We start from the raw sequence: 62360 nt of genomic DNA on the forward strand, positions 1-62360 counted from the left end.
CCACAAAGCTACGAGCAAAATACAGAAGTGGAGAGATGGGTCCTTCCTTCTTTTCTCTTTTCTTCTTAATCTTCTATTTTTTCTTTCTATCCTTCAGTTGGCTCAAAGTATTACGGTAAGTTTGATTAAAATTGTGATTCTAACCACACCTTTAACGGAAAAAATACTCCAAAAACTACCCCAAACTCGATTTCTAATAGAGATGGTGGCAATGAAGAAAGAGAGGGATTTGAAGCAAACCCATCTGATCGCATAGTCTCAAGGCCGTATTGAAAAAGAAGTAGAACAATGAGAAGACAACCAAGCCAAAGAATCAATGAGAATTCAACGAGAACCAAAACCATAATAGAAACAAGGCATTGGAGATGCAATGTACTATCGAAGAATCAATGAGACTTTACTAAAAGTTGTAAGCCTGAAACGAATTGTAATAGACCATTACCACGAATGTGAAAAGAGAAGAGAAAAGAAGGAAAGACCTAGCCCCATTTTCGTGTAGCTTTGTGGTGATTTTGAGGCTTCAAGAACTTGCTGGAATTGATCTTTCATCTCTTTCTTTCTCTCCTCTCTCTCGTTAGGTCAGATTTCTCTCTAGTCTCCCTCTCTCACTTTTTCATTTTTTCTGATAGATCTCTAATTCATTTATTTATAAGAAATGGTACAATTTTGATAATCAAAGTATAAGAGCGGAACATAGGCCAACTCTGGTTTGATTGCTCAATTTTCCTCCAATTCTCTCTCTTCTTCTTCTTCTTCTCTCTACTTTCTCTCTCTATGTCTTGGAGGATGACTCCCTCGAAACAATCGTAGCAGTAGTGGTCCATCACAATTCGTTTTGGGGTTATGATTTTCGATAAGGTCTCGTTGAATCTTTGATAGTGCATTGCATCTCCAATGCCTTGTTTCTATCGTGTTTTTGGCTTTCTCTTTTTATTCTCATAGATTCTTTTGCTTGGTTGTCTTCTCCTTATTTTTCTTTTTTAATATGGCCCCGAGACTTTGTGATCAGACGAAGCGTCCATCTCTTTCCTCATTGCCACCATGTCCTTTAGAAATCGAGTTTGGAGTTAGTTTTCAGGGTATTGTTTCCATTAAGAGTGTGGTTAAAATCGCAATTCTAATCAACCTTGTCGTAATACTTGACTCACTCAAAAATGAATAGCACAAATGCTATCCTAAGTATAGGAGGATGTCGTATAATAATTAGGAATAAAATTCCTAAATTGTCTCAAATTGTCTCCTAGGGGAAAGTTGTTTAAATCCAAACTCATATAAAATGGTGAAAAGCTTCACAAACGAAAGTGGTAATATGTATAGTGAATAGAAGAGTGCAAAGGAAATTTTTAATAAAAAAAAAAAAAAGAAAGGCACTAGTCATAGACTAGATTCCTATTTTTGGATTTTTAAGTGTCGAAATGGAATGTAAAAGACTAACAAATTAAAATTAACCATTAAGGACTCAACTACACTAAATAATTTTAATTAATCTAAAAATTAAATAATAAAACTGAATTTATTTAAGTCCTAATTAACCTTTAATCAATCTATAATACAATTGTAACGCATATTTAATGGAAGCTTAAAGAAATAAGAAAAAATAATTAACATAAAATAAAATAAACAACAAATAAAATGCCCAAACTTTTAAGCAAAAAATATCAAAAATATACCATAAATTCCAAATTGAAATTAAATCAAAAGTATGGAATGAAAATAACAAGCCAAATGGATGGAGATGAAGATTGAAACCATTGGAGGAGACTGGATTGTAGCAACAATTGGACCCCTCAATGAGTTCTTCAATGGCGCTGGTACAGTGCGAGTGAGTGCCCTAGAAGAATTTATGTGTGCAACCTAAAATAAATGCCCCCAGAGAAATAAAAGTGTTGCAGCGTGAATGAACCTTCCAAGAGAGAAATTGTGTTCACGGCGCTCAAATGCCCAGATGAATATATATCTTCAATCCCCCAGGTCAAAGTCACATGTCAAAAGTCACATATGTCCAATTAAAAAGTGTGTGGCGTGCTAGGTCCTATAAGCTTGAATAAACTCAGCTGAACCAAAAAAGTAAAAGTATTATTTCCTTTTGTCCCAGGTGAATGAATTGGACTCAAAAGAAAATATGTGCGGCGTCCCTTGTTCCAAGTCCCCATATGTGTTGCCATGCCATTGACTTTTCAAATGAAAATAATGAACTTTAAGACCTCCTATAGCCCCTCAAGCATGTGTATTCTGAGAGACAAATACTCTTGCGTGCATTATCAACCCAAAAAGAAAAGAAATCCTTCAGGTCCTGTGCATCCAAAGCCAAAAAGAAATGTGACGCCCCCAAATCCCCACGCACGGACACGGGGAAATCGAGACGTCCGGATGATGACAACCCGGGTCACCACCCTATCGACGAGTGCCAAGTGTGTGCAAAAGCAATAAATGTGCACGAAGAAACATGCAGCGGATAATGAAAGTCATATAACTAAGTACCAGAATTTTTCTTAATATAATACAAGCTGTTTAAAACATACATAAATAAAATATTACAAAAACACAAATACAGCTTTAAACCAAACTATAAAGCATAACTTCGACTCAAAACTCCGGCGGAGCCGCATCCTCGGGCTCAGCCTCCTCCTCCTCCTCGAATCCTGCACCAAAATCTACGGAACCAAAAATGGTACCGCGGGTAAGTAAAATCCAAACACCACCAGATAAAAGCATATAGAACTCAAACAATATGCATGAAGTGATGCCAATGCGCAAACCCATAAAAACATATTTTTCCATGCACGCCAAAAATCTCATTTGGCCCAAAAACAAACCCTTTCCAAATATCACGCCAAAAGTCACATTTGGCCCATATCCATCTCAAACCATTATCCAATTAATCCGTATGCACCATGACCTCCCCTAGGGGTCATCCGCACACCCTGGCTCCAGTGCCACACCGCGGGTTACAACCACGCATGTGACACCTAACGAGCAATGCCCAATTTCGCGCCCCGCGCGTTCATAGCCAAGCATCCTCTAGCCCTCGCCAGCGAAGGGCCACGGAGTCGGTGCGTAGAGCGATGCCCGGTTCCGTGCCCGGCGCGTTCGTAGCCAAGCATCCTCTAGCCCCCGCTCCCGTCGTCGCCCAGTGAAAACTCAGGGGACATCACTCAGTTTATTCCGCTCCCGAGTGACCAGAGGAGCTCCACCGAGATAATACCCCATCCCGGCTTGGGGTCGTGATACACACGCACCCGAAAGTCCACTTACGCCAATAAAACAGGCTTTTCTCAATTAAATAAAAACACACATGCATGCACCATGTAAATGCAATATCAATGCACAAAAATGATCAACCAACATATATCAATAAAACAAGCAACTCCGTCCTCCATCCATCCAACCCCCGAACTCCTCGGACTCAGTCCGGAATCAACCAACCAGCAGATAAATTATTGAATGAGCAAAATATATTTAAATCTGAAAATAGGGTTTGGAAAATACTTACAGCGCTATACGGTATTTTTAGAAAGCTTGCGGCGTTGCAAACGGCGGAGAAAAAGCAACGTAATAGTGAAAATTCACTGTGGCCGTGGGTTGTAAAATACCCACTTTTGAACGGGAACAAACCAAGGCTTGGGATTGATAGGGAATGGTCTAAGGATGATTATGAAGCTATTGGAAGTGTTGGTTGGCCGTGGGTGGCGGCGAAAACGGTGGAGGGAGGCCGGATTTCTCAAAATGGAAAGCTAGCTCGTGGGAGCTGTTCCAGTGGCTATTAGGGGCTGGAAATGGGTGGGTTAGGACAACAAGGAACCGGTGATGAAGTAGTGAAGAAGTGGTGGCCAGAGGTGGAGCGACGGCGGCGGATCGGGGCAAAATCTGTGGGGCTTCAAGGGCGTTTTTCGGCCAAACGGCCGACCGGATGGGGCTGAGGTTCGGTGGGGTGGTGCGCCGGAGGGAGGGGCTTTGACCGGTGGGGGTGGTGTCGCCCACAGTGGCCGGACGGCAATGGGTCGGGGCTAGGGTGGCTTACGGCGTGGGAGAGGAGAGAGAGAGAGAGGGTCGACGGAACGCACGGGGAAGGAGAAAAAGAAAAGAAAGAAAAAGAAAGAAAAAGAAAAAGAAAGAAGAAAAAGAAAAGAGAAAAAAGGAAAAAAAGGAAAAAGGCAATCCTCACTCCAGACAACAAAACAAAACCGCCGAAAAAGAGATTAAAAACCGTAAAACAAGTAAATAAATAAATAAATAAAACACAACATCCAACAAATAAAACTAAATTTAAAACGCAATAATTTAAAATAAATAAACTAATATATTAATTAAAATAAAAACAACCCTTCAGTGAAAATACACGCAAAAGCGGGTAATCACAAGAAAGAATCGGGCCCTTCAGTGTGTGACTTTTAAAAGCTCAAAATTTCATTTCTTTTGGCCCATGACTGTATATAAAGATAAATAAAATAAAATAAGATAATAGAATATATATATATATATAATATATATTGTGCATATAAAGAAAAATTGCTCAATTAAATCACAAGTTCTAAAATTAAGCATAATCCATGCTATTCACCAATTTAAATCACAACTCAGATTTATGTATCTTAATCATTTTTTTCATCTAAAATTAATAATAATATAATGAAATAATTAAAATATATTGATTTTAGATGTATAAAATATGTAATATTTTAGCTCAATCAATACTTTGATCCAACTGAAGGATAGAAAGAAAATATAGAAGATTAAGAAAGAAAAGAGAAAAGAAGGAAAGACCCATCTCTCTGCTTCTGTATTTCACTCGTAGCTTTGTGGTGATTTTGAGGTTTCAAGCATTCACTGGTTGATCTTTCATCCCTCTCTCCTCATAGGTCAGATTTCTCTCTAGTCTCCCTCTCTCACACTTTTTCATTTCTTGTGATAGATCTCTAATTCATTTATTTATAAGAAACAATACCGTTTTGATAATAAGAAGAGTGGAACAAAGGCCAACTGTAATGCCCATCCTTGTGATGGGTCCTTTTCGAAATAATTTTAATAAAAATTGATAGAAATTATGGTTCCTTTTGAATTTCTTTTCTTTTCATGCCAAGATACAAAAGACTCTATGTTATAAATAAAATTCATTTTCTTAATTAAAAGATTACAACGGAAAATATTAAATTTTATATTTAAAATTTCTTGCACAAAATATCTTGTCTAGACCTTCGTACTCTTCCCTTTAGGTTGTGCCTATCCTGACCTGTCATGCTCATCCTGTCCCTGGAAGGGCACACATAAAAACTAAAATGAGTCAATAAGTCGTAAGCATTATTTCATACAGTTAAAATATAATAACATAGGTTTTCAGTCATCCATTCATCACTCTATACATATATATCGTACTTATCATGCATGGCCATTCAGTTCGTTTTAAAAATGTTGCGAGTGGGGTTTTTTCTTTGAAAGCATGCTTTCTTTTCTTAAAAACAGTTCCCCACGCATCGCTGCCTTCATTTCTTAAAGAGTCTTTTCATGCATACATCTTTTTACATACATTTATGTATACTTACATTCATGCATTCTTTCTTTTCTTACATACATTCATGCATACGTCTTTTCATACATACATACATTCTTTCTTTCTTTCTTTCTTATCACTTTCACTGGCCATTGTAACATATTGTTATGCCCCGTGTGTTGGGATTAGCAGTCTTTTAAGCCTGATTCCACTTGTGGCCACGGGTTGGGAATGTGATGACCCGCTTTCGCTTGTATTTTCGCTGAAATGGTTGTTTTTATTTTAATTAATATATTATTTTATTTATTTTAATTTATTGCATTTTAAAATTGGTTTTTAATTTAATTGATTATGTGTTTTATTTCTTTTAGTTGTTTACGGTTTTTAATCTCGTTGCGGCGGTTTAGTGTTGTTTTCCCGGAATGAGGATTAGACCTCATCTTCTTTCCCTACACCTCTTTTCTTTTTTCCTTTTTCTTTTTCCTTTTTCTCTTTTTTCTTCTTTCTTTTTCCTTTCTTTTTCTCTTTTTTCTTCCCCTTCCCGCGTCGACCCCCGTCCCTCTCTCTCTCCTCCTCTCTCACGCCGGAGTGCTTCTGCCCTCGACCACCGTGAGGCTCACCGCGGCCACCGTTCGACTCCCCTCCCTCCGGCGCACCTTCCCACCAAATCCCACCCCCATCCGGCCAGCCGTTTGGCCAGAAATCACCCTTGAAGCACCCACGGATTTTGCTCCGATCCGCCGCCGTCGCTCCACCTCCGGCCACCATTTCTTCACCACTTCATCACCGGTCCCTTGCCGTCCTAACCCACCTATTTTTGGCCTCCAACGACCACCGGAACAGCTCCCACGAGCTAGCTTTCCTTTTTGGGAAATCCGGCCTCTCTCCGGCGTTTTTGCCGCCACCCACGGCCAACCACCACTTCCAATAGCTTCACAATCATCCCTAGACCATTCCCTATCAATCCCAAGCCCTGGTTTGTCCCCGTTCAAAAGTGGGTATTTCACAACCCACGGCCACAGTGAATTTTCACTGTAACGTTGCTTTTTCTCCACCGTTTGCAATGCCGGGTGTTTTCTAAAATTACCGTATAGCGCTGTAAGTATTTTCCAAACCCTATTTTCAGATTTAAATATATATTGCTCATTCAATTATTTTATCTGCAGGTTGGTTGATTCCGGACTGAGTCCGAGGAGTTCGGGGGTCGGATGGATGGAGGACGGAGTTGCCTGTTTTATTGATTTATGTTGGTTGTTTATTTTTGTGCATTGATATGGCATTTACATGGTGCATGCACGTGTGTTTTTGTGTAATTGTGAAAAGCCTGTTTATTGGCGTAAGTGGACTTACGGGTGCGTGTGTATCACGACCCCAAGCCGGGATGGGGTATTATCTCGGTGGAGCTCCTCTGGTCACTCGGGAGCGGAATAAACTGAGTGATGTCCCCTGGGTTGTCGCAGGGCGACGACGGGAGCGGGGGCTAGGGGTTGCTTGGCTACGAACGCGCCGGGCGCGGAACCGGGCATCGCCCTACGCACCGACTCCGTAGCCCTTCGCTGGCGAGGGCTAGAGGATGCTTGGCTATGAACACGCGGGGCGTGGAACTAGGCATCGCTCGTTAGGTGTCACATGCGTAGTGGTACTCTGCGGTGTGGCACTGGAGCCAGGGTGTGCGGATGACCCCTAGGGGAGGTCATGATGCATACGGATAAAATGGTTTTTGGTTTGAGACGGTTATCAAGGCCAAATGTGACTTTTGGCGTGGTTTTTGGAAAATATGTGTTTTTGGGCTAAATGGAATTTTTGGCGTGTGTGGAAAAATCATGTTTTATGGGATTTGTGCATCGGGCATGCTTCATGCATTTTGTTTGAGTTCTATGTCTTTTTATCTGGTAGTGTTTGGGTTTTACTTACCTGCGGTACCATTTTTGGTTCCGTAGCTTTTGGTGCAGGTTTTGAGGATGAGGAGGAGGAGGCTGAGCCCGAGGATGCGGCTCCGCCGGGTTGCTGATGTTATTCTTTGATTTTGGTTTAAAGCTACGTTAGTGTTTTGTAATATTTTATGTATGTTTTGAACAGCTTGTAATACGTTAAGAAAAATTCTGGTACTCAGTTATATGACTTTCGATATCCGCTGCGTGTTTCTTCGTGCACATATGTTGACTTTGCACACACTTGGCACCCGTCGTTAGGGTGGTGACCCGGGTTGTCACCATCCGGACGTCTCAATTTTCCCGTGTCCGTGCGTGGGGATTTGGGGGCGTCACAGGTGGTATCAGAGCAGTTTAGCTCTGGGTAAAACCACATGTCCCGTAGGCAGTACCAGAATGCTTTTAAAGTTGTGTTTTGAAAATTATGTTAAGTAAAGTTATTTGATTTGTTTTAATTGTTTTATTTGTTTTATTTGTTTGAGCTTGTTTGTTTGTTTTTATTTATTTGGTTATGTTTTTGCAAGTTGGATTCTTTTGTTTTCTGTGATGTGGTGTTGATCTGTGGTTCTGTTTTTGTTTGTTGTTGGTTTTATTTGTTTTGTTTTCTGAAATGGGGTCAAAGGTTGTGGTGACAGGAAAAAAAATAGGGAGACCAAGGAAATCTACTCAGGAGCCACGAGACAATACCTCAAGGGATGACTCCATAGCCGAAGCAATACGGCAGATGACGGAGTTTATGCAGCAGAATATTAGGCCACAACAGGCAGGGCCTTGGCCACAAGGAGGACCTTGGCCACCACAAGGGGGTCCCTGGCCACAACAAGGAGGGCCTTGTCCACAGCAAGGAGGGTTTTGGCCACAACCAGGAGGTCCTTGGCCACATCAGAGAGGGCCTTGGATGTACCCAGGAGGGTCCAGTAGCATGGTGCAAGCCGGATGCACCTATGAGCGCTTCCTGGCGCATAGGACTCCACACTTCACTGGAGAAGAAGATCCACTTCAAGCTGGAAAATGGATCAAAGATCTGGAAAGAACATTTGAGGTGTGTGGTTGCACCGAGGCGCAACAGGTACTCTACGCCAGCTATCTCTTGTAAGGCACGGCGTCTGATTGGTGGGATACCAAGAGGGTGATGCTAGAATCAGAATTGGGGTCTTTCGCTGCTGTGACCTGGCAGCGCTTCAAGAAGGAGTTTAATGATCGCTTCTTCCCCGCAGCGGTAAGGAAGCAAAAGGCAAGAGAGTTCTCAAATCTGGTCCAAGGGGGCGCGACAGTGGAACAGTACGCCCGGAGATTCATAGAACTTGGGCGATTTGCTCCCCAACTTATCGCCACAGAGGAGATGCAAGCTGATCGTTTTCAGGAGGGTCTACGTCATGACATACGCCGTATGGTGGTCAGCCATCATATATCCACTTTTCAGGAATTAGTGGATGTGGCCACCCTTGTGGAGCGGGAAAATAATCTGAGTGTGGGCTCCCCTCCAGGGCATAAAAGGCGGAGTTTTTCTGGTGAAGGAAGTAGCTCGGGTTCGCCCCAGAAATTTGTTCAGCGGACCGGAACTCGACCTCAAACGTCCTCAGGTGTTCGTATGGAAGGACGGGTACCAATTTGTGGAGCATGTAATAGAGCTCATGAGGGCGAGTGTCGGATGAGTAGTGGACCCCAGTGTTACCGGTGCGGCCAAGTGGGACATATTGCTTGGGATTGCCCCGTCAGAGTTCAAGGAAGCCGTGGAGGTAGACACAGTGGAAGAACCAACCCGAGACAAGCAGTGCAAGCCCGGGTTTATGCTGTCACACCCGGAGAGGTGGATGATGAGGCTCCAGCGACCCATGATGCAGGAGTAATTACAGGGATGGATTAATTTAATTTTAAGTTGGATTTAATTTTTGGTGTATTTGGTTTCTTCTTTGTTTTTTTTTTTGGATTTCATGGGTTGATGTGTTGGTTCAGGAAGAGTTCGTTTGTATGAGTTTTATGCTTGCACTTTATTTGATTCTGGTGCGTCGCAGTCATTTGTATCTTCCACGTTTGCGCGGGTGTGTAATTTGGTTACGGAACCATTGCCGAAGTCTATGGTAGTGGCTCTACCCGATGGTGAAATGGTGTGGTGTTCCAAGGTTGCTTTGGGATGCCCGTTAAATTTTGAGGGAAGGTTCTTGGATGCTGATTTGGTGGTATTCAAGCTGTTGGGTTTTGATATCATCCTCGGAATGGATTGGCTATACCGTTATTCTACGAGTATTAATTGCAGAAGTCGGATAATTAGCTTTCGACTTCCAGATGGTGATTGTCTGGAATTTGCGGGAAGTAAATTAAAAGAAAAGCCGATAATTATATCGGCAATTCAAGCAAGAAGGGAGATGGCATGGGGAGCGGATGCATTCTTGGTTCAGATGGTGTCCACGATGTCTGAGGAGAAGTCTTTGACAGACATTCCAGTTGTAGAAGAATTCCCTGATGTGTTTGTGGACGACTTGCCCGGACTACCCCCTGTTCGGGAAATGGAGTTTGTTATAGACTTGGAATCTGGAGCGGCTCCTGTGCATAAAGCTCCTTATCGCATGGCACCGGCTGAATTAAAAGAGTTGAAGACTCAGTTGTAAGAGCTGGTAGAGAAGGGATTTATTCAGCCTAGTACGTCACCGTGGGGTGCACCAGTTTTATTTGTTAAAAAGAAAGATGGAACCCTCTGCATGTGCATTGATTATCGGGAATTGAATAAGGTGACCATCAAAAATAAATATCCTCTCCCGCGAATAGATGATTTATTTGATCAGCTTCAAGGAGCAGCCGTGTTCTCTAAAATTGATTTGAGGTCGGGATACTACCAGCTGAGGATCAGAGACAAGGATGTGCCTAAAACTGCTTTCAGGTCGAGGTATGGGCATTATGAATTTAAGGTGATGCCGTTTGGGTTAGCTAATGCCCCTGCTGCTTTCATGGATTTAATGAATCGAGTGTTTCGACCTTATCTGGATTCCTTTATGGTAGTATTCATCGATGATATTCTGATTTATTCCCGAGATGTTGAAGAGCATGTGTATCATTTTCGTCTGGTACTTGGGAAATTGAGAGAACACCAACTGTACGCCAAGCTCAGCAAGTGTGAATTCTGGTTGGAAGAAGTTAAATTTCTTGGGCATGTAATTTCCCGAGACGGAGTGGCTGTTGATCCTAGTAAGGTAGAAGTCATTTTGTCATGGCAGCGCCCGACTACAGTGCGCGAGATCCGGAGTTTCTTGGGGCTGGCCGGGTACTACCGAAGATTTGTAGAGGGATTTGCTCACTTATCCGGACCTCTCACAACTTTGACTCGGAAGAATACAAAATTTATTTGGTCAGATAAGTATGAGAGAAGCTTCCAAGAATTAAAGAACAGGTTGACGACGGCACCAGTGTTAGCGCTCCCAAAACCGCATAAGCCTTTCGTAGTCTTCAGTGATGCGTCTAAGTTTGGTTTGGGTTGTGTCCTTATGCAGGAAGGATGGGTTGTTGCCTATGCATCTCGTCAGCTAAAGGACCATGAGAAGAATTATCCGACGCACGATCTAGAATTGGCTGCGATTGTTTTTGCTCTCAAGATCTGGCGGCACTTCTTGTATGGGGAAGCTTGCGAGGTATTTACTGATCACAAGAGCTTGAAGCATTTGTTTTCCCAGAAAAATCTGAATATGAGGCAGAGGTGATGGCTAGAGCTAATCAGTGACTATCAGTGTGAGATCAAGTACCATCCGGGGAAGGCTAATATAGTTGCTGATGCTTTGAGCCGGAAGTCTCACTTAGAAGATGAAGCCGAGCCGTCAGATTTGGATTCGTTGCTTTGTGGGATGAGAAGGCTCCTTATTGAGAGTTCACAGCAAGAAGAGATTTTATCTTCAGTTCTGGATATTCGGGTGACCGATTTTGAAGAATTGAAGACTCTTCAAAGGAAGGATCCGAAGCTGCTGAATATCAAAAAAAGAGTCAGAAAATCTCGAGGGCCGTTGCATTATAGCATGGATAAAGATGGGATACTTCGGTTCCGAGATCGCAGAGTGGTCCCAAAGGACTCAGAATTCAAGGAGCGGATCATGGCGGAAGCTCATGTGGCCCCTTATTCAGTTCATCCTGGCAGTACAAAGATATATCGGGACTTGAAGAAAAATTACTGGTGGGATGGAATGAAAAAGGATATCACCTTATACGTTGAGAAATGCCACACATGCCGCCAAGTGAAGGCCGAGCATCAGAGACCTGCAGGTATGCTCCAATCCCTCCCTATTCCCGAGCGGAAATGGGATGACATCATGATGGATTTTGTAGTGGGTTTGCTGAGAACGCCTAGTGGGAAAAATTCTGTTTGGGTGATTGTTGACCGGTTAACGAAAAGTGTTCATTTCCTGCCTGTTAATAACACTGACTCTTTGGGTAAGTTGACCCGCTTGTATGTCAAGGAGATAGTGCGGCTGCACGGCATACCAAAGAGTATAGTGTCAGATCGAGACCCAAGGTTTACGTCGCAGTTCTGGAAGAGTTTGCAGGCAGCTTTGGGTACTAAGTTGAAGTTCAGTACTGCATATCACCCGCAGACAGACGGCCAGTTAGAGCGCACAATTCAGACCCTTGAAGACATGTTGCGAGCATGTGTCATGGAATTTCAAAGGAGTTGGGAAAACCATTTGCCGCTCATCGAGTTTGCATATAATAACAGCTTCCATGCGACCATTCAGATGGCTCCCTATGAAGCTCTTTATGGGAGAAAATGCAGGTCGCCCTTGTGTTGGGATGAAGTCGGGGAGAGTAGGATAATTGGACCCGAAATAATTCAAGAAATGCAAAGCCAAGTCCGGATCATCAAAGATAAAATGGCGGCAGCTCAGAGTCGCCAGAAAAGCTACGCTGATACCAGGAGGAGAGAGTTGTCTTTTGAAGTTGGTGATTGGGTTTATCTCAAAGTCTCTCCCATGAGAGGTGTTAAGCGTTTTGGTAAGAAGAGGAAGTTGGATCCGAGGTATGTCGGCCCTTTTCAGATTCTAGAGAAGGTAGGGTCCGTCGCCTATAGAGTTGCTTTGCCAGGATATTTTGGGGATATTCATGATGTCTTCCATGTATCATCCCTGAAGAAGAGCTTTGGACAGTAAGAGCCACGCTTCGTCGACCCAGCGGGTATTCAGTTGCAACCGGATCTCACTTATGAAGTTGTTCCATCGCAGATCATGGATTGGAAGGAGCAACAGTTGAGGTCCAAGACGATACCTTTGGTTAAGGTGGCTTGGGGAGATCCGTTAGCTCAAGACTTCTCTTGGGAACGAGTAGCGGACATGAGGGAGCAGTACCCGTACTTGTTTGAAGGATGAAGGTATGTATCTTAATCTTGGTCACAGTTGGTTTATGTGCTTTTATGTGGCTTGCTTTAAGTTGGTGGTTGATATTGCAAATTTGGAGGACGAAATTTTGTTTTTAAGGGGGGGAGGATGTGATGACCCGCTTTCGCTTGTATTTTCGCTGAAATGGTTGTTTTTATTTTAATTAATATATTATTTTATTTATTTTAATTTATTGCATTTTAAAATTGGTTTTTAATTTAATTGATGATGTGTTTTATTTCTTTTAGTTGTTTACGGTTTTTAATCTCGTTGCGGCGGTTTAGTGTTGTTTTCCCGGAATGAGGATTAGACCTCATCTTCTTTCCCTACACCTCTTTTCTTTTTTCCTTTTTCTTTTTCCTTTTTCTCTTTTTTCTTCTTTCTTTTTCCTTTCTTTTTCTCTTTTTTCTTTCTTTTCTTTTTTTTCTTCCCCTTCCCGAGTCGACCCCCCCGTCCCTCTCTCTCTCCTCCTCTCTCACGCCGGAGTGCTTCTGCCCTCGACCCGCTGCCGTCCGGCCACCGTGCGGCTCACCGCCGCCACCGTTCGACTCCCTTCCCTCTGGCGCACCTTCCCACCAAATCCCATCCCCATCCGGCCAACCGTTTGGCCGGAAATCACCCTTGAAGCACCCACGGATTTTGCTCCGATCCGCCGCCGTCACTCCACCTCCGGCCACCATTTCTTCACCACTTCATCACCGGTCCCTTGCCGTCCTAACCCACCTATTTTCGGCCTCCAACGACCACCGGAACAGCTCCCAAGAGCTAGCTCGCCGCCACCCACGGCCAACCACCACTTCCAATAGTTTCACAATCATCCCTAGACCATTCCCTATCAATCCCAAGCCCTGGTTTGTCCCCATTCAAAAGTGGGTATTTCACAACCCACGGCCACAGTGAATTTTCACTATAACGTTGCTTTTTCTCCGCCGTTTGCAACGCCGGGTGTTTTCTAAAATTACCGTATAGCGCTGTAAGTATTTTCCAAACCCTATTTTTAGATTTAAATATATATTGCTCATTCAATTATTTTATCTGCTGGTTGGTTGATTCCGGACTGAGTCCGAGGAGTTCGGGGGTCGGATGGATGGAGGACGGAGTTGCCTGTTTTATTGATTTATGTTGGTTGTTTATTTTTGTGCATTGATATGGCATTTACATGGTGCATGCACGTGTGTTTTTGTGTAATTGTGAAAAGCCTGTTTATTGGCGTAAGTGGACTTACGGGTGCGTGTGTATCACAACCCCAAGCGGGGATGGGGTATTATCTCGGTGGAGCTCCTCTGGTCACTCGGGAGCGGAATAAACTGAGTGATGTCCCCTGGGTTGTCGCAGGGCGACGACGGGAGCGGGGGCTAGGGGTTACTTGGCTACAAACGCGCCGGGCGCGGAACCGGGCATCGCCCTACGCACCGACTCCGTGGCCCTTCGCTGGTGAGGGCTAGAGGATGCTTGGCTATGAACACGCGGGGCGTGGAACTGGGCATCGCTCGTTAGGTGTCACATGCGTAGTGGTACTCTGCGGTGTGGCACTGGAGCCAGGGTGTGCGGATGACCCCTAGGGGAGGACATGGTGCATACGGATAAAATGGTTTTTGGTTTGAGACGGTTATCGAGGCCAAATGTGACTTTTGGCGTGGTTTTTGGAAAATATGTGTTTTTGGGCCAAATGGGATTTTTGGCGTGTGGAAAAATCATGTTTTATGGGATTTGTGCATCGGGCATGCTTCATGCATTTTGTTTGAGTTCTATGTCTTTTTATCTAGTAGTGTTTGGGTTTTACTTACCTGCGGTACCATTTTTGGTTCCGTAGCTTTTGGTGCAGGTTTTGAGGATGAGGAGGAGGAGGCTGAGCCCGAGGATGCGGCTCCGCCAGGTTGCTAATGTTATTCTTTGATTTTGGTTTAAAGCTACGTTAGTGTTTTGTAATATTTCATGTGGCCGGTACGTATTTTTATACATCATCCATTCAGTCATTTCATTCCTTTACAGTCCTTTCCTTTCCTTTACAGTCCTTTACAGTTCTTTACAGTCCTTTCTTACAGTGCTTTCTTATAGTTCTTACGATTCTTCAATTTGTTTCATTCAAAAAGTCATTTTTAAAAGAAAATGATATTCTTTCTTTTGATAAAAGTCGTTTTAAAAGAAGTTTCTCTTTTCGTAAAAGTCATTTTAGAGAAAAGCAGTTTTCTTTCTTTTCATTTTAAAAACGTCTGTTCTTGCATCTTTTAAAGCTTCTTTTCATTTCCTTTCGTGAACATACATACAATACGTACCACTTATAGCATCCATTCACATGAATACACATACGTACTTTGGGTGCGTGAAAAGGGGCTACCAAGGAGGGCCGCTACATACTTATACTTGAAAATTTATGCTTCATTTTCTTTTTCCTAAAACGTGTTTTTGTGGAGAAAAGTTTCATTTTCCTTTTAGAGAAAAGATTTCATTTTCTTCTTCGTTTATATAAGAAAACTCTAGAAAAGTATGAATGCAATACTTACCTAGACTTCATTCCATACTCATTCCATGCAGTCAACTCGTGTGCATGTCAGATGGCAACCTACATGCATACACATAACCTTATATCATCATCTATCAAATGTATAAGTAACTATACTAAAATAGAACTATGCCTCACTTGGAATACTCTCCATCCATCCCTGGGCTCTTACATGCCATTGATTAAGCTAAAACGTTCGGGGTCTTATTATTTAAAGTGAACCTTCGTGATTCACATTAGGGTTAAGAGTCTTAAGACACTAAAACCTCTGTCCCATCCTTCTATTTCCACATTCCGATGCATGACTCAGACTGACTGAGTCACACATCCTAATCCTAGACAACTTACCCATTACTATCTTCACGTATCTTAGTCCATACTAAATCCTCATTCCCATCTAGACAGGTTACATGAATTCAAGCCAACTCTGGGGCTAAAACACCATGTAACCATGCTAAGGACAGATTATCCATTGTATATGGTGAACCTGTCCGGCACACGTGTCTCACCAGAGGCACATGTACCCTATCCTTTTTATCACCTAAGAGCAACTTATAATTCCAATGGACGCCTGTTTAAACAAGCTCCATACTCCAATACCAACTTGCTCAGACCCAATCTATAGGACTCTTCCTACTTCCTGGCCCTTTACAAGTTCATCCCGACATTTAACAAGATGACTACATCCAAAATGCACCTCTGTCACTTCACGTAGCTCGAGACTAATCCCAAGTCACGTCACATCGCTCATCATGCTTTCACTGCACTCTCTGATACTTTTCTACCATTTCTATATATTACTCTCAGCCATAAGTCAACCACAAGGTGACACCTGCCACCCCGGACTACAAGCCATGTCACAGCTATTTTAGGATACTATTACACAATTCCTGATACTTAACAAGAGGATTGCATCCACAAATACACATTTGTCACATCATGTAGCTCGAGACAAATTCTCGAGTTATAGCACAACGCTTGTCATGCTTCTATTGTACTCTCTGATACTTTTCCACTACTTCACACGTACTTTTAGCCACAAGTCAACCACAATGTGACACCTGTCATCTTGGACTACAAGCAGCATCACCACTACTTCGAGACACTGTTACACAGTTCCCGACACTACACCATACACTTCACGATCCTCAACTATGCCATCCAAACCTTCATGGCACACCATCTGGTGTATCACGACATAGCACAAAATACACTCACATGAACTCTCTTTCATCCACACTACGACATACATCGTTATGATGCATGCCTCACGGTGCATTGCTACACAACATGGAGTACGCACCATGCATACTCCTTTCACTACATCACTTAATATCACAATGCACATCACACAGAGCGTCGCTACACGACACAAAGCACACGCTACGTGTACTCTCTTCATTCTACACCACACATCACTACAGCGCACGTCACAAGGTGCGTCGTTGCACTACACAAAGTACGCTCCACGCATACTCCATTCACACTTCATGCCATAACACAACTACGGCATCCATCTCATGCCCATACTTACAGCACAGTTCACAACAGTACACAGTCGAGCTCAATTTTCCTCCAATTCTCTCTCTACTTCTTCTTCTTCTCTTTACTTTCTCTCTCTAAGTCTTGGGTTTTTAGAGGGTGACTCCCTCAAAATAGTCATCACAGTAGTGGTCCATTACAATTCGTTTTCAAGGTTATGATTTTCGGTAAGGTCTTGTTGATTCTTTGATAGTACACTACATTTCCAATGACATGTTTCTATTGTGTTTTTGGTTTTCTCTTTTTATTCTCGTTGATTCTTTGGCTTGGTTGTCTTCTCCTTGTTCTTCTTTTTCAATATGACCTCGAGACTTTGCGATCAGACGAAGCGGCCATCTCTTTCCTCATTGCCACCATGTTGCTTAGAAATTGAGTTTGGGGTTAGTTTTTGGGGTATTGTTTCCGCTAAGGGTGTGGGTTTGAATTAAAGATGGATTTGGATTAGAGCCATGTTTTATGTTTGGATTAAGGTTAGAATCACAGTTCTGATCAACCTTGACTTAATACTTCGACCCAACAATCAAGGTATTATAGTTTCAGTGACAATTATCAAAACTTTATTACCCAACAAAAAACATGCTCCATTCAACAAAACAAAATTTCTGCTTTATGCGCGTGCCTCATTAATGTGAAATATCCTAACAAAGTACAAGCATGACCGAAACATGAACTACTACGATTCATTTATATAACTTGTAAATTTATGAGCCCACTGTATTAGAAGACCTAGCCATATAATTCATACATTCTTTCAAAATTTAATTGTCATATAAATTTTGAACTTTGTTCTACAATTAAAGCTTTAAATACCTGTATAAATACATTTACAAAGGACATGATTATATTGCTTTCACTTTAATTAACGACGAAAATAATTAACAAATTGATGAAATCAAACAATTTGAATCAAGTAAATGGATTACTCCACCCGAAGCTATGTGGAGAATATATTGTTTTACACTTAATGAAATGTTTCCTCCGCTATAAGTGAGTGCTATTAATAAACTTGGGATGAGACTACTATGTGTGTGGCTTCTGGCTCTTCATTAAAAAAAAAAAAACACTTAATGAAATGTATCCTTCAGTTTATAGTTTACATCTTCATCTTGAAAATCAACATTTAGTAGCTTTTCGTGCACACGAAAAACTTAAACAATATTTTAAATTCAGATTTCTCAAGAAAATCGATGTTAACTGAATTTTTTAACAAATCAAATTGATAAAAATGCACGCAATTTATTGTATAGAGAATTTCTTGAAAAATTCATTTGGAATCAACAACATAAAATTTGGACACCAAGAAAAAAAAAGTTTTATAGGCCGAATTATCACTGTAAATCCAATTAAAGGTGGAAGATATTATTTATGAATATTACTGAATCACATTAAAGGACCAAAATCATTTGAAGATCTAAAAACAATTAATGGCGTTGTCGTACCAACATTTCATAAAGCAGCTAATTTACATGGTCTATTGAACAAAGATCGTAGTTTAGAATAATGTTTAGAAAAAGCTTGTTTATACCAAATGTCAAACAACTTAAGGCATCTTTTTACAACAATTTTGGTGTATTGTAATCCTACAAATCCAAAAGAACTTTGGAAAAGATTTGAAAAATAAATATCTACAGATTTTCATTTAACAAATACAAAAGCTACAAATATTAAAAAAATGGTATTACAAAACATATCTTTTACGCTCGAATCAATGGAAAAAATATATAAATATGTATCATTTTGCTCCCATTGATATATTCTCTGATGATAAATAATTTGCACATCAAGAAATTGATGATGAATTAACTGTTACAATTTCAGAAAAAGATCTCCTTGCATCAAACCATCTAAATTTTGAACAAAAACATGCATATAATTTGATTCTTGAAACTTTGCTTCTCAACAAATCTGCTGCATTCTTCATTGATGATCCTACTGGCACTGGAAAAACATTTCTATATAAAGTAGTTCTTACTGAAATTAGATCGAAACATATAGTAGCACATGCAATATTAGCAAACAATGAAATCTTGCTAACATATTAGATCTTGCAAAATTAATTATATGGCATGAAGCGCCTATGTCGACAAAATAATCTATAGAGGCAGTAGATAAAATATTGTGAGATATAAATTATACAAATCTCTCTTTCAATGGAAAAGTTATTGTTTTTTGTGATGACCCGCTTTTACGTGTATTTTCACTGAAGGGTTGTTTTTAATTTAATTAATATATTGATTCATTTATTTTAAATTATTACATTTTAAATTGGTTTTTATTTATTTGATGCGGTGTTTAATTTATTTAGTCATTTTACAGTTTTTAATCTCATTTTCGACGAATCTGTTTTGTTTTCCGGAGTGAGGATTGGACCTCATTTCTTCCCTCCATCTTTTCTTTTTCTCTTTTCTTTTTTTCATTCCTTCTCTTTTTTCTTCTTTTTCCTTTTTCTTTCTTTTTTTTTCTTTCTCTTTTTCCCTCCCCAGTTCTCTCTCCTGCGCGCTCTCTCTCTCCTCTCCCTCACGCCGATTCGGCCAGCCACCCAGGGCCGCTGCTCGCCGGCGCCGTGAGCCACACCACCCCCACCATTTTCTTCCCCTCCCTCCGGTGAACCACCCCACCAAGTTTCATCCCCAACTGTGCCACCGTTTAGCCGAAAAAAGCCCATCAAGCCACACGGTTTTTGCTTTGATCTGCTGCCGTCGTTCCACCTCCGGCCACCACCTCTTCACCACTTCATCACTGACTCCTTGCCGTCCTAACCCACCCATTTTCGGCCTCTAACAGTCACCGGAATAGCTCCCACGAGCTAGTTTCCATTTTGGACATTTTAGCCTTTTCTCCGCCATTTTCGCCGCCAAACTCCACTTTCACTAGCTTCATAAACATCCTTAAGCTATTCCCTATCAATCCCAAGCCTTGGTTTGTCCCCGTTCGAAAGTGGGTATTTTACAACCTACGGCCATAGTGAAATTTCACTGTTACGTTGCTTTCCTTCCGCCGTTTGCAACGCCGCGAGCTTTCTAAAAATACCATATAGCGCTGTAAGTATTTTCCAAACTCTACTTTTAGATTTAAATATATTTTGTTCATACATTAAATTATTTGCTGTTGGTTGGTTGATTCCAGACTGAGTCCGAGGAGTTCGGGGGTCGGATGGATGGAGGACGGAGTTGCTTGTTTTATTGATTTATGGTTGGTTGATCGTTTTGTGCATTGAAATCGCATTTACATAGTTCATGCGCGTGCGTTTTATTTAATCTGAGAAAATTCTATTTTATTGGCGTAAGTGGATTTTCGGGTGCGTGTGTATCACGACCCCAAGCTGGGATGGGGTATTATCCCGGTGGAGCTCCTCTGGTCACTCGAGAGCGTAATAAACTGAGTGACGTCCCCTGAGTTGTCGCTGGGCGACGACGGGAGCGGGGGCTAGAGGATGCTTGGCTACGAACGCGCTGGGCGCGGAACCGGGCATCGCTCTACGCACCGACTCCGTGGCCCTTTGCTGGCGAGGGCTAGAGGATGCTTGGCTACGAACGCGCGGGGCACGGAACTGGGCATCGCTCGTTTAGGTGTCACACGCGTGGTCGTTACCTGCGGTGTGGCACAGGAGCCAGGGTGTGCGGATGACCCCTAGGGGAGGTCATGGTGCATACAGATTAATTGGTTAATGGTTTGAGTTTAATATGGGCCAAATGTGACTTTTGGCGTGATATTTAGAAAGGTTATGTTTTTGGGCCAAATGGGATTTTTGGCGTGCGTGGAAAAATATGATCTTATGGGTTTTGTGCATTGGCATCCTTTCATGCATATTATTTGAGTTCTATATGTTTTTATCTGGTGGTGTTTGGATTTTACTTACCTACGACACCATTTTTGGTACCGTAGATTTTGGTGCAGAAATCGAGGATGAGGAGGAGGAGGCTGAGCCCGAAGATGCGGCTCCGCCTGGGTGCTGAAGTTTATGTTTTGTATTTGGTTTAAAACAATATTTGTGTCTTGTAATATTTATTTATGTATGTTTTGAACAGCTTTGTATTAAATAAGAAAAATCTGATACTTAGTCATGACTTTCGTTATCCGCTGCGTATTTCTTTTTGCACATTTGTTGCTTATACACATACTTGGCACACATCGATAGGGTGGTGACCCGTGATGTCATCATCCGGACGTCTCGATTTTCCCGTGTCCGTGCATAGGGATTTGGGGGCGTCACATTTTTTGTAGAGATTTTTGTCAAGTATTACCTGTAATTCGTAAAAGCACAAGAAAAGAACAAATTGATGCAAGCTTAGCCTGTTCTTATTTATAGTCTTCTTTAATCAAAATTAAATTAACAGAAAATATAAGGGCGAAATTAGATCCTGATTTTTGCCGTTATTTGATTGAAGTTGATAATGGTAGTCCACCAATTACTATTAATAAAATAATCAAAATTCTAACAAAAATGCTTATTCCTTACAATAATGATGTTGAATCTTTAAATTTTTTATTAGAAGCTATTTTTGGAGATATTTCTAATTATTTAAACAATTTAGTTGAAATGACAAATCGAGCTATATTAACACTAAAAAAATCAATCAGTTGATGAAATAAATGCCATACTCATTGAAAAATTCCCTGGTGACATGGTGTAATATTACAGTTTTGATGAAATAATTGATGCATCTGAACAAGGTGTTATGAAAAAATTTTTAAATACTTTAACACCAAATGGATTGCCACCGCATGAATTATTGCTTAAAAAAATTGTCTCACCTCGTTACTTAGAAATATAAATCCTTCAGTAGGTTTATGCAATAGGACATGGTTGATTTGTTGCAATTTTAATCGTAATGTCATTGATGCAAAATTTTCAATTGGTCATCACAAAGAAAAAATGGGTTTTTATACCTACAATTCCATTATTGCCAGATTCATATGAGCATACTGGTTTTCCATTTAAACGAACGCAATTCCCCTTCAAGTTTTACAATAACAATAAATAAATTACAAGGAAAAGCATTAAATTATGTTGGAATATATTTACCTGAACCAGTATTTTCTCATGGACAATTATATGTGGCATTATCAAGAGACAAAATTGCTAATTCAGTAAAAATTCTTATAAGACCAACTACAATTATTAATTATGAAAGAAATTACACAAAAAATATTGTGTATAAAGATTTTTTTAACTTAACAAACTCATTATGATGATATATAAATAGTCAAATTTAATATTTTTTCTTTATTCTACTTAATTAACTTTCTTCAAATATTGTTATTATTTATGTGTTCTATTGCTTTTTTAATTATATTATAGAGTTTGTTATACATATAGTAATATTTCTCTATCTTCCAATTTGTAAATACAGCAAACATGCGGACTATTTATATATCAATCAAAGACATCACTTCAATTATCAAAAACTAGAAAATAAAAATGCTTGTTGCAGAAAAATCACCAAAACGAATAGCACAGAACTTGCCAACGAAATATCAAAACGTCACACTGATAGATCCTCAAGTATCAATCATTTTGTAGTTGTTATATTTTATACATTTCGTGCTATAAATATTTTATTCTATTGTATTTATTATATTGTATTTACTATTGATACATAAATATTTAATTATTTAAATTTAAATGATTAGCTCTTTCATTTATTTTCTTGTAGGGAAATCAATTGCGAGTAGTAATATTTGATAGAGATATCGATCTACGTGATGATACAATGCATATTTTTTAATCTTATTATATAGGCAACGCATATGTGAAAGCAATAGATCCAAGACATAAGATAGAAGCACATCAATATCAATGGATAATTAATTCAAGGACAATTATTGAAAATCTTGAAGATGACAAACCAACGCTAAAACCTCCATAATACAATATCATCTCTTTCAATGAGCTTAACGCTAATAAGGATACTGATTATGAAATAGGTAACTATTATATATATTTATATGCTTGTGTTTCCTTACGAACTAACAACAACTATTTTGATGAAATATATATTTTAGCTGTTGCAATCCAAATGATGCCACCAAGAGAAGTCAACACAATCCATGGAAAGACAGCAATTCAAAATATACATGTTATTGATGAAAGGTTTAAACACATTCCCAATTACATTTATAGCATTTTTTATTTAATATGTTATAATACTTTTACTATTACAAATTTAATTTTATTTCCAATTTGTATAGCCTAAAGCCTTTGCATTTAACAATGTGGGCTTGATTTGTTCATGATAAGTGTGAACAAATTTTAAAGATTATTGCAGCAAAACCAATAATTCTTGAAACATGAATTAAAGTTGGTTCTTATAATGGTACTTCTCATTGAAAATCATTAAAGTTAGTATCACTTTTTTTACTACTTGCGTCGCTTTAATTATTAATCCAACTTTTTAGGGCAATACAAAATAATGCATTGCTAGAAGAAATCATTGCCAAGAATTTAGATACATTAAGAGGATCAACTTCGACCAGTACTATGCAAACGATAACAAAAATTTTTGAAATTGCTAAGATTATTGATTCCACAAAACCAATGACGGTATAACTTTCTTTTTTAAAACTAAATTATTCTTTCTATTTAAATTTACTTTAGTGCTACATTCATATTTTACATTTATTTCTCCATTTTTAATGCAGAAACCAACATTCTAATAAATGAAAGGAAAATTTTTATTACTCGTCTTAGATCAGTCGTTCTACTACACACTACAACACATCAGTGTTTTTGCTGCGGTTTTTTTTCCTGGGATAAGGAATCCGTCGCATGAGTTCCATCCCGTGATTCAAACAGGGCTTGTATCGCGGGGACAATGTAAAACGCAGGTGAAGTTAGATGTTTGCGGCAGTTCCTTGTGGCCAAGAAATAAATCGCAGAAAATTGCTAGACACTGCCCCACCGTTTCTGTAGACGCCGAAGTGGTCTAACTTAGCTGCGAGGGAAATTGGTAGCAAATTTCCATTCGGTTGTTCAATGCCCGCAGTGCGTAAAATCGTGGCAGATGGTTCTTAGTGCCGGCGATGGTTAGCTGCAGCAAATAGTGATATCCTGAAATTCAGTTCCAGCATCGTCGATTTCAGTACTCCCCGAGGTATTTAATTATTCTTGCGGCATGTTGAAGTTGCCGGTAAAACCCCTGTGTTGGTTTTGATGGTCAATAGATACCTTACTAAATATATTTATTGCCGTTATATATATATATATATATATTGGGGATCTATGTAATTTGCAATATTCAAAACGACCGTGTAGAAGTCCCACTCAATTTCAACAACTCTGAAGCCCCATTCCCAAATCGTAAATGTTAATCTCATATCTTCTCTGCGAAATCGGCGCCGCCGCTCCTGGAGGCAAACGATCTTGCCGCGCCGTAGCCTCATCGGCACTGTCAGCCTGATCTCCTTCATGTGAATTCGCTGCTTCTCTCTCTCTCTCTCTCTCTCTCTCTCTCTCTCTCTCTCTCTCTCTATGTCTTACTCCGGCCAAGTCCCTGTCTTTTGTTTGAACTCATCCCCCGTCGTCTGCCAGCCGTACCCAGCCCATTGCAGAAAATATAACCCCATCCAGGTATGCTCTCTCCTTCGACAGATTTCACTATATTTGTTATATATAAGTGTATGTTATTAACTTATTGTGCTTTTGGGAGAATTCTAGATGTATATATATTGCCGTATATCATTTAAATTCTATTATATAATCATATATATATTTGTTTGTTAAATGATATAGAGGTTAATTTTCTGTCCATTTCTTTTTCCCACATATTTCATACCTCCCAATTGAGTGCTTGGAACTGATATTGCACCAATCTGAACTACCCACACGATTTGAAATGCAATCATGCTTTTGGTTCACACTGTAACAGGGACAATGTCCAAAGTAGACCAAATAAGAATTGACTTATTGATAGTTTTTGCCAATAAGATGGACTGAAAATACACCAATATGGGATTAAACCAACTCTAAATATGTTGAAGACCCTTTTGATTCGCTGTTGAACAATTCTCTGTTTTGCCTGATGCTCTATGGACAGTTGCCTATACTAATATAATTACTAGTTTAGTTGAAAGTGTCCATTTTATTTCACGACATACAATGGTCCATTCAACCTCCATATATATACAATGATGGACCTTACTAAATCTACTCGATGATTTTTGTAACATGCCATGTTCAATTTTGGTACTTTTTGTTGGGTAGATGTACAATTAAATTCCCTTGTGCCTTGGAAGTTGTTGTATTAATTTTTTTTTTTTTTATCAACATGCTTAAGGTCTAAGATATTGATGTGCTTGGTTGAAAAAGTCAAATATCGATTGTGGACAAAATGGACAAGAGTTGGATGCAAGTGCCAAACAGGTTCACATCACGTGAATATGGTGAAGGGATTAATAAACTCCTCACCATGGCAAAACAAAATGCACCTGCAAGTAATACCTTCAGGTGTCCATGTCGAAGATGCCATAATAACTTTTTTCGACCACTAGATGAAGTCGAAGATCATCTATTCACGATAGGTATTGATCCAAGTTATACACATTGGATCTTTCATGGGGAAGGTGAAAATTTCAATGTGAGTTCGTCAGATGATGATGAAGAAACAATTAATTCCAGTGAGAATTACGTTGATGATATGGATGAGATGATAGACGACATTTGGGCTAGATCATTCATGGACCATGCAGACAGGGAACATGGCCCAAGTTCTTCTGATCCTTCAATGACTGATGGCCAATCAAAAAATTTTCACCAATTGTTTGAGGATGCGAAATGTCCACTGTATCCAAGTTGCCGAAAGTTTTCAAAGCTTTCATTTATAGTCAAGCTGCTTCATATTAAAACAATTGGTGGGTGGACTATCAAGTCATTTAACATGGTCTTACAATTGTTAAAATCTGCTTTTCCAGAAATTGAGATACCTAACTCATACCACGAGGCCCAACGCCTAGAGCGTGGTTTGGGTTTTACTTATGTCAAAATTGACGCATGCCCAAATGACTGCATGCTATTTTGGAAAGATGACGCGGACAAAGAAGTTTGTTCTAAATGCAATGAGTCAAGGTGGATGTCAACCAGGCTGAAGAAGGGGAAGATTCCCCAAAAGGTCTTACGATACTTTCCTCTTATACCCAGATTACAAAGATTATTTATGTCGAAGAATATAGCAAAATCTATGAAATGGCATAAAGTAGAACGAGTTGATGACCAGAGTACTCTAAGGCATCCTGCTGATTCTAAGTTGTGGAGGCAATTTGATAAAGATCACCATTGGTTTGCAGAAGATGCTCACAATGTCAGATTGGGTCTAGCTAGTGATGGTTTCAACCCATTCAATAATCTGAGCAAACCGTATAGCATATGGCCAGTGATACTCGTGCCATACAACTTGCCCCCGTGGTTATGCATGAAAGATCCGTATTTAATGTTGTCCTTGCTCATTCCTGGCCCCAAAGCACCAGGGAACGATATCGATGTTTATTTGCAACCTTTAGTTACTGAATTAAAACAGTTATGGGAGGTCGGTGTCCAAACGTATGATGCATCAATGTCTGAACACTTCCAGTTACATGCTGCACTTTTGTGGACCATAAATGATTTTCCTGCATATGCCAATCTTTCAGGTTGGAGCACCAAGGGAAAGTTGGCTTGCCCATTATGCAACGAGGAAACTGATTCCATGTGGTTGAAGCATGGGAGAAAACACTGTTATATGGGTCATTGTCGTTTCTTGCCTGCCGCACACAGTTGGAGAAAGAAAAAAGCTGCATTTAATGGAAATGACGACCATCGACCTCCTCCTCCAGAACTCACGGGACATGATCTACTCCAGCAACTTCTACAGCTTAGGAATGTAGAATTTGGCAAAGGTTCAAGAAAGAGAAAACGTAGACCTGATGAATTGGCCTGGACTAAACAATCTATATTCTTCCAATTATCTTATTGGTCAATGTTGCCTTTACGACATAATCTCGATGTTATGCATATTGAAAAAAACATATGCGATAATGTATTAGGAACTTTGATGGCTATCGAAGGCAAAACAAAAGACACTGCTACTGCACGTAAGGACTTGATGGAGCTTGGATTAAGGAAGGAATTACATCTACAACCGTTAGCTGCTGGCTACTCCATGCAAATTGGCTCGTACACGTTGGATTTAGGTCAGAGGAGACGCTTATGTGAATGGCTTGCAGCTGTTAAATTTCCAGATGGTTTTGCCTCAAACATTCAAACATGTGTTTCAGTTCATGATGGAAAGATAGCAGGAATGAAAAGTCATGACTGTCACGTCTTCATGCAAAGATTACTTCCAGTTGCAATTGGTGGGTTTACCCGACCTGATATACGGCTTGCATTGACCGAGTTTAGTTCATTCTTCAAGGCTTTGTGCGCACGGACATTGACATTAGAAGTATTGAAGCAACTACAAACAGATATTGCAATCATACTCTGCAAGCTTGAGATGATTTTCCCTCCTGCGTTCTTTGATATAATGGTGCACCTCGCCATTCATTTACCTCGTGAGGCTTTCCTTGCGGGCCCAGTTCAATATAGGTGGATGTATCCTTTTGAACGATATTTGAGAAAATTCAAGCGTTATGTCAGGAATAACGCTCGTCCAGAAGGGTCAATTGCTGAAGCCTATGTTCACGTTGAATGCTTGACCTTTTGCTCCTTGTACATTCATGATATTGAGACCATAAATAATCGAGACGATCGAAACAAGGATATAGATAAGAATACCGAATCTGAATCTATATCTATTTTCTCACAAAAGGTACGACCTTTGGGCTCCCCTAACTCCAGAAGATTAGAGCAATCTATTCTTGCAAAGGCAAGTTGGTACGTGCTCAATAATTGTGCAGAGATTGGCCAATACCTTGAGTAAGTTGTTAACCTTGACATTAAGTATGGCAATAGATCTACTCTGTTCTAATTTATATCCTTCATATGACATCAGAATTGATTGTTGGTTTCATGGTTATGTAGGGAGCACTATACAAGGATGTCAGAAATTTCCTCAGATAATGTACAACATAGACACCAATTAGAATTTCCAACCTGGTTTCGCTGTCGAGTAGGTTACCTATAGAATCTATTAAAAAAAATTGTCATTACCTTCTTAAAATGCTATATTGTTTTTCTAACCTGTTATACCCCATTATTGACAGATTCAAGAACTGCGTGCAGCAAATATTGAGTCTATCTCTGATGACATATATGCACTTGCCTGTGGGCCAGACCCATGGGTTGCTTCACATGACGCTTGCATAATGAATGGGACCAGATTCCACACTGTGGCGCGTGGACAATATCGTCGAACCCAAAATAGTGGGTTGGTTGTTAAAGGGGAGCACCAATCAAAGCCTATTGATTTCTATGGTGTTTTGCTTGATATCTTGCGATTACGCTATATGGGTTGGCGTCATGTATATTTATTTAGATGTGACTGGTTCGATGTTGGTGATAGGAGGAGAGGAATACGTGTTGGCCACCACATTACAAGTGTCAACACTTCTCGCAAATGGTATAAGGATGAGCCATTCGCCCTTGCCTCTCAAGCAACCCAAGTGTTTTACCTTAAGGATTTGGGGTTGGGTGGTAGTTGGTCTGTCGTTCAAAATGTGACAAATAGGAACATGTATGATGTTCCAACTATACCATTGGTCAATGATGATGACCATGAAGAGCATAATATGGATGTACCTGCCTTCCAAGAGAACGAAGCTAGCTACGTTCAAGTAGAACCCGTGGCCAGTACATCTGGTGTCACACTTCCGTTGCATAGATCTGACGTTGAACCACTCCATGTTGGTGCTAATACAAGTTTGAATCAGCCACTATCCCTTCCTGATGATGACGACTTCATTGACGATGATGAAGTCGTTAGCAATGATGAATATGTAACGGGCAGTGAGACTTCATCTGACAATGGTGTGTGATGTGCTGAATTACTTAAACCCAATCTATTTTCCATATTATAACACATGCTCAGATCTACTCTGTTTTATAGAATATATATTTGATTTATTAACACAGCAAACATCTGATGCAATTTCTAGGCTAATGTGTGTCTTGCACTGATGTTGAACTAGCTACTGTGGCTAGCTAGTTCAATACCAGGTTCAAAATTTACACCTGCTATTGAGGGTGTTTTTCTGATTGTTAGATCTATTATAATAGCTAAGGGGAAGTTTTTCTATTTATGAGTTTTAGGCCCAAGATGATTTCTGTTATTGAAAATTAGATTACTGGTGTTAAAGTTGAGATGTAACACATGATGAGAATTATGTTACCTGCAGATTAAGCACCAGGATCAAGGAAGAATTTTGCTCCTAATGCATCCATTAAGAAGCCCCCAAGGAATCATGAAGATCTAATGACAATTACGGGTGACAAAAATGTGAAGGCCTTTCAAATAAAAATGGTGTAGACCAGCTGACACAGCTTGTCTTGTTCAATAGATCTGAAATATGCATGTTGGAACGTAAGAGTTATTTCCCATGATTTGCCTTTGATGGCCTTCCGTGTATCAAAGTGTAGAAATATTGTATATGTATTAGGCAATTGTTCTGTTTTGGCCTCCAGTTTTGTATATGTATTTCCAAGAGTGTGCTATGTACATGTGCTGCTATGTATCCTCTAGTATGGCAAACGAGACAATGGGGAAGATTTCACTAGTTCATTCTACAGGAAAAGCCCCCACGAAATTCCTCTCCTTGTATGATGATTAAGCACCAGCATATAAATAAGAAGAATATTATTTATATATATATAGAAATATGAATATAAATTCCGGCCAGCAACATTGAGGAGTTTTTGCTGACAATGTAGCATATATATAACTCCAATATATATATACGGCATATTGTATATAACGGGAGAGTTAGTTACTTTACCCTGCAATATTTATGGAGGATTTCATACCTGAAACATCAATATTTATGCATATATATCCATAAGTAGCGCAAGTATTCTGCAGCTAATCTATAAAATAGCAGTTAAAAAAAAATAACGTCGCAGTTATTAGGAATGTACATGTAAGCTTCCAGATATATAGAAAAAGTCAAATCACGCCTAGTTTGTAAAAACCAAGAGAGACTATTTAGCACAAATCAGCCCAATTCTTGTGCAGTTAATCTATAAAATCAAGATAAAAAAATCAGATCTATAGGTTCATGATGGCTACGGCAAAATAGCTGTCATCTGATGTATAATGAGCAGAGATCAGCGCTGCAAGCTATACAATTGCTCAGTACATGTATGATGTTACAGTTTCTAGACTTCACTTGCGCGGGAGAAGTTTATCAGATTATAGCGGGATAACAAATTTAACAATGAGTTACAGGAAATACAATTGAGATATATTTCTGAATATATTGTACATTTTGAGATACTTGGCTGAAACAGGCTCACGACACTTCTTGCTCCTCCATTCTGCAGGCTAGATTTTATATCCCACTTCCTTCCACCATTAACAACACTTGAGATTGTTTCTGCCGCACACTTGGTAGGGCTTTAGAGACGATGGGTTTCTACATTGGTGCATGCACATGAACTTCATTAGATTCTACTCCTCCATTTTCTGCTCTATACCTTTTGGTTCTCCTCCATTTTCTGCTTTTATACAGTGCTTCATTTACAGAGAGTTGTACATTCTACACATTATCTTAAAATCTGTCAACAAAGAAGCTTATGCATGGTAGCTGATGGCAAGCTTGGGTGTTTCTAGTGCAGGATCAATGAGGACTCTGTCAACTAGAGGGAGAGGCCGGGGACGTGTGTTGCCTGCCACACTTCGACCACCGCAGCAAGCACCAGCAGCTTGGACATTGAGAGATGAAGCTGATGAGGTTCACTCTGATGACTCCACTCAACCTCCAGATGATCCATGGCCATTTCCAGCTAGAGAGCCTCCATGTACTCATGCAGAGGTGAATACAACAACAGAGGGTAAGTACAGCTATTTTTGCTCTGTAACCTTTTCACGTTAGAGTTAATTAAAACAGTTTCTTGGGAGGTTATAGCGTTTGTAGAGTAAAACATATATACAAGCAAATGTGCTATCTGTTTGTGGTTCGGCTTATGCAGTTGGCGCATGTGGTAGTAAACGTGTTAGGGGAGTGGCAAAGGGAACGGAGTTTGAGAGGTTGCGCAAATACGGGAAGATACCACTGGACATACATGATGGAAAGATAGGCCCATCATGTAATAATAGAACTGTCTACACAACAAGAGTGACGTGGGTCGTAAAACACCATGCAGATATGAGGCATGTTAGCTGGAGTGCCGTTGATGAGAAGGAGAAGGAGGAACTTATTGAACGTGTTCGAGTATGGGTTTCTAACTACTCTGATTTACATATGCAAAATGATTAGACTTGTAATATCCAAACTATGTGTTGTTCGCTAGTATGAGTCTTTTTAAAGACTGAGTATATGTGACATGGGTTTATGAAGGCAGGGTAGTGTACTGGACATATATGCATGGTTATAAAATGTGCTAAATAATCGAACATGATGAGTTTAGTTCACAATTGTGCAAGGATATGTGAAAGTGGAATAGAGTAATGTGTATGTGAAAGTCTGGTAACAAACATGGTATGCTTGTTCTGTGATACTTAGGTGTTTTAAGTGGTGTCATCAGCAAAAACGCCTATTTATACAGCTGAAAACCGAAAGGTGTGATGGTATTTAGCCAATATCCATATGCTTGGACAAGATGTACAAATAAATATGTAAAGTACTTTCAAAATGCTGATTAATAGGCTATTGAATGACAATATCAGTAAGATCTGATTATTGGGCAGAATAAACAATAATATGTATTCCAATACATGATAAGCCATGTTATTAAGACAATGTAGCCAACACACAGCAAATGACTACAACAGTAAACATGTTTAACAATGAGTTAATTGATAGGCTGACTTTGTATTCGATTGGACGAGGAAAAATCACCGTCGAACAGTGACGAGTCAACTCTCACGAGCTTATAATGCGTTTCATTATAAGCTACACCGTAAGTACTTGACTTATGCAACACATGAGGAGGCTTTGGCTAATGGAGGCACGTTGGTTTCGCAGCCGGTTTGGGAATGGATATGCCGTCGTTGGGCTAGTGATGACTTTAAGGTAAGAGTTATTAAACTGGTAATATTGTAAGTGATTTCAAACCCAATAAATGCTCATAGACATTTAAACCAAAACACCAAATGTCTTCATGCTTGTTCTAAATTACTGCACCTCTTTTAAGCACAACTGGCCCAAGTCTTGATAAATCTATTGCAGAAAATGTCAACCCAAAACAAAGAAAATAGGAGTAAACAATTGGTCAACCACACAAGCAGAAGGACGTCATTTGTTGTTCTAATGGAAAGAAAGGTATGTCAATTTCTGGATGCTGTCTCTTATAAAGTTTGGGTATATTACATTCTCAGCAACAGAATGTGTATTGTTAACAAGTTGCCAATGTTCATGTAGAAGGACAAGAATCTGATTGATTTCTATAGAGATGTGCATTGGTCGAACAAAAAAGGGAGATTTATCACACCAACCACAGAAGAGAATTATGTGAGCCTTTTAATAGTGCATGCATAACAATATGAAGTTAAATTAGTGTACAATTGAGGTATATTTAAAGACAGTATTGGTTATAAATTTTGAAAATTGTCCAAACATGCTGAAAATATGCATCTAATACACTGTTATATTCAGGGATCATTCCTAACATGACTTGTTATTGCTGGTTATGACAAAAATAATTTCGAATAGCCAATATACAGCTGTACTAAATATATGTTGGCTTCTCTAAGTATTATTTGGTAGAGCTAGAGGTTATTCTATGTATCATGCTAACATGCATAAGTTTTTCATGTGCTAGAATGAGATGGTTCGAATGATGAATGCCAAGGTATCTGAAGATCGCAATGATGAAGCAGCAGCAACCATATTCAGGGAAGTTTTGGGACATAGGTCAGGGTATTCTAGGGGCTTAGGACACTCAGTTTTGCCTGATTTGCCTAAACTGCCAAGAGTGCCCAATGAGGAATATGAACGTCTTGCTGAGGAAAATGCAAAAAATAAGAAAAATGAAGAGATCCAAGGTGGCTTAATGGCAATGAGGGACCATATGTGGGAGCATGAGGAACGTGTAAACATGCGTATGTCAGGAGTTGAGACAGAATTAGAGACTCAGAGAGAGACTCGAAACAATCCATAGCCAGCAACATGCCAGCAGCAACTACTTTTGAGTTTTGACCAGATATGGCTACACTATGTATGAAGCTATGAAAACCAATCTATTTACTACTATTACACTTTTGATCAGTCCTATGTGGGAAATGTACTCTTGATGGAGAGGGTGAAGGACCTGCAGGTAAACAACTTCGTTTAGTGATGCATAATAAATTCCTGCCATATTAATTGAATCTCTATGGATAGGGAGATGTTGCAAGAAATGGATATCTCATAAGAAGGGACATATTGTTATAAGGATAGGCATAGTTAGGAGGTGAACATGGTACTGCTTTGTTTGCATGTTGATAGTTGGTAAAACATTTGGAGATTAGTTGCAGTAGAAAACATAAAGTAACCAATTTAGTAATATGGAATACAATCTTGTCTCACAATTTCCTCAGTTTGTAGTAGTTATGGTGGTTGTTTTATATACACTGCAAAGACTAACTGGTTTGTGTGTAGGTATATTTTAATTATTTATTCATGTTGCAAAGTTGAGATTCGAGATCATCTAACTATATTAAACTGAAGTCGTACTTAATTCCAAATTGCCTAACTTAAAGTTGATGCTGAGAAACTCAGATTAACTAAGGAGAAATGGTTTTTTTCCTTACATATTTTAATGTCAAAACAAGTGTTGACTCTTACTAGAATAAGCATAAGTGTGCTGTAGGTACTGCAAGGTGTTTCAACTACTACAAATTTTTATTATTAGAGTAATGTGTATGGGTCTGGAGATAATACACAAAGCCATGTTCATAATAGTTTTGAAATTACAAAAGAACATTGACTTACACACACTATTTTTGGCTAATTCTTTCATTTTATAGTTGAGATCATGAAGAACTTACTGCTAGCAACTCCATCATAATATAAACTGAAAATAGTAGTAGTTTTCAGGGCATATATTAACCCCATGCAGTAGTATATAAAATGGTGGTTATTAATCTGTACAAACTGGTCTGAGTTTATGTTATTGTTGAATTGCAACAGGTCAATTCCCTCATCTTTTCAAGGTAGTGATGATTTGGTTGTGCTATCCAAGACCCCTTACAAGTAACATTGAAAGCAGATTTTTGAGTGCGAGTATGTACTTCTATGTTGGATTTTTGAGTGTGACTGTTGGCATGTAGAAATTCCAAGTATGGATTAAATGTGGGACTGCTAAACCAAGTATCAAACTCATATATTTGAGGGATTAATATCTATTTGGCACTTTTTGTGGCATACTACTTTCAGTTTATATATACTGCATGTGTTACTGACTTTCAAGGTAAACGAGGTTGGGTCATATGTGGTGAAGGGATTAATGGACTGCATTCACAAAACGTTACATGATGAATATATAAGAAAATTACTGAAAATATACATGTATATATATATATATATATATATATGTATATCTATATGTGCAAAACCAGTTGCAGTCACACGAAACCAAGAAAATGTTGATAAGGACAAATATGCATATGAACTTTACCAAAAGTGGACAATTGATTGTAAAATTCCGATTGTGAAATTTCAGATTGAGAAAATTAAAGTGTTTGAAAACAGTTTGAGTTTTCAATGTTCCTCCCAATCAAGCAAACTAATTTCCCTAGTATATAATCGTACTGATACCAGACATTAATCGATGGCAAATTCCTTCCTATTGGATCGAAATACACAAATCAGAAAACCAAATCCAGATCCCCTACGATTTCTCAAAACGCCGAGTATGGGTTAATGAAATACGTACCTAGGTTTTACTGCGGCGAGTGGAAAACTGCAGCAAAGATTAACTGCCGATTCCCAAATCGCCGAGATGCAGCATGGACTCTGCAAAGAACATAATCGCCGATCGAGATGGATGGGGACTTACGGGGAACGACAGGCTTGCGGCTAGGTCAAATCAATATGCGGCGATTTTCTCCATCCAGTGGATAGGCAGACACGACACCACTCTGATGGTCAATATCGGCGGCCAAATCTGCCGTAGTTGAGGCCAATTAATCGGCATGAAATTTGCGGCAAGAATTTGAGCAAGTGTCAGGCCAATTTTTTGGCGTGTGTTCTGCGAGACGGAAACCGTGGATTAAGACCGGTTTCCACAGTTTTGGTACTTTTTGTGGCGACAATTCTTCGCCGTAAAAAACCGTAAATGTTGTAGTGACATGTCCTGTGCAAATTGTGATAAAATAACTCGATATGATTATAATGAAAATTTCTTGTGCTATAATTGCAAAAACATGAGCATCAAACAGCCATGGTAAGTATTTTATCTCATCATTTTAAATGATCATTTTTTACATGATAAATATAACATAGTAATTGTCAAAATTAGGCAATAATAATATTTTCATTAATTATAGTTGTTGAGTCTATTTAGAAGTAGAGGACAATACTAGATGTATAGCGGTTGTTGCCTTTGAACTGATAGCAAAGAAATATTGAATTCTACAATTGTTGATCTCTTCGAACACAAAGACGAGGTAAAACATATGTACATAAATTTATTTAAAAAAATTCAATGCAATATGTTTTTATATTTTATTATTATTATAGGAGCACCAACCACATTTAGCAAACATTGCAAGTATTGTTTCAGAAAAGAAATGGATTATACACTTGCGCGCAGAATTGAATCAACATGGACAATTACGCCAAAATAAACTCATTGTGCTCTCTTGCCAGCCTATAAATCAAGCTACATCATAAACACTCAAAATCTCTTTTTGTTAGACTTCTTACTATTGTAATTATATAGTTAAATAGGACGCTAACTTGTATGTAAAGTTCATGTTTATTTCTATACTTTTAAGTTCATGTAAATTTCTCACTGTTGTAATTATATACTTAAATAGGATGCAAACTTCGAATGCTCGCTTTGAGCTGCCTGTCTCTCTCACCATGCTCTCTCTCTCTCTCTCTCTCTCTCTCTCTCTCTCTCTCTCTCTCTCTCTCTCTCTCTCTCTCTCTCTCTCTCTCTCTCTCTCTCTCTCTCTCTCTCTCTCTGTGTGTATGTGTGGCAGTTCGACAGATTCAATTGCGGGTTCACATGCCTATTGGTTCATCAAAGCCACTTTGCAAAGATAAATATTCACTTGCCTCTATGATATTACCATCAACTTAAACTTTTGAATAATATGTTCAAAGGTAAATAAATTGAATGAATTCACCCATTTGCATCCACTCAAGTGTTTGAGACAATTATCAATTGTTTAACATGTGTTTGATTGGGTCAGTAAACTTGATAGGAATTTCGCCGTTTACGCAAAAAGATAGATACATAATCAAGTTCTTAGTTATTGAAGAAATAGAAGGAGCTTTAAATTCAACTTCAAAAATTTGTGGGAGCCTTTGATTGAAATTCAAAATCTTCACCCTTATTATTTGTGGGCCTCATAGTTATCAAAAGCACGAGGCATTAGTTGATAACTTAATAGTTTCTTCTTTTCTTTTGGTTGGAATTCACTGTGAGCATTCCTTTTCATTAGCTTTGCTTCTCGTGGGTCACGTTTGTATTTGGACCGCGTACACCACTCTACTAATTACATAAAGTGATTTCTAAATTTTAGACTCAGTAGACTAACCATGCCATCTTTGGCATGTTGCTATCAAATTTAGCCATGGTGAAGCATGGATTTAATTGATTAGTTCTTGGGGTACTTGCTTTTTAGACGAAAATATGTTTTCCTTCTTTTCCTTCGTCTTGAATTATTGCTTTGATTCAATTTTATTTTTAATCACACAGGTTTATTTGGATGAGATAGAGCAAAATCATTTAGTTAGGTTGGTAAATTTATTTGCCCTTCTCTCCAGTAAAGAGGAAAAAAAAAATTAATACCTATTATTGCCTGGAAAGTGAACATGCGAATATATCTTGTCATGTTGTTCTTGGAATTTAGGAATTAATTATATCTATTCTTTAAACTTTTGAAATACGAGATCCAAAAGTAAATGTTTATACTTACAATAAAAAAATGTATTGACAAAAATGGGTGGCCTTCATAGTGAAAAATGTTCACCAAATGTTGTTTTGTTTTAGAAACATCAGCATTTTAAACAAGAGATTTTGGTAAGCTTAACCAAACAATATTTTATTTTTCCTAAGAGAAATAGTCTTAATTTGCTTATGGATGCTACATTTCATTTAAGTGCATACTGTGCATTCAATTCTTGAGTTTGCTGCCTAACAAGATCCAAGATTCTCATTATATAATATGAGATAAAAAGGGAAATGATTTAGTCAAAAATCCTTACTCATATGCTACTCGTGATAATATGATGATCTGCTTTACACGACGATCCTATCTGGAGTTAGTCATGTTTTGCTGCCTATTATGCATCTTGCAGCATTTAATGGTAGACAACCCTTACTAGTATTTATATATAGCCGAATAGATGATGGATGATAAACATGCCTTTTGAATTCAAGCATATTTATATTAATATGTATATAATTAATATATATATATATCGAACTCCAGTCGTCTAGAAAACAAGTTGTCCATATTTTCAAGGAAACAGACCCGAGCATATCGGTTAGGGTGAAATAAAAATTTGAAATCTGACTCTTAACTCTTATCCTGATTTTACTCTCTGAATTTGACTCTGTGAAACGTAGATCATGTGAGCCCATGGTCAGATTTTTCATTAAGTGTTGTTTGGTGCATGGTAGTGTAAAGGGCTTGGCTCGTGTGGAAGCCCAGTTGAGGAATGAAAAATCAAGGTCTAGCCCTTCCCATTAAATGGTGCCGTTTTGTACAAAAGGCCGGGGTGGGGGGAGAAAATCTTAAAGAGAAATGATTTTTGCAGTTGGCAAATATAGTCAGCATGCAGTCGCTTTGAAAAAAATAAATTAATATGAGACCTATATGAAAAAAAAAATTATAAAAAAAAATTATTTTTATAATTTTTTTTTATTCATTTCGTACAGTCATAAAAAAAATATTTTTATAATTTTTTTTTATTTATTCCGTACAGCCGTTTGCATGCCGACTGCATCTAGCAAAGCCCAATCCTAAATTATTTTTCACTTCCTCCCTCTTTCTCCTGTGCTACACTACCCACAGCTCCTTCTCTTCCATTTTTCTTCTTCCCATAAGCACTGAGCCTGCGACTCACTCTCGCCGTCCCAGCTGGCCTTAGCCGCTCTGCCTCTTGGCTACCACCCATGCCATCCCAGCTAGCCTCAGCCTCACCGCCTCTTGTCGGTAAGTCTCCACCAGTCCCTCTCTGTTCTCTATTTCTCTTCCATCACTCTTTCGCATTCTAGTTGCCCTCTCCACCATCAACTAAGACCTTTATCTTTTTTTTTTTAGCATGCAACACCTCGCCGCTGCAGCTTGTGCTTTCAACCAATAAGCTCATATCCCTCCAACTCTCATTTCTCTCGGCCTCTTGCCTCCCCCAATTCTTCCTCCCTTTTTAATTCATTTCTATCACAGCATTATACACAATTTTCCCGTTGTTTATAGTTCCACCATGAGCACCGCCACCTGCCGCCCAACACACCGTCCGACCAAGACCATCGTTAAGCTCCACTAATCTCCTCTCTCTAGATCCCGAAATCAAAACCCATTAGGGGTATGACACTTCCAACCTCAACCGCGCTCGACTCCCCTTCTATCGACATTCCCATTGTAAACCCGACGTGCCAGTCCAATGCGGCAGTGTTGAGTACTCCTCTGTCTCTCTCTGTTTGACTCACCCTCTGCCTAGCTTTTGTAACAACTCTGAACCCAAGCATCCGTGCTCTTCCTCTTTTGGTGTCACTACCGTGAGCTCTCTCTCTCTCTCTCTCTCTCTCTCTCTCTCTCTCTCTCTCTCTCTCTCTCTCTCTCTCCCTACATCCATTGCTCACTATCAGATGGTGAGATTCTAGGTTGTTGGCCACCCATCGATGATGCCCCTCTTGTGCTCTCTCACTGTCGTACTCCATATCTCACTGCCCAGCAACACATATGCTATTTTTCTCTCCCTTGGCTTCCTTGGAGACACCACATAACCATCATTGAGAATATTGCATAACCCACTGTTGGGGACGGCCTTGACCAGCAGTGGTGCTCTGGGGGCCTCAATCATCTATAATCCCTACATGTGCACTGTAAGTAAATTCTCGTATTGAATCATTAAATATTAACATGGAATATATATTACTATTTGAATGTTGTTGCAATCTGGTTGTGAATGAGAAGTGGTTGGGGGCCCTATTGGTATAATAACTGTAACTGGTGGTGTATTGTTGGCCGAGGGATGGTTGAAGTGTTGAGAATCTAGTGTAGTTGTGAAATTGTGAAACTGTAAACTGTGTGCTACATTGTGTTGTATGCCGAACTATGTTGTGCCATGTCATCCAATATATGCTTGTTGCATATTTGCATTTTATTTATTACATGCCATTAAATCGTATTAATTGTGCTCTATTCTATGTTTGTGCTGTAAACTTAGAAAAACTGTGGTTTGGGTGTCAAAGGTCTAAAAACGTGTTTTGTGGATGAGTGCATTTTACAACCCCAAGCCAAGATGGGACATTATCTCGATGAAGTTTCTCTGGTCACTCAGAAGTGTGTAAAACTGAGTAACATCCTCTGAATTGTTGTCGAGTGACAACGGGTTCGGATAAGACGGTAACACTCTTGTGCCAATTCCGTGGCCTCTCCGCTAACAGAGACTAGAGGATATGTGGTCATGTACCATCAAATGCAAAGCTAGGCATCGCTCGTAATGAAATCGTACACACAGTCGTTACTTGTGATGTGACAAAAGAAGCCAAAGTGTGTAGGTGGTCCCTATGGGAGATTATGGTACTTACCATAACAAATGAATATTTTCTGCATATAAAATGAGATTTTGGTGTGAGTGGGTTGTCTAAATATTTTTTGGTAAAGATAAAGAAAAAGTAAATTTTGGGAATAACCTTTATGTTTGTCAATATGCGTGTCGTTGTCTATTTTTCCATTGTTTGTATTTCTTGGTGGTTAATCTGTGAATTTATTTGCTGAGATTGTGAGATCTCATGTGGTGTTCCCACCTGCGGTTCCATTTCAGAGAACCGTAGATTTTGATGTAGATGACGTTTATGAGCATGGAAGACTGACCCCACCTAAGGAGTGGTAACCTAGGGTTTATCCCTGTTGTAGCTAATTGGATTCTTAGTTTATTGTTTCAGTTGGATGACTGTAATAATCTTTTGGGAATTTCTTTGTTGGATTGTATTTTAGATTTTTTGGTACTTAGTCTGGACTGCATTATTATTTTCTGTTGCGTTTATAACTATGCATATATTGCATATGCACACACACTTGAAGATTGCGTTGGGGGTATGTGCGCACACACCTGCACACTCCATGTTTGAATATCATTTTTATTTTAGGACTTGAAAAAATTGAATTATTTATTATATATTTTTTGAAAGTTTGATAAAATTATAATGATTAGATTAGATAAGTTGAGAGGCTTTCTCAATCAAAACAAGGCTGAAATATTTTATATAATCTAAGCATAAACTATTAGATCAGAAAAAGATTACATAATTATTTATAATTATACCAAAAGAAAATTATATAATAACTTGCTTTCAATTTATAAAGCTACTTAAAAGGATTATAAAAAAATTATATTACTAATTATTTAAATATTTATGTATTAATTTGGTCAACCCGTTTGGGCATCCGCAATTCAATTGGCGAGGAACTTGACCTTTCACCTCGATGAGAAGTGATTTATTCATCCATTTTTTATTGCAACAGTGTTTTCCATAAAAATAAAAGTTGAAAGCCAAGAATACTTATCTAGGAGAATGTCATCTGCTATTTCTAAGATCATTTAGCGTGGCGGGAAATTATCATTCTTCTACTTTCAGTGTAAAAAAATTAATTCAGATTCCACAATCGGTGCCAAATGTTAATAAATAAAAGTAGTGCAACAATCCGAAAGGGAAGAAAAATCTATTCCCAACCTCGCTAAGGTTGTTCTGGGTCTAGATCGGTGCTATGTGAAGCCTCCGGCAGTAGTCCAGTGTAGTTATATTGTATCCGTGTGTACATCCATGGCAGTGAACACTAAATAAATGGAGGGAGACACAGATTTACGTGATTTGATCATAGGCTCATGTCGACGGGAGTTCGGGGAGAGGAAGATCTATTACAAGAAGCTTATTTTATAGTCTCTCATGGTCTCTCATCCTCACTATACAATAAATCTCAATGTCTATCTTCTGGTGGAGATGTCATAGCTAAAACCTCTATCATGAGGTTAAATAAACCTTCTTGAAGAAGTCTGGCCTAAAGTCCTTGAAGTCATTTGTGTCAATGCCTTTTATCTCCTGCCCTTTGCTTTATGTCCTTTCACCCTTTCTTTATGTCTCTTCATCTCTTTTTTATTCACATCACCTCTCTTCTCTCTACACTCTACACTCTCTCAGCCTTTCGTCCATTCTCTCTCTCTTCTCATTCATCCCTCCCGATCAGTTCCTTCTTATTAGGCTGGGCCTAAGAAATACAATAGACTAGGTATATTTTATCCATTACAATAGCATTAGATGATATGTTCATAAGTAAAATATAATAAAGAATTTTTAAATATCTAATGCCACATTATAGAATGATAAGATAATAATGAGAATCGAAATGATAAGTAATATTACTCTTTACCGATTAGAATGCATAGAATTCAATTTGACCTTATTAGACCACAGTATATGTATTTAGCCGTAAATATTAACCAATACAATAAACACATTACCATTTTTGTAACGGAGACGAACCCCGCCATATAAAAGTATAAGCTTGGAATTTGTAAAGCACAGCCAAAAAGCAACGGAACAGAGGTTCGAAAAATATGAGACCAGCTTTTAAAAACGCTTATTTTAACCTCTCAAAATCCTTAAACCCTAATCCTAAGATACCCATCTTCTTCCCTCTCCACGCATTCCTCCCCCTCCCTACCTTTCAATCACCGACGTTTCGCTTCGGGAGCGGTTCGTTTCGTACTCCCTCTCCCTCCTCTGTCTCTCTCTGCTCCTCTTCGATGGCTGGCGGCGGTGAAGCCCAAGCTCCTACTTCGTCCCCTTCGCTGGAGAAGCAGTTCGAGGACTTCCGAGTTCAGCTCCAAGAGTCCGGAAGCTTGCGCGAACGTATTCGAGCTGTGGTGATGGAGATCGAGTCCACCACCAGGCTCATGTATGCTAGTCTCCTTCTAGTCCACCAGTCTCGCCCAACTCCTGGTACTATAACAACAGCCCCAGTCTCATATACAGCTTGTATTTTTATTTTTTTATTGTATCTTGTCGATTTTTCCCTATTTTTGTTTTCGTGTAATATTTGGAATCTATGAAACCTGGGGTTCCTTCCACACCTACAAAAACCTTGTTAGGTCAAGGTGGGCTTAGAACATCAAATACAAGTAAGATGGGTTCTATCTGTTTGGTAAGTGAGAAAAATTGAGGAGAAAATGACTCTGGTTACTGGAACTAGACGAGCCTCAAATTTTTATTTATAAAAAAAGTTTAATGGTGTTAGACTCAGGAGATCAATCACGGACTATTAAAAAAATGTGATTCTTTTTTTGTTTGCAAAAAGAGCTTTTAGAGAAGGCTAAAGCGCAGATTGGTGTACTGAAGGAGCTTTACAATCGACTTGCTGAGGTTCTTCGTGAATGCGATGGGCAGTACTACAGGTGAGTGAGACATTCTAGGAGCCCATTCAATTTATGTTTTACTTTGGTCTGTATGATTGGCTAATGCCTTTATTGTTGTTTCATTAAAGGTATCATGGCGATTGGAGGAGCGAGACACAGACTGTAGTTTCGTTGCTTGCTTTCATGCATTGGTTGGAAACAGGAAGTCTTCTTATGCACTCTGAAGCCGAGGAAAAACTTGGGTGTATGTTTTTTACTCTATTTTTGCTTCTTTGATAATACTACTTTGGTTTGATAATGTATGGACTTTTATTTTTATTTTTTTCTAGTTGGTGTCTCTGTGAGGGAATGACTCTTTGTTACTTGAGCTATGCACATGACATTTCATAACTTTCCAAGTTATAGAAACAGCTGAAACTGCTAGGACCATATTCCCATATGATTTGATCCTAGGACCTCTCACACCAGTGCAATGCTACACTGCCCGCATCTTTGAGTTTATGGCCAGAAGGAACTTAGGACTTGATCTCATGTTTGTTATATGTTTCTTTTTCTAATATTTTGTCTTCATTTCTTTTTATGAGTAAATGTTAGTGTTCTCTAGATGTTGTTTCTCTTTTTATATGGGGATGAGAAAGAAGTGGCAAAAACTTGCTCATTTTATCTTTTATTACTCCCTTTGCATTCTTGAATCTTTGTTACCAATTTATTCTTGCCTGAATCTTTGTTACCAATTTATTCTTGCCTATAATGTTTTGCCTCGTTTCTGGTCATATAAGTCGGAATTGCCAGAGTAATTTCTGATCACTTATGCAGTGAACTCTGTTCTAATATTATTCATTTTTCAAATATGCAGTGAACAATTCTGGGTTTGGCCTGGATATTGAAGATTATCTTGTTGGTATGTTTTTTAGCAGTGTCAGATATTTACTTTTGTCAACTACTTTATAAAAATAATTTTTCAGATCAATTTAAATATTTATCATCCACATTAGCCACAGATAGGGTCTTTATGTTTCTTCCTCTTATCTATGGGCCAAACACCATGAACACGCAGACAGATGATTATATTGTAGATGCATATCAAAGTCCCTCCTCGCAAATGGTTTTTCAATACAGATGCATATAAAGAAAGATGATTATCAATATCATGATACGCATGCACTTAGTGGTTATTGGATCCCCATGCTTATATAACCACTTATCAAGAGTCCAATGTTTTACTCTTTTGTTTATTGTAGTTACTAAATCAGCCTGTATTGTTGATGGTTCTTTTTTCTATTTTTTTAATGCAGGTTCTTTTTTTCTTTTTTCTTTTTTTATACACTGATGTTTGAACTTCTTTAATTTACAGGTTTATGTTTCATGTCCAACGAATTGGTAAGAACTGTTCTCCAAAACCACAAGCATGGCATCTTGGTTATACAGGCTTAAAATAATTTTTGCACATTTGTCATCACGATGCTAGTCGCAGACCATTATTTTGAAATTATAATGTGCTAAAGATGAGCAAAGGCGTTAGGTTATATTGCTCATTTTTTCATTAACATCTTATAGAGGTAATCAAGGTAAGAGCTCCTTATGCAGTAGATTGTGCCGTTGCAGCCAAGGTACGTGGTGAACCAAGTGACGGCTGGAGACTATGATTGCCCAAGAAAGGTGTTGAAGTTCTTAACAGATCTTCATGCAGCCTTTCGTATGCTTAATCTTCGAAATGATTTTTTGCGCAAGAAGTTTGATGGTAGGCCATCTAATTGGAACTCTATTCCCATATACTCCTTTATTAATGCAACATCTGCATGTCTGGTATTTTTTTTTTTTAATAATTGTGTATGTTGTATGAGATTTGTGGTCCGTTTGTGTGAATATTCTCGAACCTTTCACCTGTGTCAGGTATGAAGTATGACCTAAGAAGAGTTGAAGAAGTATACTATGATGTTAAGATTCGAGGTCTGACAGCCAATGGTGACCCAATTGGAGAACAAGGAAATCATGGTGAATCTTAGAGTACAGAAGTTGGCCCGGAGGGTTTGTTGCGAACCCTAAGTTGTCTATCAAAATCAGGGATTACTGACGAGGTTTTTGACCTTTGCATTTACCACAAGCATTAGATTTTTTTATGTTTTTCAAGGACTGTAAATGCCTATGAAACGGAAGAAAAAAAAAAAATCTCCCATCAACTTAATCGCCCATAATATCATGTCATATAATTATTACAATTTTTTCAATTTTTCATACAAAATATAATAAACAATTCAATTTTTTTAAATTTTAAAACAAAACTAATATTAAAAAATTATATTGTAATAATATTTTATTTAATTGTTAACAAAATATATCATCTTATTTGAACTGTGTAATCAAATGAGGCCGGATTAACTTGTTTGGAAATAATTGTGCCCATCAATCCTGCAAACTTGTGTCTGGAAATAATTTTTTGATGATCCTTTTTTTAATAAACGGTTACCGTTTATGAATACCACAATGAACAGCTTCCTCATTTTTGATAAAGGAGGAATAAAAGAATAGAAATATCAAGGGAAATGATAGTAGGCATGACCGATGACAACCCTAAGTTGTACCCAGAAAATATTCGTGATATCTTAAAATGTTTCTTTCTTTTGTATTTCTTTTTTCAAAATTTTGCATTTTCTAAGAAGATGACATCTCTAACTGATTCTTCTGTTAAACAATTTTGACAGTTGAAAATTTTAAAAAAATTTACATTCATTCGGTCAAAAAATGGTAGTCGTTTGTCAATCTAAGTACTATAACCCAATTAACAAATGCTAAAGGACTAAGCCAATCCTAATTAATAGAAACGATATAAGAGAGATTATAAATCCTCATTGTATTTGTTCTATGTTTGAGTGAAAAATATTGATATACTGAATAAAATCATAAGATCTCACATAGTTTGTTTTGAGAGCATTACCTAACGCAAGTACACAGCTTTTGGCATTGTCAACACCATCCAGACAAATGGGTGAGGATATTAACCAATTCTGTAAACAAATAAGATACGAAAAACTGTGGAATTAAGGCGTGGTGTTAAGCTCAGTTTTCAAATTTTTTTATTTTAAAATTCAACTTTCACAAACATCTTTCAATCTTAAAAAGAATTATTATTTCAACTTTTCATCGAGTCATTGGTTTAAAATCTCGATAAAAAATAAGAAATACAAAAAACTTTCACAAAAACCAAATCAAAATACCTTTTGAAATCATTAAACAATATTTTAACTCTTATCATCCACTTTACAAATGTTAAAGACATTCTCAAGATTTCATTTAGGCTTGAAAATTGATCCTACCGGTTCGGTCACTGAACCAACAATCAGAAAATTCTGGTTTTGTTGACCGAAACCGATTGTTCACAGGGGGTGGAACCGGCCGGAATCGATTCCGGTCGGTTCACGGTCGGTTCGGCAGTTTGGGCCTCTTTAGGGCCCCTTTTGGGAAGGCTTTTTACTCACTTCAATTATTTTTTGGACTTTTTTTACTCAATCTAATGAATTTAATAGTCAATATTCACAATATTTTAGACTTTTCTTCCTGTATTTTTAAAATTCATTACTAGTTTAAAACAATAAAACTAATTACTACTTAAGAAACTAATAATAGTAAGTAGTAATTACTAAATAATACTCTAAAATCTAATAAGTTAATAACTATTAACTACTAACTACTAAGTAATCAATAAAAGTGTCCACTAAATGAGTAGATGTTTAATACAAATACAAACCAACACAAAATTTTTTAAGCAATAAGCAAGCAACTAATACAAATTAAAATTAAAATCTTAGATATTTAATTCTTCATTTCATATTCAAAAAGTCTTCAATCTTCAATAGTTGTGACGCCTGATTGTGCTCCCACTCTATATAAATATGAAAAAAAAAATTAAGATTAAACATCAAATATTAATAAATTTGAATAATCAAGAAATAAATTAATTTAACCTATAAAAATAAATGAATATTAAATGAATATTGAATGTATTATGAATATTAAATGAATACATTACCAGATTCTATCACAAAACTCTCCACATTATCCATGGCCTCTTGAAAATCAATTGGCGCCGACGGATGTCGCAATCAATTTTGAGTACAAATAAGTGCCTCAACTATTTTCGGAGCCAATGAACTTCGAAACTGATCGAGTACACGCACTCCTGTACTAAATGCTGACTATGAGGCAACAGTGGAAACATGCATGGCTAACAAATCTCGTGTAATCCTTGCAAGTATAGGATAATTAACCTTATTTTGTCTCCACCAAATCAACAAATCAAAAGATGAACTGAGTGTCTCACAATCATCTGATAAATATCGGTCCACCTCTATTTTAGAAGCAGCAGATTCAATCTCGTTATCTAGCTCATACCAATCCATATACAATTGTGACTCTTGATAGTTTTCACTTTCTCTTGTGGGTATAGATGTTGAAGCCGACACATGTTCTCGGCTACTCGAGGTAGAACCAAATGTAGCATTATACTCATTGTATAAATTGAATAGTAACTATCTCACACTAGACACCAAATGTAATCCTTGAGTATGCAAATCTCCACAAAATTTATATTTTCTGTGATATGAAGAGACCCAGAAAATCGACAAGTGGCATCATAGAACATATTCAAAATTTCACAAAAACCCGCACTGTCTCCCATTCATCAGCTTTAGGAGGCCCTATGTGTCCCTCATTAAAGTAAGATAGAAAATTGTAACTCTCACTCTCCATCCGCCTAAAAGCATTTTCAAATTTCTCAGCCGCATCCAACATCATGTAAGTTGAATTCCATCAGGTTTGCACATCAAAACACAATATTTTTTTACAATCAATTTTTTCTTTTTTTGCACATTTCTTAAACTTGTTTAATCTAGCAGGGGAGGATCGCACATATCTAACCGCATTTCTAACCATTGTGATGGCGTCATTACACTCCTTTAAACCCTCGTTCACGACAAGATTTAAAATATGAATACAACATCTCAAGTGCATATACTTCCCACCCAACAAATTCCCCGTCAAAAAATGCTTCAAGTAAGAAATTGCAATATCATTTGAGCTAGCATTATCAACAGTTACAGTAAATATTTTATCAATGCCATAATCAAGGAGGCACAATTCAATATGTTTTCCAATTCTATCCCCTCAATGATTAGGGATTAAACAAAAATTAATGATTTTTTTTTTCAACTTCCAATCATTATCAATGAAATGGGCAATTAGGCACATATAATTCAGATTTTGTATCGATGTCCATGTATTAGTAGTTAATGGAACTCTTATCTCCCCCGTCTTTAAACAACTTTTTAAGCTTGGCCTTTTCAGATGTAAACAATTTCATACAGTCTCTTACAACTGTGACATGGCATGACACTTTAAATTTTGGTTCAAGTAACCAAACCAACTTCTTAAATCATTGTCCTTCAACAATTCTAAATGGCAATTCATCAATAATTACCATTTCCGCAATGGTCAACCTCACTGCATCTTGACTATATTTGTGGGTCACAAGATTCCTTACCACGCTACTATCACTCTCTCCAATCCCCTCCTCGGGTCTTGCCTCACTCGCCAATGTTTGTTAATATATATCTAGAGGCCTGCGTTTATGAGGATTTCTTGAACATCCAGATAAGTGATTTTGTATAGTTGAAGTCTCATTCCTCTTTGAGTGGCAAGCATAAATCTTGCCACAATAGTTACACTTAGCCTTCGGATAATCTACAAGACAACCCTCAACTTTCGTAAAATGATCTCAAACAACTTATGAGTCCTTCCCATTCCATTTCCTAGGAAGTGGACAAGTACTACTAGGGGCACTTGAAGGTTTTGGTGTTTGGGTCTTTCCCAAATTAACGGTTTGTTCATCATTATCAAGATCAATTGGAGTTGACGAGGAATCCATCTAACATGTGAAAAATTAAATTCAAAATTAATTAACAAAAAATTTTCCCGAAGTAGAAATTAATTAACTTCAAAATCAATAACCCTCTTGTAGGTTGTATATATACTTTTATCAATAATTGGGCTAATGAGGTTAAATCTTGGCATCATATTCTACTTGTTTTCCTGTTATATGCATATAATTATGCAAATAAAGCAGCTTTCAGTTTTGGATGGAGTTATAATATACTTTTATCAATAATTGGGCTAATGAGGTTAAATCTTGGCTTCATATTCTACTTGTTTTCCTGTTATATGCATATAATTACCAAAAAGAGTTTGATGATACAAAAATTTCAAAACTAAACTTTTAAAGAGTTAGTCTACTGTCTACTCTACATATAATCTTCATTTAGGGACTGCTCATAAAAGCTCATATAAGTATATAAAATGTATTAAAAGAAATACTTTCTACATGTTCAAAACTCAAATTTCTATAACTCTATAGCAAACTACAAGACCAATCAATTTTATTAAAAAAAAGGGCAATCAATTCAACTAAAAATAACCTGAAAAACAAAAAGTATCAAGAAAATTCACTTTATAAATAAGTGCCTAAACCGACGTAAACTCATATAATCCATCCAAGGCTTTTTTAGGAAAATGAGAGGCCAAAAAATATGTAGTAGAAACACCATCAACCCCTATTTAGCCATTCAATGAGTCACAAAATTAATTTTCCTAGAATGTTGAAGAGAAAATAATAGTCATGCAAAGGACAGAATGTCATCTTTAATACACGCCATCAACACCAAACTACTTCCCAAATCTCAAATCAAGTAAATTAAGAAATTTACCTTTCTAAATGCCGAGGAAGGTGCCAGCGTCGAGCTAAGGAAGGGGAGTCGAGACGGTCAGACGAAGGCTTTGAGTTGATGAAAGGGATGACAGGCTATTTACTTTATTTTTTTGAAACCTAAACATCACAAAACGACGCCGTTTCACTCACTTAAGTGAAACAATATAGTTTTATTTATATAAAAATGAATATATATATATATATATAATGATTCAGTCGGTTTGTTCATTGGTTTTTTTAGAGGTAAACCGTAGACCGAAGTCGGTTCATGTGAATTTCTCTTGACCGCAGACCGGTTCTTCGCCAGTTTCGGCCGGTTCCGGCGTCCTGAGGTATGTTTCGGTCGATTTAGGTCAGTTGCTCGGTTTTATGTACACTCCTAATTTCATTAACTAAAATGTCCCATCATTCTATCGAATTGAAATATCCATGGAATTGGTTGGTGCCTTAACATTGGAAGACCGACCAATGCGAGGACGGGGTGGGGTGCGGGGTAGGGTCTACTGCTACCTGCCGGTTTAGATTGTCTAGCAGAAGACTCATCAATGCTTCTGTAATGCCTCTCCTTAGTGTTGTGGTAACCTCATCGGTCTTCTCATTACCAATAATGTCTATAATTTGAAAGTCTACAATCAGTAACTCATTCTCGATAACCATCCATGCAATCAACTCCTTTGCACTCCCTACAATGTATTATGGCATTGTAAAAGTAACGATTGTACCATTATCCCTAGTCTTTGTTACATAACTCAACTTCTTATTATAGCCACGAGCCGCTTGCTAGTCTTGTACTTTATTCAACCATTCAAAAGACAAATCAAAATTGGCATACGTTGCTTCTTCAAGCAAACTAAAATGGTAACACCATGCAAGAGGGTTTTCATGATTGTTGTCCAATTTGTGAAATAATTCCAACCCTACTAGGGGTGGCAATATATAATATGACATGACCTGTGAACTCAATATGAAATAAACAAGTTTGTGTTTAATATAAACGAGTTGACTTGATAAGACAAGTTAACACACAGGTCAATTGCAGGTCAACCTGCAAAACTCTCAATCAACCCTTCCAACATGAATAAATTCTATTTTTAAATTTCTAAATATTTAGTTATATATATTTTATTGTCGGGATGTAATATTGATAATAGTATTTGGCTACTTAATATCTAAAATTATTAAGATAATAATTAGTAAAATTAATTCCTAACAAAACAAAACCCTAACCAATTATAGGAAACAGAAAAATGACGATGCTGAAAAATAATAATTAGACTATTTGGATAGTGAGATCAAATGAGATGAGATGGTTTTAGATAAAAGTTGAAAGTTGAATAAAATATTATTAGAATATTATTTTTTAATATTCTTATTGTTTTGAGGTTTGAAAAAGTTGAATTGTTTATTATATTTTGTGTGTGAATTTAGAAAAATTATAATAATGAGATGAGATGAGTTGGGATGAGTTGAAACAAACTTTGTATCCAAACCTAGCCTAAAAGAATGTCTCACAATTTCAATAAAATTTATTCACATAAATCAAACCCTATTTCTTTACTCTCTTTTTTTCAAAGCAAGCATTTAGTTAATAAACAAAAGGAAGATACATCAGGAAGGGGAAGAGATTGCCAATAAACATCTCATTACAACTAACACAATGGTAAGAATAATAAATAAATAAATAAGCTCTAGGACCAACAAATTGGTCACAATCCATCCCCATGATTCTTGGAAGACTCAATAAGGAGCCACCTTGTATCGTGTTTTTAAGCAATTTAGATGTCGGATTGTTCTGCAATGGTTTCCAACAGTGGCTGCATTTTGTTACGCAAGATTGGCTAATGAAGAGACCCACTTTCTCTTCTTTACAATTTTGATAACATAGTTAAATAGGTCGGATCTGACATATCTAATGAAATCTAATCAGCAAGTGCCATGCACATTGTCATTAAAGGCGCATATAAACAATGGCACATAAAATTCCATGCACGGTCTTGGTGGTGCGTGAGCCTCACAACCCGTTGTTTTGAAATGTTTCTACCTGGTAATGAATGGTAAATCAAAGATTGAGCAGTGATATGGTGGGGAGCGTCTAAGTATTTAGTCTATTGATGACGTGTTTTGAACGCCCACCTTAGAATGTCCACCTGCAAGCTGTTTAGAAGAAACAGGTCCCTGAGTGATGGTGAGGATCACCACTCCAATGGCTAAGTTAGTCTTTGTGCATGATGTAAATTCTAAGAAGAGTTGGGAAAAAATCTGTACCTCACTCTTTATTTTTTGCTATATGTATCAAGTTCGAAGGTTGGTGTAGCTTATCCCACTCTGGGTGGCCTAAAAGCTCCTACCTTTAAGGAAGTATGTCAATTTAGTAACCCCTCAGGATTTTTGGATCAGGGTGGCCAAACACTAGCACGTTCCTTGAGAGGTTAAGTTATCGCATGCAATGCGGTAACCCCTTTTGATTCCAAGCTAAAGGGTGGCATTCTAATTTGATTTAACCACCAATCAGAGTATGTTGACTAGTTTCGAAGCTGCCCCTTCATCTTGTGGGTCCCTGATTGGGTAATCGAATGACCATCTTAGTCTATTATTTTAGTCTTTGATGGGATGGCTCTCTTAATAGATAGATAGACCCTATGCAGCCCGCCCTTGCTCTCATTTTGACATATAGGGTACTTAATCTAACCGAACCACGCGTGGGTCAGCCGGCTTGGTAGGAATAGGCCTTTCAGTATGGTAGGAATTGGGCCTAACAATTAAATTCCTGTCATATGCGCATGACGGGAATTTCATTCATTTTCTTTCCTTTGTTCTTCCTGTTTCACAATTGACTTAAATTTTGTAATTAGGACTAGTTTTCCCCATGTTGAGAGTGATGCTTGTTGGTTTGGCTTCCTCAAGTTCCCTCATGTAGCGTGTTTCGTGTGATTCATGCGTCCCATCCCGGTTGTTGGCAACATGTGGAGCTTCCCTCCTTAGGCCAAACCATCATCTGTCAACCATCATTGTTATCCTTTTAACCCTCTGTGTCTCTTTCGTAAACATCACCTTTTTACTTTCCCTAGCTTTTTCTTACTTTGTCTACCTCCCTTCTCCTTGGGCCCTTATTGTTCCGTCATTCCCATGGCTCCTCGTAATGCTTTCCAAGTTGGCGCCCACGACTCATGTCCTGCTTCTTCTCACAAGTCTCTAGATGGGTATGGTAGAGTGAGCTTTCCTCAAGTTGAGAGGTTTGAAGGAAGTCACTAGTCCACAACTACTACCTCGGTAGACCGGGATTCAGTGAGGGATCTGTATGGGACCCTAGACTCGATTGAATTGATTACTCCTAACGAAGTCGACTCGAAAGGATTCTCAAGCACGTGGCCTTGTACATCAACATGTTTTCAATGGGGTTATGACTCCCCTTTTATTGCATTGTTTGTAAGGTTCTGGATTTCTTGGGTTTGGCCCCATCCCAACTTCTTCCTAATGCTTGGAGGATCTTGCTTTCTTGCTGCGTGCCGTGGTGTTTGGCATTAGAGCCCATGGGTGATGTGTACTAAGATCTCACAGTGTCCACCCATTAGAAGGGAACCAATGTAGTTTTCACTCGTGGATGGGTTCCCAGGTGGTGCATTTGGAGCCTTGATTTTCCCACGTTATTGATTGGCACAAGATTTTTTCTTCATGTTTGGCTTTGGTTGGGAGTATTCTATGAACGAGGCCAGCCTTCATGAATTTCCAATTCAATTCATATGGGGTTGCATTCTAGAAAACTGGGATTTTAATGTGGCTCTCTCTAGGAGGGATGAAGATCGTTTAGATTTTGTCTACCCATGGGTTACGGAGAGTCCTAAGGCGATTTGGTTATGCTCCCTACTAAGGAGAACATAAACCATTTCCTGGTCTCCCCAAACTAGTCCTAAGGCCATTTCCTCCCATGAGCTTCAACGAGGAGGAAATTTCTCCACCTTGTTGTCAAAAGAGGCTTGCCGCTATCCCTTTGTGATAAAAAGGGAAGAAAACACATCTTGAGGCTCATGGCAGGTCACACTCTAGTTGTTTTACCATTCATTCTAGGAGCAATCTCACGTTGTCTCAGTTGCGTACTCACCCCAATATAGAGCACAAGGGTTGGATCAGGCTTCGTTGCCTAGTGCCAGTCATTTGACAGAGATCCTTCTCGAGGGTAAGGAGGATATTAACATGGTGTTGGGCCTTGGTGTTGCTAACGCCCATGGTTTTGATAAAATTCTGGGTAGGCCGCTAGCTGACTATTACACCGAAGTTCAAAAGGGCAAATCTACACCCCAGTGACGTTGCTGGTCTAAATGCCTCCTTCGCTAATGCCCGAATGTCACCCCAGCCTCCCACTAGCTATGGCCATTTAGAAGGGATCCTCAAGCTAAGGGAAGAGGACATCCATACGACGCTAGGCCCTGAGCTCTTTGCTCCTGTCTCATGCAAAGTTCCTAAGTCAACTGTAGGGATGCTAGTTGTGAGATCCGAGACTTCACCATTGGTGTCAAGGGATTTTGAGGATGAGCACAAGGAGGTGGCGAGAAAGCACATTCCCTTTCCATTCATTAGCCTTGCCTATGCTTTTTGGTGGCGAGGCCTAGCATTCGCGATCAAGCGTGGGAGTACAGTACGCTCTCAGTCTTCAGATGTTGAGGGATATTTTGTTGCAACAGCCTGGGATGAATCTCAACGCCTTACAACTGGGTGTTGGGCACCCTGATCCTGACATTTATCAGTGGTTAAATTTCTTGGGTGCCAACGTGATGCTAGACGCCTTTCCTCCCTCAACAACAAATCTTGGGCCGTGATTTTGGGTGTTGTTTTTCTCCCTTTTTGTATGATGGTCGTGCCAAGTTCTCCTTCTTCTCTTTGAATAGCTTTTTTTATTCTTCTTAACTTGTTTGATTTTCCTTTTGCTTGGTATATTTTCTTATTGTTTTAATTTTGTGCCTCTGGCTGAGTTTTCTCAATGTTGTTGAATGTTGGACCACCCATTTGGGTGAATTCTCGGTCGCCCATCGGACTAGCCTAACCCCAATCGAATGCACCTTGTAAACCGTCGTCAACTATATTAGTGTGGTTGTTAGCCATGATTGCATGCGTGTTACTAACACCTAGCTTTGTTGAGGTGTGGGAGATTCGCTTGACCACTCATCAAGCTAGGCTAACCCCGATCACAGGCATGTTGTTAGCTATCATCACATGGATAGTTGTGAGTGTTAGCTCTGATCACATGCGCATTACTGACACTTAACGTTGTTGGTTGCCCACTGGACTAGGCTAACCCTGATCGCACTTCCTGACAAATTCCTCCAAAACCTTCCATGCACATGTCCAACAATATCTTGCCCATAGGACCTTCCCTGCCTGGGCCTTTCTGCCAACACTTCCAATGAGATACACCTTAAAAGTAGGCTAGAAAAGCCCCATTTATATCATACCCCTTCCACAAAGGTGAACTTGTCTGCCCTATTTTTAACTTTTCTCGCTTCCCACTTCTTGTCAGGAAGTTCTTCAGTTGTGAGGCACTTCATCATATCATGTGTTGACTCGGGAGCTCCTGACTTTATTTCCAATACATCCCACAGTGGAAGCGCATTGTCCATTCTTAACATGGCCTATGTTAACTTATCTGCCCTTCAGTTTTCTTCTCGTGGTATTTGCCTAACGACAACTTATAAAAAAATAGTCATGTCGTACCCATACTTGTTGCAGGTAGTTTTTTTAAAGCTTTTCTCCCTTTGCCAGATACTCCCCCTTACCAAGTTCACCACTACCTAGGAATTAGTGTACACATAGACTTCTTTTGCTCCCAATCCCTAGGATATTGCGAGTCTCACTAGCAGTGCTTATACTCAGCCTCATTGTTTGCACTCTTAAATGCAAGCTTTATCGAGTAGAGTTCGTCACCAATCTTATTTATCAGGTGTACTCCCACACCACCTCGAACATGGTATGATGAGCCATCGAAGTAAACCTGCCAAGAGTTCCTAGTGGGTCTTAGCTGGGTCTCATCTAGGAAATTGGTGAGTTTAGTGATGAAATATGCCAACACTTGCCCTTTTTAATAGAAATTCAAGAGAGGTAGTCAATATCAAATTCGCTCAACTCGATTGACTAGTTCACTAGATGATATGATGTATCCGATCTTTGCAATATCTTCTTTAAGGGTGCTTCGATTAGGACTTGTGAGGGGGTAAACATATTTCACCCAAGCCCAGCCCATCAAGTCATTAGGGGACAATAGGGGACATGGGAGGAAGGAAGGGTAGGAGATAATGTGGGTGTAGGGGGTTGTAAGGGGAAATGGAGGGTAGGAGGCAACGTGGGTGCAGGGGGTTGTCAGGGGAAAGGGAGGGCATGAGGCATGGGACTGTTAGTGTTAGGAAGTAGGGTAGGCTATCAGTGTCAAGAGGTGGGGGCTATCAGTAGAAATGGGAAAAAGAAAGGGCTGTTGGGCACATATAGTAGACCCTGCCTCACCACTGCATAGGGCATGCGGAAAAGGCAATCAGATAAATAGAGGGGTTTGGACGACATCCGAGGATCTTCTTCTTTATCTTCGACTTCTTCTTCAACTCCTTCTTCAACCTCTGGACAGAGGGCTCCAATGCAAGTGTTCATCTCTAGCAAATACACCTAAGACTACCATTGTACAGTGAGAAATAAGAGGTCATGAAAGATTGTAAACAAGAATATTATAGTGAATTTCTCCTCCTTAAACTCTTGTGGACTTAGGCATTATGTCAAGCCACGTAGACCAATGTGGTCATCTCTTTTTATTTCTTTGCACTTGCTTTCCTTTCAATTCCATAGACGTACACGCTTACACCGTATGGCCACTTTGGATCATTACTGGGGGCACCTGACCACACCGATCGAGACCCGAATCACGATGGTAGGCCGGGAATGACTATTTCTCCCCTTCTAACCTGTTGTGCGATTTTTAGAGTATTAACACTGGCGCCGTCTGTGGGATCTGATCACTTTCTAAGCTGGAGGTAGGAAGATGATGATTTTATGGTGCACTAAATAATCACCGAGCAGGCAAAGGAATTCTCCCAGATAAGTGTTTTTGAACTTGCGACTTTTATTTTCATAAAAAAATATACATTTTGGCGTAAGTGTCTAAGTCTGGAAGCCTAGAACTCCCAAGACACTTGAGCAGCAAGTGCACCCCGGTCGGTGCACTTCAATTATGCAAGTACAAAATAGTAGGACGGGCACATGCTGCTTAAGGGTACAGTAGCCATGCACCACAAAGTACACATTGCACGGGCATAGACAACATTGAGCACTTAACTACACAATGCCCATACACGTCCTGCCCATGCATGGTACACCGTGCCATGCATGGGGATACAATGGGGCACGCTGTGCACCCAATGGTGCCACGGCCTTATCGTGGCACAACCCAGGTGTGGTGCCGGTGGCCACAATGTTGATTGCCTACACCGTCTAACTCCTATGGGTCGGTCGTGGAGAGCCCCAGAGTGGTTCCACTTGAACCACGTCCCACCAAGCACTTTGGCCATAGCATAGCCCGACTGTGTTCCAAATGGAAGGGGCACTAAAGGAGACCTCGGTGGTCCACAAACGTCGTCTGGTTGCACTGGTGATGTCTTGACACCCATGGCTAGCACGCGGTGGCCAACGACCATGCATCCATGTGCACATTTCCTTGCACACAATAAGGAGCTTGCGGCCTTCAGTCTTGAGCATGGTTGCCCCGTCGGCGGTCACTACGTGAACCGCCGGCACTCTCTAGCTCAACCACTATGATCCCTATCCACGGGGGCCACTGACTACCCACCCCTTGTGCAATTCATTGTGCACACAAGATATAGCCCACCTTAGCCATGGCACGATGGAGGAAGGGTGTCAAAGGCCACCTTATGACTCTCCAGCATCGTCTATCTATGCCAATGTGGTCCCTGACCACCACGACTGGCGCACGAGCACTTTGGCCATTGCTTACACACTCCCCGACCTTGACCCACTCACTAGATCTCTATCTCAGATGCCACCAGCATGGAAGTCATCTACTCGGGGCATGGAACACTACTCGAGAAAAACTCCACCGCCCGATAAGGTCTCCACTGCTTGGCACCTCCTCAACCTAGGGATTACTCCACTTAGGAAGCACGGCTCGGGACTTCACATGCAGCTCAAAAAAACTCCACTGCTCGGGACTCCTCATGTAGCTCAGAAAAACTCCATGACTTGGGACTCCTCCACTCGAAAAAACTCCACCACTTAGAAAAACTCCACAGCACGAGGAAAGCCTTCATTAGTTCGAGAAAGTTAATGTTTGCTCTGATCAGGAGAGTTTGCATTGCTCGGGAACACTGTTCAAATCATCTGCACAGGAAAGTCACTTGCACGAGAAAATAGCTTAGGTCAACTTGGAAGGCTCAGCACAGGACAGACCCCCATCGACACAAGATCCATCGCTTGGGAAATTCATTGCTCAACACAAGACTTGCTACTCAAAACCCATCTACTCGGACTCACCTTACCTGCACGGGAACATAGCATAGGTAAGCTCAGAAGGCTCAGCACGGGACAGACCCCATCAGCATAAGACGTATTGCTTGGGAAATTCATTGCTCGGCACAAGACTCGCTACTCGAAAACCCATCTGCTCAGACTCACCTCACTTACACGAGTTCTAAAAAAAAAGAGGTAAGAATAGGGGTGAGAAGGCCGAGAAATCACAACCAGCAGCAAGCACTTTTTCAGTCAAGCAAAAAGATCGACCACAACGGCTAAGACTTTCTGGTTTGTCTCTTTAAAAATTTGTGTGAATTCATTTCTACTAATGACTACTTCGTGTGGTGCAGAACATCAGCCACGTGGCCTCGCGCTCTGATGGAGCAATTCAGCACTAATGATCACCTCTGTCAACAAAGCTGAGTCCCTAGACTTACCGTGGGGTCAAGGCCGGGCCCTAGTTTTCGAGCCCTTGTCAAAGCCTAGTGACCAAGTTAGAGTCCCTAAACTCGCTGTGGGTTAAGGCCAAATCTCTAGACTCACTGACCACCCACTTAACAAAATCGAGTCCCTAGACTTGCCACGGGCCAAGGCCAAGCCAAGCTTTTGGAGCCCTTGCCAATGCCTAGTGACCATGACAATTTGAGTCCCTAGACTCATTGCGGGATAAGGCCAAGTCTGTTAACTCACCGACCCCATATTCAACAAAGTCAGGTTCCTATACTCGCTATGGGGTCAAGGTCGTGCCTTAGCTTCAAAGTCATTGCCAAACCCTAGCGACCAAGACAGACTCTCTAGACTCACTGTAGGGCCAAGTCCCTAAACTCACTGACCCCCTACTCAACAAAGCCAAGTCTTTAGACTCGTCGGGGGCCCAAGGCGGGGCCGGAGCTTATCGAGCCTTTGCCAATGCCTCGTAACCAAGACAATTCGAGTCCCTAGATTCATTGCAAGGTAAGGTCAAGTCTCTAAACTTACCGACCTCCCGTTCGATAACGTTGAGTCTCTAAACTCGCCATAGGTTTAGGTTATAAGCTAAGCGCCTGCACTCTAAGTAGTCGATCCTATCTCCTGCTTGCCTCGCCAAGACAAGCCTAGCACTTGTGCTCTAAGTGGTTGAACCTATCTCCTGCTCGCCTCGCCAAGATGAGCCCTTGCGCTCATGCTCTAAGATGTCGAGCCTATCTCCTACTCGCTTCGCCAATACGATCCCCGCTAGTGCTCGAAGCAGTCGAGCCTATCTCCTACTTGCCTCACCAAGACAAGCTACCCGCCTGCACTCTATGCAATCGAGTTCATCTCCCACCTAATCATATTATCAAAAACCTTTACTGCTCACGCAATGAGAATGAATGAATGGGGATCGGCCCTGGAACTTATTTCCCTATGTAATCAAGTAGACTAATTAGATTGCATTTTTTACCTTTGAAGATTCTCAAGGTCTTCTTATTGAAACAAATTGCTCTTAAGAATCACTGTGTCATGTGAGGGGGGGTAAACATATTTAGGCCAAAGCCCAACCCACCAAGTCACTACGGGACAAGAGGGGACAAAGGGGAAGAGAGGCCAGGAGGTAACGTAGTGCAGGGGCCTATTAGGGGAAAGGAAGGGCAGGAAACATGGGCTATCAGGGTCAGGATGTAGGGTGGGTTGTCAGGGTTAGGAGGTAGGGGGTGTTATGGGAAATGGAAAAAAGGAAGGATTGTCGGGCACGCACAGTAGACCCTGTCTCACCACGGAAGGGAGGCACGTGGGAAAGGCAATCAAATAAATAGAGGGGTCCAGACGACTTTCAGGGATCTTCTTCTTCATCTTCGAATTCTTCTTCTCAACTCCTTTTTCAAACTTTGGACAGAGGACTTTAGTGTAGGTGTTCGTCACCAGCAAATACACCCATGACCACCATTGTATAGTGAGAAATGAAAGATTGTAAATAAGAATATTATAATGAATTTATCCTCCTTAAACACCGGTGGACGTAGGCATTATTTCAAACCATGTATACTCAAGTGCTCATCTCTTTTTATTTCTCTGCACTTGCTTTCCTTTCACTGCCATGGATATACGCACCGACACCATATGGCCACTCCAGATCGTTACAGAGGGCACCAGACCACACCAATCGAGGCCCAAATCATCATGGTGGGCTGGGAATGACTCTTTCTCCCATTCCGGCCTGTTGTGCAATTTTTAGAGCATTAACAAGACTATTATCGGGTGTGCCTGGAAGTAAGGTCCATAGCCGACGGGCCGCTATTACCAAGGTGAATGATAGTAACTGCATACATGGGTAACAGGTTTCAACTCCCCTCAAGGCTCGACTTGTATAATAAACCAGCCTTTGCACCCTTTCCTCTTCTCTTATCAAGGCAGCAGATGCTGCATTTGGCATGGCTGCCAAGTATTGGTATAAGACTTCCCCTGACATAGTTTGGCTTAGGAAATGGGTTTGGACAAGTATGCCTTAAGTTCTTCAAATGCCTTATCGCACTCGTCATTCCAAGTGTGGATCTTTCTCATTACTTGGAAGAATGGGAGACACAATCCTACCCGTTAACTTCTGCACTTCGTTTTCATTCTTGGAGGGCTTCATGATGATTATTGCTCCAGCATCCTTGAGGTTAGCCTCGATTCCTCTTTCTAAGACTATAAAGCCTAGGAACTTGCTCAATTCTACACCAAATACACATGTGGCTAGATTGAGCTTCATCCTGTATTGTTGGAGGATGGAAAGGCCTCTCTAAGATTTTCCACATGGTTGTTGAGCTTATCACTTTTGACTAACATATCGTCTCTATAAACTTCCATACTCCACCCGATTTGTTCCTTGTACATGCTTTTAACTAGCCTATAGTATCGTTCTAGCATCCTTAAGACTAAATGGCATCACTTGGTAATAATATAGACCCCAATCAATGATAAAAGTAGTTTTCTCTTAACCACTCCGATCCATTTTAATCTTATTATAGCCAGAATACGTGTCCATAAAACTTAGCATTTGATGGCCGACCTTGGAGTTGACCATCAAATCAATGCGAGATAAGGGAAAGTTCTCTTTTGGGCATGCATTATTTAGGTCAATGAAGTCCACGTGCATCCTCCATTTACCCTTGGGATTATTCACTAGCATGACAGTAGAGAGCCACTCTGGATAATGGGCTTCTAAGATGAAATCTGCGACCAAGAGGCATTCAATCTCCTCCACAACTTCAGGGTACTTTTCCATGCTAAAACTCCTTCATTTTTGTTGATTCTTCTTGACTTCGGGGTCCATTATTTTGGCGAATCATTGTGGCTCCAGGTGAATACGTCCCTGTGTTTGATCAAGATCTGTTCCAACTACTGCTTGATTTCTGGCATCATTCTAGTCCCAATTTCTGCTGTTGTTCCCGACTGGTCTTGGTCCAGGACTATCAGCTTTCAAGGCTCGTCGGCTTCTCCTTGCTTCAGGCATTGTTTTTCCTACATGTCCTCCCTTTATTTGATGAGTTGGAGTGGCTAGGGAGGAGGGATTCCATGCATCCAGGGTGTTTCCATTGTGCATATATCCTTTCCCCCATTCTTGGGCTCTTGTAAGTATCATTCCCTCCCCACAGATCTCATCACTTCCCACTTTCATTTGGAATTTCATCTTTAGATGATAGATGAAGGTGACAACCTGTAAGTTGTTTAGGGTTAGATGTCCAATGATGGCCTTGTATGATGAGTGGGCTTTAATCACTAGAAAATCCATCATGATCATAGTAATATGTGATGCTGTGGCAATCCTCTAGCTCCCTGGTCTTGGTTTCTATTCACTTCTTAAGGTTGTGGCAATCCTCTATTCTATGTCCTTCTCTTCGATGATAAGTGCAGTGGAGGTGTGTGCCTCGTCTGTTTGTGTCTCGATCACCATCCTTTCATGGTTGTCTCTCACTTTTTGACTCAATGCTTAAACTTGACGTGCTACCCTCAACTATTAGCTTCTAGATGAGGTGTTCCACCTCCTTCTCTCGTATGGGCCTTTTCTTGTCTTTTCCTACTTTTCGTGACCCTTGTCATTCTTCCTGTTTTATGACATCATGTTCGCTTGCTCCACCTCCGATCTCTTAGAGGTGGTCAGTGCTTTTAAAGTGTCCTCCACATTAAGAAAGTCATCCGCCCTGTCTATGAACTCAAGTAGAGTCATTGTCGCTTTCCTTACTAGCTCGACCATAAAAGGGCTTCAGGCAAAATCCATCTCAGGAGCACGACAAAACATATTTTTTCTTCATGATCATCTACTGTCATCCGCTCCTTGGTGAATCTTGCCAAGTATGCCTTTGCATTTTTCTGCTCTTGTTGTTTCATGGTGAGAAGGTATGTAGTTGGTCTTTTCCTTCATCTATTGACATGAACTGTATCAAGAATTGCTTGCTCAGTTCGTTAAGCTACTGATGGAGCTTGG

General features: G+C 39.5%; 2 protein-coding genes across 3 annotated transcripts; both read left to right on the forward strand.

Annotated features, from left to right (window-relative positions):
* The first annotated feature begins 25145 nt into the window (after positions 1-25145).
* Positions 25146-28761, forward strand: LOC122278634. Its single transcript, XM_043088815.1, has 3 exons — positions 25146-27703; positions 27809-27896; positions 27991-28761. Exons 1-3 carry the CDS (start codon positions 25146-25148, stop codon positions 28759-28761), a joined length of 3417 nt encoding a protein of 1138 aa, XP_042944749.1.
* Positions 28762-41827: 13066 nt separating this feature from the next.
* On the forward strand, positions 41828-44897 carry LOC122280067 (translin). Of its 2 annotated transcripts, none has more exons than XM_043091018.1 (7): positions 41828-42265; positions 42621-42717; positions 42807-42922; positions 43535-43579; positions 44033-44058; positions 44269-44419; positions 44572-44897. In XM_043091018.1, the coding sequence occupies exons 1-7, from the start codon at positions 41881-41883 to the stop codon at positions 44682-44684; spliced, it is 933 nt and encodes a 310-aa protein (XP_042946952.1). In that variant the 5' UTR covers positions 41828-41880; the 3' UTR covers positions 44685-44897. The 2 variants fall into 2 exon arrangements, with proteins under 2 accessions (XP_042946952.1, XP_042946953.1); XM_043091019.1 differs by having other exon boundaries at positions 41829-42265; positions 44284-44419.
* Positions 44898-62360: the final 17463 nt, after the last annotated feature.

The sequence above is a fragment of the Carya illinoinensis genome, chromosome 10 (assembly GCF_018687715.1).
Source record: "Carya illinoinensis cultivar Pawnee chromosome 10, C.illinoinensisPawnee_v1, whole genome shotgun sequence".
Lineage (NCBI taxonomy): Eukaryota > Viridiplantae > Streptophyta > Magnoliopsida > Fagales > Juglandaceae > Carya > Carya illinoinensis.

Bases quoted from the DNA above. Each gene is read 5' to 3' on its own strand.
- LOC122278634 (XM_043088815.1), top strand. From the start codon at position 25,146: ATGGACAAGAGTTGGATGCAAGTGCCAAACAGGTTCACATCACGTGAA. The intron at 27,704-27,808 runs GTAAGTTGTTAA...ATGGTTATGTAG, and splicing joins GAGATTGGCCAATACCTTGA to GGAGCACTATACAAGGATGT. The intron at 27,897-27,990 runs GTAGGTTACCTA...CATTATTGACAG, and splicing joins CAACCTGGTTTCGCTGTCGA to ATTCAAGAACTGCGTGCAGC.
- LOC122280067 (XM_043091018.1), top strand. From the start codon at position 41,881: ATGAGACCAGCTTTTAAAAACGCTTATTTTAACCTCTCAAAATCCTTA. The intron at 42,718-42,806 runs GTGAGTGAGACA...GTTTCATTAAAG, and splicing joins TGCGATGGGCAGTACTACAG to GTATCATGGCGATTGGAGGA. The intron at 42,923-43,534 runs GTATGTTTTTTA...TCAAATATGCAG, and splicing joins AGCCGAGGAAAAACTTGGGT to TGAACAATTCTGGGTTTGGC.